The 69,808-nt window shown below is 35.7% G+C and overlaps 2 protein-coding genes across 4 annotated transcripts in view; both read left to right on the top strand.

The window, feature by feature from the left end:
* Positions 1-9,317: 9,317 nt before the first annotated feature.
* On the top strand, positions 9,318-47,400 carry LOC136029166 (uncharacterized). 3 transcript variants are annotated; one of them, XM_065707273.1, is made up of 9 exons: positions 9,318-9,452; positions 17,072-17,307; positions 26,231-26,560; positions 29,730-29,868; positions 30,632-30,809; positions 37,255-37,535; positions 40,572-40,703; positions 42,196-42,402; positions 46,705-47,400. In XM_065707273.1, exons 2-9 carry the CDS (start codon positions 17,102-17,104, stop codon positions 47,218-47,220), a joined length of 1,989 nt encoding a protein of 662 aa, XP_065563345.1. In that variant the 5' UTR covers positions 9,318-9,452; positions 17,072-17,101; the 3' UTR covers positions 47,221-47,400. The 3 variants fall into 3 exon arrangements, with proteins under 3 accessions (XP_065563345.1, XP_065563344.1, XP_065563346.1); XM_065707272.1 differs by having other exon boundaries at positions 9,349-9,476; XM_065707274.1 differs by having other exon boundaries at positions 9,351-9,426.
* A 16,897-nt stretch (positions 47,401-64,297) lies between these two features.
* LOC136029165 (signal recognition particle subunit SRP54-like) overlaps positions 64,298-69,808 on the top strand; it is a 21,773-nt gene continuing 16,262 nt past the window's right edge. The window contains exons 1-2 of the mRNA XM_065707271.1: positions 64,298-64,556; positions 69,617-69,808. The exon at positions 69,617-69,808 is cut by the window's right edge and continues 669 nt beyond it. Of these exons, the coding sequence (XP_065563343.1) occupies positions 64,358-64,556; positions 69,617-69,808 (391 nt within the window). The 5' untranslated portion in view covers positions 64,298-64,357. The remainder of the gene's footprint in view (positions 64,557-69,616) is intronic.

Here is a 69,808-nt window from a genome sequence, read left to right as displayed (position 1 = left end):
AACCTTTGGAAAAAATTATATTTGCATGTTTATAACTTTTTAAAGGAAATCTGTTTTGATATTTCTGACTTTTGAAAAATCCCGTTTATGTATCTAGAACTTGGAAGTTCCCGTTTGCGTGTTTCTAGATTATTGAAAAAATTCAGCTCATGTAGAAGAATTATGTTTTGTGTTATTTAATTTGGAACTTAAAATCCTGTTGACCTGTTTCTGAGTGTTGAAAACACCTTTAAAGTATCTATGCCTTTTGTAAATCATATTTACATGTCTCTGACCCTTCATACAAATTCTGTTTGCGTGTTTCTAACTTTTTGAAAAAATCTGGCTCACATGTTTCTTACTTTGCTAAAAAAAAAATTCCACCGCTGTCTAGCTTTTTAAAATCCTGTTCATTTTTTAAGGACTTCTGTTGACTTCTCTTTCAATTCTGTTGACGTGTCTCTATGTTTTGGAAAAGAATTGTTTTTACGTATTTGACTTTTTAAAGGAAATCTGTTACGCACTTTTTTGACTGAGGAAAAGCCCTTTCATCTGTCGATGACTCTGTAAAATCCTATTCGTGTGTTTCAGACTTTTGAAAATTCCGTTGACGTGCCTATAACCTTTGGAAAAAATTATCTTTGCATGTTTTTAGATTCTTGAAAGAAATCTATTTTGCATATTTCTGACTGTTGAAAGATCCCGTTTATGTATCTATAACATGAAAATTACCATTCACATGTTCTAGATTTTGGCAAAAATTAATTTCGGGTGTTTCTAACTTCTGGGAAGAAATCTGTTTTGTGTGTTTTTGACTTTGGAAAATCCCATCCATCTGTCTCGGACTATAGAAAATTTCCGTTCATGTGTGTTTGACCTTTGAAAATCGCATTAACGTGTCTCAGTCCTTTTAAATGTCCTATTGAGGTGTCTCTGACTTTGAAAAACCCAGTTCAGATGTCCCTGAATTATGACAAAATTCTTTTGCACATTCTTTTAATTTTGAAAGATCTCTTTTGAAAGAAATCCGGTATGTACGTTGATGACTTTGAGAAATTCCATTCATCTGTCTCTGACTCTAGAAATATCCCATTCATGCGTCTGAAACTCTTGGAAACTTCGTTAATATATATCTAATTTTTGAACAAAAATTATATTTTGCTTATTTCTAACTATATGAACACAAAATCTGGTCTGCACGTTCCTGACTTTGGAAAAAATTTTGTTCACATGTCTCTGACTTAAAAATTTTTTTTTCTGACTTTAAGAAAATGCCGTTCATCCGTTTTTGACCTTGGATGTTTAAAATTCATTCCGAAAAATAATTCATCATATTCTCTTTTGATCTGGTAGTTATTTTCTTCTCTTACTTTGTAACCACTATAATTTTAATTTTTTTCATTTTGGATTATACACCATGTCTATTGTGGTTTCATCTACAAACTCATTTTACGTTTCGCTATTGTCATTTATTGGATTTAACGACTTGATACATCTATTGCTACACCATCAGTAGCACTAATGACTGTGACAAGTTGTTTACTTTTTACTAAATCGTCTTTATATTTGTTAGTGATGTTACCCGCTTATGCCCATTTTATTTTACATGCAATTTCATTATCTATTACTACATTATTTTTACATAGGTAGTATTTCTGATATGCAGAGAAGATATAGCTTATGACGTTGCTAAAGCATTAATCCTTTATTTTTCTCCTTGCATCCTTTTGAATGCCAGTACCAGAAATACGGCAAAATGACGTATCAATTGATGTTGTTCTACCAGAAATATAAGGAAGAAGGTTGCCATCGTCATCAACATTTGGTTGTAGTTTTTTTTTCAACTATTAGTTTTTTTTTTATTTTTGGTGTATTCCAAAGACATCTAATCTCTCTCTTTCATGACAACTTACATATATTTTTCTAGTGATGTCACCATTAGTGCTTGTTTCATAGCTAAGATATTCGTCTTTTTCAGTATTTAATTTTGTAATAAGTCTATCATAGAAGCCTACACACTCTTTCTTGAAATATTTCATCTTTACTTTCCTATTAACCTTCGTAGTGCTGACTAAAAATAACTAGCGCTCTGAGAAAATAAATATTCTTTTACATAGATTACCCACCTGAAGCGATCACCTATTGGTTCTGTAGAGACGTGGAGTTGAGCAAACAATTAATGCTATCACACAGTAAGGCCATTTGCACTGCCAAGGTCTCCCTACTGCAGCCATCTATGCCCCTTATAAGTATAATAAATACAAGTGAATATATTGGACATTTATTACTAAGCACTAGAACAGGTTTACAGAAATTTAATGTCCTTTTGTTAAGTATCCATGAATACAAGTGTCCATGGGGTTACTACAAACTTATATCTCGATTGTCATTGCACATTCTTGACTGAATGGTTCGAGCCACTATGGAGCCCTGCCTTTGTCATAGCTTTGCATGTATTATGGTGTCACGGGTTTTCACACATAGGACCAATCGACATATTGATTATCAGGTACTATTCAATTCTATCTGTGGGTATTATGCGTACTGGCGACACGAGTTTTCAGAAGACAGGTACAATTGATTTATTGATTATCGTAGAGCAATCTTGAGTAGTTCCCTACAATCTACCTGTATACCTATCTGACTGGTTGTATTAATAGATAACGTTGAGAGGTTCTAAGACCACGAAAAAGAATTTAACGTGTACATGCGAAATTTCGGAAGCCCTATGATATTGCGTTTGGATTTGTAGACAGATGTTGCACGATATTCTACCCATCTGCCTTGTTGTAATAATGAGGAACAATTAAGAGGCTTTTAAGACCCATCGAAAGTATTTGCATCTATATATGTGAAAACTAAAAAGACGTAGAAAATAACACTAGGAATTGTAGACAGATGCTGAACTCACTTGTACCTTTCGCACCGTTTGTACTAATAAGGAAACTTTAAGAGGCTTCTTAGACCACGAAAAAGGATTTGTGTATATTTATGTTAAACTTTAGGAGCCATTGCAATGTATTACTAAGAAAAATGTGTTTATAAAGGCTTATTAGCTCTATTGGCTAGAGTGTCATCCATTTATGCATGGGATATCCGGTTCAAATCTTACAGTAGTCAAAGAATTTCCATATAAAATTTCTTAGGGAGACTGAGATTCCATGGCAACTGAGTATGAGCCTTCTAGATTGTAATGGAGGCCTTAGAGTATTATGTTTGGATTTTTAGGCATATATTGCATTATATTCTACCTATCTAGTTGGTTGTCCTAATAAAGAAACTTTAAGAGGCTTCTAGGGCCAAAAGAAATGACCTGCATGTATCTCTGCGAAACATTTGGAGGCCGTAAGATATGACGCTTGGATTTGTCAGCAGATTTTATACTATATCCTACCTATCTGGTCAGTTCTACTAATAACGGAATTTTGACTGGCTTCTAAGTTAACGAAAAGGATTCGCATGTATCTATGCGAAGCTTTGGAAGCCATGAGATATAGAGTTTGGATTTGGAGACAGATGTTCCACTGTCGCCATGTTTCGAAAACCATGTTTTAAAACCACATAGTGCCTACAAGGCTATGACGAAAGTATGATGCCATAGTAGCTGGAACCATTCACTCAAGATCGCGCAATGATAATTAATATATTAATTGGAAGTTTTTCCATAAACATTTGTACCCACGGAACTGTAAAAAAAGGACTTCAAATTTTTATAAGCCTGTTTTTTTTCCAAAGTAACCCATACGGAAATGTCCTCGGCGTTAAGCTACTAGAGAAAACAAAAGCCAAGAGCTCACATGACAATTTTGACGACGTTGGAGATTAAAATTTGACTCGGTTCTAGAGTTATCGATTTTGCTGTTCTTTGTTCAAGAGTAAGATCGAGTTCTTAGATGGGTTTTGTACCCTACATTTTGGGGTGGGGAGGGGGTTTAAATTAAGGGAAAGACAAAACATTTTTAAACAGCTAATGTGATAGTCGTCCGATCCGAATTGAAAATGGGGCATCTAAGATACAAGATCTTTTTATATATCAAGTTTCATTAAGAACCAATCACCCATTCGTAAGATAAATATACCTCAATTTTTTAGATTTTATCTTTCTCTAGCCCCCCAGATAGGTAAATAAGGCAAACGACTGTTCTCAAGTCAATTTGTGCATGTCCCTAACACACCTACCGATTTTCATCCTCCTAGCTCGTCAAAAAAAAACGAACTCGCCAAAGACTTGAAATCCCACCAACTCCCTCAATGAGATTGGATCCGGTCAAGTTATATCATTTACGTATCTGGAGCTTGTGAATATTCTTCCTATCAAGTTTCATCCCGATATCTCCATTCTAAGCGTTTTCTAAGATCTCGGTTTCCAAGATTTCCATTCCCTCCCCTCCACCCTCATCGTCCCTAGATCCGCTCCATTGAAAATAGAGCATATGAGACATGAGATTTTTTAATATATCAAGTTGCATTGAGATCCGATCACCCAATCGTAAGATAAACATAACTCAATTTTCACCATTTTTTCTCCTCCAGTCCCCTCCATATGTTAGAATCGGGAAAACGACTGTTATCCAGTCAATTTATGCAGGTTCCTGACACGCCTACTAATTTTCATTGTTCTAGCACGTCCAGAAGCACCGAACTAGCCAAAGTACTGGAAATCCCCCCCAACTCCCCAAAGAGAGAGGATCCGGTCCGATTACGTTAATTACTTCCCACCAAGTTTCTTCTCACTGTCTCCACTATAGGTGTTTTCCAAGATTTCCGGTTTCCCCCTCTAGCTCCTCGCAATGTCACCGGATCCGGTCGGAATTTATATTGAGAGCTCTGAGACACGAAGTCGTTCTAAATATCAAATTTTATTTAAGATCCGGTCACCTATTCGTAAGCTAAAAATACCTTGTTTTTCTAATTTGTCCGAATTACCCCCCCCATCGCAACTCCCCCAAAGAGAGCAGATATGGTCTGGTTATGTTAATCACGTATCAGGGATTTGTGCTTATTCTTCCCACCAAGTTTCATCCCGATGTCTCCACTCTAAGAGTTTTCCATGATTTCTAGTTTCTCCCCTCCAGTTCCCCCGAATGTCACTCGATCAAGCCGGAATCTAAAATAATATATTTGAGACACAAGGTCCTTCTAAATATCAAATTTCATCCGTTCCTAACGATCACCCGTTCCTAAGTTAAAATACTTCATTTTTTCTAATTTTTCAGACTTAAACCTCTCCCCCTATCCCGAAGAGAGCAGATTCGGTCCGGTTATGTCAATCAGCCCCCCTTGTAATAGCCATCTACTTCACTCTTTTTAATGCTGCATCTCATGTCCAGCTTCACAGTCAGAAATTCTAATATCACAGATGATATCACTTTATGAGAACTATACTGTCCCTCTTTCAAAAAGATCCAGTTAAGCATGGATACCCGAAACAGAAACCGTTTAATAGGTTTGTCTGAAGGAATTCCACCAGCCTGTCTCTTACTTTGTCTATTGAAAACAATTTTTGAACACCCTATCCTCTCCATTCTCACAAGCCACATCAGGTAAAATTTCAAATCAATCAAAAAACTTTTAGGGCCATTTTCTTACCTTATATGTGAAAGGTATGTGCCCCATAAAAAAAAGAAAACTGGTCCAGTCTGCAACCGAAGTCTTTGGTGGGAGAAGGATCATACCCTTAAAACTAAACTTGATTTTGGATAGTAGACTACCCCCCCCTAACTCCCCCAAAGAGAGCAGATCCAGTCAGGTTACGTCAATCACGTATCTACGACATTTGCTTATTCTACTCACTAAGTTTTATCACGATATCTTTACTCTAAGCATTTTCCAAGATTTCCGCCTCCCCCCCAACTCCCCCCCAATATCACCAGATCTGGTCAGGATTTAAATTAAGAGCTCTGGGGCATGAGTTCCTTCTAGATACAAAATTTCACTAGGATCCGGTCACGCGTCAAGTTAAAACTACCTCAATTTTCCTAATTTTTCCGAATTAACATCCCCCAACTCCCCCAAAGAGAGCGGATTCAGTCTGGTTATGTCAATCACGTATCTAGGATTTGTGCTTATTCTTCCCACCAAGTTTCATCCCGATGTCTCCACTCTAAGAGTTTTCCATGATTTCTAGTTTCTCCCCTCCAGTTCCCCCGAATGTCACTCGATCAAGCCGGAATCTAAAATAATATATTTGAGACACAAGGTCCTTCTACATATCAAATTTCATCCGTTCCTAACGATCACCCGTTCCTAAGTTAAAATACTTCATTTTTTCTAATTTTTCAGACTTAAACCTCTCCCCCTACCCCGAAGAGAGCAGATTCGGTCCGGTTATGTCAATCAGGTTCTAGGACCTGATCCAATTACCCGTTTGTAAGTTAAAATAACTCATTTTTTAAATTTCCGAATTAACCCCCCCCCCAAATCCCCTAAAGAGAGCAGATCCGGTCCGGTTATTTCATAGTATCTTAGAATTGCGCTTATTCTTCCCACCGGGTTTCATCCCGATCTCTCCACTCTAAGCATTTTCAAGATCTCCGGTTTTCCCCTTTCAACTCCCCCCAATGTCACTGGATCCGGTCAGAATTTAAAATAAGAGCTCTGAGACAAAAATGCCCTTCTGAAGATCAAATTTCTTTAAGATCTGATCACCGTTTCGTAAGTTAAAAGTACCTCATTTTTTCTAATTTTTCCGAATTAACTGTCATTCCATTCACCCCCAGATGATCGAATCGAAGAAGCGACTATTTCTAATTTAATCTGGGTCCTTGATACACCTGCCAACTTTCATCGTCTTAGCTTATCTGGAATTGCCCGAACTAGCAAAACTGGGACAGATAGACCGACGGACAGAAATTGCGATTTTTATATTGCACTTGGCCGAAGGACGAGTGCCATAAAAAAAAGCAATGGCTATAGGCACGCTTGGAGCAATCAGGAAACCCCCAACAGACTAGTAAAATACTTAGAGGTAATCCTTATGGTGTTAAACTATTAAAGAAGAAGAGATTAGTGGCCAGAGCCGTGACATATGGGGGAAGCCCCCTTCCCTAATTTTTTGGTAACTCGATAAAAAAAATAAGTCGGCAAAATCATGGCTGTTCGCACCATGATTTTCCTAACGCGGATAGAATTATTTTTTCGGTTCGGTAAAGACCCCGAAAATACTGACATGTTATCTACACAAATTTTGAACTTGGTTGGTAAACGCAAGAGTTTTAACGACTCCTGCCGTGGTTTTACAGATGGTGCCAAAACTTTTCATTAAGTTAAATAAACAGCGTAAAAATAGTGACATGATATGTACCGAAATTCGAATCTCGGTTAGTAAATGCAGCAGTGTTACCAACTCGTGAAGTGATTTCACGTATTGCATTCGAAACAGACATTATGGTAATTATTGACAAAAAACAGTCAGTAAAAATGACCATCCAGTAGGTAAAAGCTCTTGCTCTTCCCTCCAAATCTTGGCTAGTAAAGACAATGGTAATCAAACAGTTCGTGGTAACGAACTGTAGTAAGGAGCGTCCCGGCTCAATAGTAACCGAATCTCTAAACAAGGGAATTTTGATACCAATAGTTACATCACAAAAATTGTATTTTAATGCTAATTTTAAATATATAACTTTCATCAAGATTAGTTTTACGTATCAAAAGTTAAGAGCCTGAGAAAATTTGCCTCATTTTAGAAAATAGGGGGAAACACCCCCTAAAAGTCATACAATCTTAACGAAAATCACACCATCAGATTCTGTGTATCAGAGGACCTTATTGTAGAAGTTCCAAGCTCCTATCTATAAAAATGTGGAAGTTCGCATTTTTTTTGCCAGAAGACAAATCACGGATGCGTGTTTATTTGTTTTTATGTTTGTTTTTTTCCCAAGGGTTGATCGTATCCACCCAGTGGTCCTAGAATGTCGCAAGAGGGCTCATTCGAACAGAAATTAAAAGTTTTAGTGTCCTTTTTAAGTGACCAAAAAAATTGGAGGGCACTTAGGCCCCTCCCACGCTCATTTCTTCCCCAAAGCCACCTAATCGAAATTCTGGATAGCCATTTTGTTCACCATAGTCAAAAAACTTAATAACGATGTCTTCGGGGACGATTTACTCCCCCGCAGTCCCCGTGGGAGGGGTTGAAAGCTACACACTTTGACCTGTTTTTACATATAGTAGTGGTTACTAGGAAGTGTACGGACGTTTTCAGGGGGATTTCTTTGGTTTGGGGGGAGAGTTGGGGGAGTACATGGGAGGATCTTTCCCTGGAAAAACTTCTCATGGGGGAAGAGACTTTCACTGAAGGGGGCGTAGGATTTCCTAGCATTATTTAAAAAAAACAATGAAAAAATAAATATGAAAAGTTTTTTTTCTACTGAAAGTGAGGAGCAGCATTAAAACTTAAAACGAGCAGAAATTATTACACATATGAGGGGTTTACCTCCTCGTAATACCTCACTCTTTACGCTAAAGTATTTTTAGTAATTTCAACTATTTATTCTACGTTTTTTGTGATTCAAGGATCATTCTTATGGAATTGGGATAAAATTTAAGCTTTAGTGTAAAGAGTGAGGTATCGACGAGGGGTGAAGCCCCTCATATACGCAATAAAAACGTACGAATATAGAAGTTTGTTACGTAAGTTAATTCGTAAATTACGTATATTTTTCACTAAGGAAAATGTTCGTAAAAAATTAAAAGTTCTAGTTGCCTTTTTAAGTAATCAAAAAATTGGAGGGCAACTAGGCTTCCTCCCTCGCTCCTTTTTTCTCAAAATCTTCCGATTAAAACTATGAGAAAGCCATTTAACCAAAAAAAAATAATATGCAAAATTCGTTTTAATTATGTATTTGCGGAGAGCCAAGATCAAAACATGCATTAAATTAAGAAAAAACAAGTTTTTTTAAATGAAAGTAAGGAGCGACATTAAAACTTAAAACGAACAGAAATTATTCCGTATAATATGAAAGGGGTTGTCCCCTCCGCAACACCTTGCTCTTTACGCTAAAGTATTTTTATTGTTTTATAAAGTAGAGTTGTGACAGAGTCAAACTTTAGCGTAAAGAGCGTGGCACTGCGGAGGGGACAACCCCTTTCACATTATACGGAGTAATTTTTGTTCGTTCCAAGTTTTAATATCGCTCCTTACTTTCATTTAAAAAAACTTGTTTTTGTTTTATTTAATAGCTATCAAGACCGTAATAGTAACTGGCCCATTACAACTTACAGGGGTTCAGTAGCACGAGGGCTTAGTCGCACACAAGTTTATTTGCAAGGGGGGGTTCAGTTGTAATGGAATTATTGGAGTCATCCACACCATCTCTGTTGCCGGAAAACAGGACTAAAAGGTCATTTGGGAATTGTTTGTAAAGTCTTCAAGAAGAAAATTCGAGCTGAATAAACAATCAAAAGGACCAAAACGACAAGTCTCGATTAGGCCTACCAATATTAATTAAGGTCTTGTCCCCATTAGATAACATTTTGTAAGAGACTATTCAGTTATCTAAGTATGTAATTTATTTTATGTTAAGTTAAACAGCCTATTAAAAGAGTTTTTAAAATGGTTTGGTCATCCTAGACCTAGTTTTTGTGCTAAGCTTATAACAGGCATATTTATCAAACGTAGCAAAATCATAGGAATATGAAACGGTATAATTCTAGTCAATTGACTTGTGGCTATCTTGGAAAGGGGTTAGGTTAGGAAATAAACTTTCAGGGATGGGTCTACAGGCTAAAGTACATCCTGGTAGGTATATTTTGAGATACCCACCTCAGTAAAATTCTAGTTAATTGACTTCTTGCTATCTCGGAAAGGGTCTAGGTTAGGAAAATGAAACTTTCAGGGATGGGTCTACAGGCTAAAGAATGTCCCAGGAAGGTATTTTAAAGTACCCACCTCCACTCTTTCTCCCTCTAGAGGGCCCTGAAATTTGCCTACATGACAGGTCTATACCTATTGAAATTTTGACAAAACAACATTTTACCTTATTTTTCAGTTACCAGTTGCCTTTCATCTGGCTTTAGTTCTGAAAATGCAATTCCTGTTATTTGAGTAGAATTTTGAGCCATATCAACGTTTTTTTTCAAAATTTAGGAAATGTGTTGGCATATCTTTAAAACCTCATAAAATGGAATTGAGCAAAGTTATGAAGCTGGAAACAATTTTGTTTTACTTCAATTAAGCAGAAGATCTATTTTCAAGGTTTCACTTTTATAGCACACATATTTTTAAAGGTCATCAAAGGTCAGGGCCCTCTAGAGGGAGAAGGAGTAGAGATGGTTGCTTCAAAATACCTTCCCAGGACATGCGTTATTCTGTAGATTCATCTCTGAAAATTTCATTTTCCTAACTTAAACCCTTTCTGAGATAGCAAGAAGTCAATTAACTAGAATTTTACCCCCACCTCCACCCCTTCTCCCTCTAGAGAGCCCTGAAATTTGCCTACATCATAGGTCTATACTTACTGAAATTCTGACAAAACAACATTTTACCTTAATTTCAATTTACCATCTGCTTTTTCTCTACCTTTAGTTCTGAAAATGCAATTCCTGTTATTTGAGTGGAATTCTGAGCCAAATTAATGTTTTTTTTCCATAATTTAGGAAATGTATTTGCATATCTTCAAAACCTTATAAAATGGAATTGAGCAAAGTTATGAAGCTGGAAACAATTTTTTGTATTTCATTCAAGCACAAGATCTATTTTGCAAGGTTTCACTTTTATAACCCACATATTTTGGAAGGTCGTCAAAGGTCATGTCCCTCTAGAGGGAGGATGAGTAGAGGTAGGTCCTTCAAAATTCCTTCCCAGGACCTACTTTAGCCTGTAGACCCATCCCTGAAAGTTTCATTTTCCTAATCTAACCCATTTCTGAGATAGCAAGAAGTCAATCAACTAGAATTTTACCAAAAGCTAAAAATCTGATGTATCTAAATGCTAAAAATTTATTAGCTTATAAATAGCCTATAGTTATTATTAAAATCGTTTAAGAACATACACTTGAAATTATTAGCTTATTGACTTAGCCTACCTAGAAGGACCTCTTTTTGTAAATTCCAATTATCCTTTCATTGTTTCAGTAATAGATTCCTTGCTCTAAAAATGTAATTTTTTATTGCCTTATATAGCCTAGGCCTACTAGAAAATCACAAATATTAAATATATTTTTTTTCTTCTCTTCAATTACTTGTGGTGACAGAGACCACATTTTGAATTTGTGACAAATTGTTGGTGAAAATTTCACCAAGAAGGTGGATAGAATGTAGAGATCCAGCTACTACACTTACATTATGTTATGATGTAGTAAAATAGGGACAGCCCTGCCTATTTTCCTGAGATGCCAAAGAAAATAGTCTCTTAAAAAGAGGTCTTTTACCCTATATCATTATTTTAACTTAAAATAAGCTGGCAGAGATCAATCAAAAGCCACTATGTGTACCCAGGTTGTGACATCTGCAAACTTTTTACTAACAAGATTAATCAAGGTAATTGTTCCCATTCCAGAAACAGCAAATGACAATTTTTTATGGTTACTAGCCTATCAAGACCTTTGTATCCTGACCTCTCTAATATGGTCAAATATAGCCCCAGACTACATAGAAAATATGTTGTTCTTTGAAAATTAGTATCATTTTGTATAATGAACCATTTATTAAGGAGACATAAAAACAAAAATAATGCATGCTGACAGAACCTGCTAAAGTTTGTTTATAGCCTAGGGCTGTGGCTATAGTAGTTAGGAGAGAGGGTATAGCCTAGGGCTGTGGCTATAATAGTTAGGAGAGAGGTCTAGTAACCATTGTATTTGAAAACTGTTGAATAGGGAATTTAGTGGTATTACTCTTTTGTTATTTGTTGTTATATTTTAAGTTCAGAAGAGGCCATGCACAAAAGTGCTACATTTTATATATACTATTAATATCACACTATCCTAGTCTCAAATTAAAGTACAAAGGACATTAAAGCAAAAATATTTTTTTGCTGCCTGGCTCCATTTTAGGTCTAATAATAGCTGAAAACCATGATTTTTCATTTTTGTTGTAACAAAATGCTAAGGATCAGAATTTGTGCACAAAAAGTTTCTCAAGTGTTTCCAAACCAAACCATGAAAAACAATATATAGAAACTAATTTGGTATTTTTAATATCAGTTTTTGCACTTAAAAATTAAAAGATATTATAGAAATTTGCAAATATTCATTTAGACATGCATTGAGTTTTTAATTATGCAAATTTTCATGCTTATCTTACATGGGCTAGCCTGATTGCTTGTGATATATCAAGCAAAACAGGCTAGGGTGATATTTTAATGAAAGTCTGTTATGCTTGAATTTGTCATGTCTATATTTCTTTTCTTGGATCCTGAACCTGACAAGGATTTTAATGTTTGCACTTTATTTGGTACAAGTTTAGCAACAAAATTGATACATTTGGAATATTGTAAGGAACAAATATAAAAAAATAGGCAAATTTTTCTTTCCAAAAAGATTTTTTTGTTGATAAGCCAATTACTATTAATTTGAAGTGCTGGATAATTTTAATAATCAACAAATTAATGCATACCTTAGATTGTTAGCTATTTCATGATGTATACATTTCTTTCCAATTCCTATTTGATAACAAGATGTTAAGGCTAGCCTATATTTTTACATAATTTTGCTTATCCAATCAATGAATTTTATCCAGTTAACTGCCAATAAATGGTTGTGTTTTTGTTCTGCTAAAGCAATCAGGAAAGTTATTCTTTCTAGAACTCCATGATGATATTTTTCTGGTGATTTTCCACATACATTTTTTTTTTTTTAGACTTTTGCACCCACAAGCATAAAAAGTTGAATTAGAAATTGAAGATCATTTTTGTTAAAAATTACATCTCCTATTTTCTTAATGTTTTAAGATATTGATGGTTTTATGAATTTCTGTTTAACCAAATTAAAAAATTAGATTTCATTTTTTGTTTCCCTGATACTTCAACAATTTCAAATCATGTTTCATAATTAGAGTTTGATTTTTACCATTATTGGTATTTAAGTACTTTGAGGTTATAGCAATTGTTCTCTCTCATATTGTTCTTGTCTTAATTTGTGATTTTGATAGTTTTACTTATACTAGAATTCAATTTATTTATTAGCCTAAGCTGTCACTCATGGGCAGGAGAAGTTATAAAAGAACTTGATGGATAGGTAAAAACATATTTTTGCCCATATTAAACAGTGTTCTGAAATAGCTTATAAAAATTTAATAAAGTATTGATAAAACAAAATTCTGAAAGTATTACCTTCCAATCAGTGAATGAAATAGTTATCTAAAAATTGTGATCTAATATCAGTAGGGGTCACAAGGGTGTCCAGGAATAAAAAGGCTGTGGCCTGGGGCAGGTTTACCTTCAATTATTTTTGGGTCTTAAAAGCTGCACTAGGATTTTCTGTTTCTGACTAAATGAGCTTTCTCCAAGTTTTTACAACTGTATCCTTTATACAGAGTGGCCAAGATAAAACAAACAAACTATAGTCTACATGGGAGATACTGTTTTTTGTCTTGTCAATGCTGCCATGTTGACTCTAAAGATTTATCTATGAAGCCTCTGTTTTAAATTGGCTGTTTGAATAATTTAGGACCATTGTTGTTGGGGCTGCATTATATTGATCACAAGCAAATAATCCAAGAGATACACATCATTCTTTACTAATGCTCTTGTGTTGACAGATATTTTGTAAAAATTATTATAAGTATCAAAATTAAATTGAATACATTTTAAAAATGTTCAAAAACAAACATAGTGATTGATATCAAGACTTCCTGGGACTAAGGGCTTTATTTCCTGCATGTTTTAATATTGAATGGTTGATTTTTATAACTAAAAAGTGTGCCAAGAAATAATAAAAAATTTTTTTTTTCATGATAGCCTGAGACCATGGGCTCTATCATCCAAGTTTTTGATGTGAGCTAGTTAAGCTAATATTTCATTATACTTTAAAAAGTTGTTGTTGGGTTCCTAACAAAAATGACCCCCCCCCCCTTTGTCAGGATTCAGCCCTTAGTTCGTCTTGGCTAGTGGTACCTAAATTTTTCAAGTCCCATGCTCCTCAAAAAAAAATTCATGTTGGAGTACCTAAACAAATAGGAATATTGAAAACGATACAAAATCTAACTTGGATACATTTCCTAACATAATTTCAGAGGACATTTTCTGTTGTTATTCTTTAAAATAGTTTAGCATGAATATTTATGAAGAGGAAGCTCAATGCCTCTCAATGATATCTGTGAGCTGGGATATTTGGGCTGAGCTTTTTAGAATCTGGACCAAATGATGACAGGTAGAACCTTAAATCTATAGCTGTGTCAATTTAATTTTTGTGTTTGCTCTTAATAGATGCATGGGATGAAAATGTCCTCTCAGTAATTACTGAGTTTGAAAAAGGCAACAAACAATTCAGGGCTTTATCACCAATGTTTTTATAATTTTCCCTTGCTTATGCCCAGAACTCAAGAATTTCATGGTTAAACTTGGAATCCAGAGAAAAAACTGTTGAAATTTCAATTGATGTCTCTTTATACAAGATTGACAAGTTGGTTGCTTGCTTGAAAAGGTTTGAGCAAAGGGATTTGAAGTCAAGTTCACTTCACTATTTTGCTTTCAAAAAAATTTTCTGTGTAATTAGGCAAGTTACCTGCTTCAAAATAAACAAGACCATGAGATATTGACTGCAGAGCCTGTTTGCTTTCTCAGAATTGCAAACAATAGTTCCACAAATGAAAATATTGCCTTTGCTTACTATCTGAGTGAGTAAAATATGTGTTTCTGCATCCAGATAATTGAATGATTGTGTGTTAGGCTAGTATTGCCTAATTGTAGTGTGGAAGAATGTCCATACTCAGGACAGTGTAACTAAACTGGAAACAGTAGAATTTGTTCATATTGGAAAATATATTACTCAGAAAATGGGCAATCTATTGATTATTTAAAAATGCAACATATCTTTTTATTTGAAATGTAACAGAAATGTTACAAGCATGATTTCTGTGGTAACCCTGCCAAGATATTGATTCCACCATTACTGATATTTCTTGGACCCCCCCCCTCCCAGAGGCTTCTATTTAGGCTACCCCTGGGAGTGCATGTACCACAGATTAGAAACCACTGATCTAGGCTAAGTTTGTGCAAGCTATAGGTTTGTATCTGCAATATCTTAGGAACAGTTATGGATAGTAAGTTGAAACTTTCAGGGCTATTACTACTAATACTTTTGTTACAACAGCTAAGGCTAAGAGTATTCAGGCAAAATGTTGACTAGGATGTTGAACTAAATCATAAGACACAATGTGTATGTAAATTGCTTAAAAGCATATCAGCAATACATAATGATGGTTGATACTATTGCACTAGCTTGTACTGGTATTTTCATTGAAGAAATGATCTTAATTTATGATTTTATTGATTCTGTGATACATAAAACTAGTTGCTGACAGGGATAGGCAATAACTTGCCATTGATGAAAGAAGCTCAGCTGAATTTTTGATTAGAGGTAAACACTAAATTCAAGTTATAAAGTTCCCAAGCAGAGCCATTTGAATAGGGAATTTTCAACTTTATACGCTAGCTCTTTTCTTTATCTGAAAATCCTTCACCTAAACCAGATAGGCCTCCATAAATTTCACCATCTAAAATCTTCTTGCCCCATAACATAACTTAAATCAATAAAGACCCAAAAATTTCTTCAATATAAAAATCTAGGTCATCTTTAATGTAAAATGGTAGTCACTTTCTACACATATAACTAAATGAAATTTTTATCAAGATTATTATTTCATGTGTAGGCTGAACTGGCTGGAGTTGGAATTGAGCCACCTCCCTTCTCATTATGAGCAATACCAAAATTAACTTACAATAATTTGACACCAGTATTGTATGTTCAAGGATGTATAAACATGAGTTATGATAAGCAGATAAACTCTTAAAACTGATTTGCTCAAATATTAACTCTGAAATGAAAAGGAAAATAAGAAGTGAAAAATTGAAAAAAGAATTGCTACTAGGCCTAATTCGAAAAAAAAAAACATTGTATGCATACACATTTCCATGAAATACAAATGAAGGTTGCCTTCTTGTCAAAATAACCAAAGGAAATTTTCATTATTCATTTCCTTACATAACAGCTACACACCTTTATCTACCTGTGACAGTCAGGCTAGCCACTTTCATCAGACTCAACTGGAGCCAGTGGACTAAAAAGGGTGTTTGTATGCTTGCCATTCCGTGTTTCTTTTTTTCTTTACTTCTTACCATGCCCTATTCTATGTGGATGGCTACTGCTAAAAGAAGATCAACTGCAGGGCTGAATTTTTTTTGATTTACTGCAATGAACAACGTGATCACTCGTCTTTTTGCTCTTTCAGAGGCAAGAAAGCAGGCTCAGCTGCAGTTCTTCAACAGAAAAAGATACAGGTCTTAAAAAGGCATACCAACAACTTCTCAGTTTTAACAGCTGAAGTTTGTGCAATAGTAGATGCACTTACAAATATTCTGGAAGCTCTGCATACAGAATTTTTTTTTCTGAGTAAGTTTTGTCTGTAATGCAAAAATTTGCAAAGGAGCAGTTGGAATGAACCAAATGTTTTGCTAGGAGTCATTTTACTGGAGATGTAGAAAAAGGATTTGGAGGTCACATTTCAGCATATTCCTAGCCACATAGGGACAAAGGATAATGAAACAGTGGACAAAAAATCAAATTCATCTCTTGAATTACCAATTCCAGCCCCAAAAATTCAAGACCATAGGTGTCAAACAACCAATCTTTTTAATGATTTTAATTGAATAACCATTCTTTATCCCTTGTACGTCTATTTTTTTTTAATGTTCAGAAAAATCTCTTGGGATAAGAAAATTTACAATTCCAGTAATCTATATAGTTTTTCATAAATCATAAATACATGAACATACAAGTTTTGACACTTATTTGAGGTAAATCTTGTGCACTGTACTTTATTATTGGGTTCATTTTCTAAGGTACTTCGTTTTTTTTTATGTTTTATTTGTTCATTCATTGTCATTTCTGCCTGATTTTAAATTTTTATAGATTTTTTTTTTTAATTTCTATTTAAGGACAACACCTTTGCTGACCACAGCTTGAAGATGCATCCATCTTATCAAATGTTCCCACCTTTCACAAAGGTAGAACCCACATTGCTAGTCCATAGTGCTTTATCTGAAAATATAGCACCATCAGGAGAAAATTATGTTGAACCAGTAAGGATAGAAAGGGTAGTTTCTCCCCCTCCACCTCCTGTGATAAGTGGCCATAAATATCATTCAAGGACTAAGGATTACCGGTCATTGAGGTATGATTTTGACTTTTCCTTTTTGATTGAAAGTAGTTTGATTGAAAGTTTAACCATCTGAGTTTATGAATGGGTAAAGTAGCTCTCTGGCTGTGTTGCAAAGAATCACTGCTACTTTTGTATATATATATATATATATATATATATATATATATATATATATATATATATATATATATATATATATATATATATATATATATATATATATATATCCAGAAATTCAAGAGAATTTAGAATTGGGAGGTAGAAGTTACCTGGAAGGCTCCTCTCCTTATGTGCCTGGATCGTCTTTTGGGCTAAGAAGACAACGTGGGGTGCTTGTGAATGGGGGAGGGGTTAGGGTGCTTGTAATTGACCAAAAAGCGTTTTTCTGAACGCTTCTTTATGGCACTTGGCATTTACCAAGTGACGTATCGCGATCGAACATTCTGTCGGTCTTTGTTACTCTGTCGGTCTGTCTGTCTGTCCTGGTATTGCTAGTTTAGGCACTTCCAGATAAGCTAGGGTGGTGAAATTTGGCAGGCATAACAGGGACCAGACCAGATTAAATTAGAAATAGTCATTTATTGGAAAAAAGGAGGTATTTTTAACTTACGAACCGGGATCGGATCTTGATTAAATTTGATATTTAAAATTCCTCAGAGCTCTCATTTTCAATCCCGACCGGATTCGGTGACATTGGAGGGGGAAACCTAAAATCTTGAAAAAACGCTTAGAGTGGAGGGATCGGGAGGAAACTTGGTGGGATAAATAAGCACAAGTCCCAGATACGTGATTGACATAACAGGAACGGATCCACTCTCTTTGGGGGAGATAAGGGGAAGGGTTAATTCTGAAAAATTAGAAAAAATGAGGTATTTCTAACTTACGAAGGAGTGATCTGATCTTAATAAATTTTCATATTTAGAAGGACCTCATAACTCAGATCTCTTTTTTTAAATCCCGACCGGATCCAGTGTCATTGTGGGGAGTCGGGGGGAGGGACTGTAAATCTTGGAAAACACTTGGAGTGAAGAGATGAGGATGAATTTTGGTGGGAAGAATAAGATCAAGTCCAAAATACGTGACTGGTATAACCCTACCGGATCCGCTCTCTTTGGTGGAGTTGGGGGGGGGGAGAGTAATTTGGAAAAATTAGAAAAAACGAGGTATTTGTAAATTACAAGCAGGTGATCAATTCTTAATAAAATTTGATATTTAGAAGGATTTTGTGCTTCAGAACTCATATTTTAAATCCTGACCAGATCCGGTGACATTGGGGGAGTTAGAGGGGGAACCGGAAATCTTGGAAAACGTAAAAATTGAGGTATCTTTATCTTACGAATGGGTGATCTGATCTTAATGAGACTTGATGTATAGAAAGATCTTATGTCTCGGATACTCCATTTTCAACTCGAATTGGATCCAGGGATATAGGGGGTTGGAGTGGGGAAACAGAAATCTTGGAAACCGGAAATCCTGGAAAACGCTTTGAGTGGAGAACTTGATTCAAGTGGAAACTTGATGGGAAGAATAAACATAAGTTCTAGATACGTGATTGACATAGTTGGAAAGGATCCGCTCTCTTTGGGGGAGTTTGGGAAGATTTCCAGTGCTTTGAAGAGCTCGGTGCTTCTGTGCGTGCTAAGACGATGAAAATTGGTACGCGTGTCAGGGACCTGCACAGTTTGACTTGATAACAGTCGTTTCCCCTACTTGACCATCTGGGGGCTGAAGGGAGAGGAAAAATTGAAAGAAATGAGGTATTTTTAACTTACGAATGCGTGATCGGATCTTAATGAAATTTGATATTTAGATGGACCTCGTGTCTCAGAGCTCTTATTTTAAATGTCGACTGTATCCGGTGATGGGAGTTGGAGGGGGCAACAGGAAATCTTGGAAAACGCTTAGATTGAAGAGATCGAGATGAAACTTGGTGGGAAGAATAAGCACAAATCCTAGATACGTGATTGACATAACCAGACTGAATCCGCTCTCTTTGGGGGAGTTGGGGGATGTTAATTCGGAAAAATTAGGAAAATTGAGGTAGTTTTAACTTGACGCGTGACCGGATCCTAGTGAAATTTTGTATCTAGAGGGAACTCATGCCCCAGAGCTCTTAATTTAAATCCTGACCAGATCTGGTGATATTGGGGGGGAGTTGGGGGGGAGGCGGAAATCTTGGAAAATGCTTAGAGTAAAGATATCGTGATAAAACTTAGTGAGTAGAATAAGCAAATGTCGTAGATACGTGATTGACGTAACCTGACTGGATCTGCTCTCTTTGGGGGAGTTAGGGGGGGTAGTCTACTATCCAAAATCAAGTTTAGTTTTAAGGGTATGATCCTTCTCCCACCAAAGACTTCGGTTGCAGACTGGACCAGTTTTCTTTTTTTTATGGGGCACATACCTTTCACATCTAAGGTAAGAAAATGGCCCTAAAAGTTTTTTGATTGATTTGAAATTTTACCTGATGTGGCTTGTGAGAATGGAGAGGATAGGGTGTTCAAAAATTGTTTTCAATAGACAAAGTAAGAGACAGGCTGGTGGAATTCCTTCAGACAAACCTATTAAACGGTTTCTGTTTCGGGTATTCATGCTTAACTGGATCTTTTTGAAAGAGGGACTGTATAGTTCTCATAAAGTGATATCATCTGTGATATTAGAATTTCTGACTGTGAAGCTGGACATGAGATGCAGCATTAAAAAGAGTGAAGTAGATGGCTATTACAAGGGGGGTGACAACGCACTGAGTTGTTTCACTCCAGATGAAATGGAGAAGTGTCTCGTTTGGCGTGGAATATTGTAAAAAAGGTTTCCACTATGTCTTGCAGTCGTCATTGTCAAGGGCCTTTTTAAAGATATTACAAGTAAATATCTTGTATAGTTTACAAGGCTTATATAGTTGTCTTCTGTATGCATAGGTAAAGTGAAAATTTGGCTTTCACAATAACGACTTGCAAAAAAACCTACATTGCTCGTCTTAAAGATCCTTACGAATTCGGTGCTAATCCTCTTCAGAATAAGGTTGCAAAGTACATTACCTGGCACTTAGGGCAGACCAATTCCTTGTTAGCTAACTTTAATAGCAATGTTGCCCTTTTCAGATGCTCTAATCACTGGGTCTTTTCAAATTGTCTAGTTTTGTTTCCCTAGATTAGAGCAAAAGCTTCTAACTCAGTTTGATATAAGTTTTTTGGCCAAGGCCTTTATCATCTCCTCTATTATGTAGTATTGTCATGGCGATTTTTTCACTATTTGATGTTTGTGCCGTACTATTTGTCTGAACTGGCGGTTTGTTGATGACACTAGGGAAGAAAGTAGCGTTTTCGGAATAGCAGGAAAGCTGTATGGCTGTGGTCTGTTGAGAATTTTTTTGAAGTGGTATGCTCAAATTTAATTTCCACCATCACCAGCTAACACACCTTAAGATGCAACTATCAAGGAGGCACATTCGTGCCTCTATAAAGAGGCGAACCACGACAATGTTAAGCGACCTTCGGTTGCAGTGGTCGCAGAGGGATGGGGAGGGATGCATTTCGTAGCCCGAGCTTCAACTAAGAAACCTGCCAAATTTCATCCCCCTCCGACTTTTCCTTCATGGGGAAAATCTGGCCGAAAGTTTCGACCCACCAACCCAAGCCCCCCCCCCTTTAACGTTGTCCGATCGGGCTGAAATTCACAAGTTAAGGTCCCCTAGGGCCCAGGAGCTTATTCGCGAAATTTCAGCTCGATCCGATAACTCCTTCCCTGTTTTCCAGAAACCACGCATTAACCACTTAATTAACCCATTTCTCCGTAAGAGCTTTTAAAGTCTCTTTTGTACAGGTTTTTTGTTTTGTTAATTAAAAGAGGGCCTTTCCGAAGCCAAGAGCGGGGGGTCAGGGGGGCGGCAGGGCAGCCCCCCACAAAAAAAAACCTGTACAAAAGAGCCTTTAAAAGCGGGGGGTTTGGGGGGCGGCAGCCCCCCAACTGCTTCCCCTAATTCCTGTACTTTTTAAGGTTCGACTTTGGGACGCAGCCTCTTTAACTCTTTAAGAAAACGAAGTTTTTTTCATATTATATCATTTAAGAACCAGTATAGAGTCTTGGAGATGCCCACAATCTTGACTTTTTTCGATCCGGGATTGGTCATTATTCTTTGCTTTGTTCTTTGTTTTATTAGTTTTATCAGCATCTCTATGCCCCATGTTTTTAAAAATCAGATTTTATCTCAAAATGAAGACTTTGTTGCATGCATTTTGTGTTTTCTATGAAGGTCCATGGCTGATTTGATAACTATTGGCTTTTGGGACTCTTTTTTCGACCAATGATTTTTGAACTTCACTAACCCATTTTACTGTTAGTTCCACAGTCAATATCATTCATCGTTCATAGTTAATTTAATATCATGGTCAATTCACTTAATGTCATTCCTAACTCCATCTTACTAAATAAATTTTCATCCATTTTTACAATATTAGATTCTCAGTAGTTTTATCTATAGTCTCTATTTCACATCTCCTTAATTCATATTTATAAAGCCTTCTCTGCTTCATTCACTTCCCTGTTACCCTCATAGGATGGCTTATTCAGGCTTATTCATTGGCAGCACAATAGCGCTGCCTAGGTAAAAAGTGATTTTTTCTTCACCAAAGCACTTCGTATAGAAGTTGTTGTACAAACTTCGGAAGGAGCTATTACGACTGGAATTCCAAAGTTCTAGTGTCCTTTTTAATTGTCAAAAGTGATTTATGGGCAACCAGTCTTCTCCTTTGCCGGTTAATTCCCCAAATTCATCCAATCAAAATTTTGGGATATCCTTTTTGTTCAGCATAGTGGAAAGGTCCAGTAACTACGTCATTGGGGTGTCCCCCCCCACAGCCCTCGGGCAGGGGCTGTAAGTTATGTAATTCGCTCATTGTTTGCATTTAGTATTAGTTATCAGGGTATTAGTTACTGATTTGACCTTTGGTGTTCAAAAAGACCAAAGGCATTCAGGAGAAGCTGCCAGATAATATTGAGCGAAGTGGTGAACTAAATCAAAACGTATTATGTGCATTCAGGTTATCAAAAGGGCGTAATTCAGGAATGATGGAGGTTATTAATTTGGAGTTTTAAGGGAATAAGGAGCAGGATTATCAGTTGACCTAAAAGGAAATATTTGCGGCTACTACTATTGCTGCTGCTCCTACTGCTACTACCACTACTACTGCTGCTACAACAACTACTGCTTCTGTAGTGACTACTACTAAGGCTTAGGATATATTACTACTACTTCTGACAACTCACCACAGGACCAAACTGCATGAGGCCAACATAGCATCGGCTGTGATCATAGGCAGCGCAATAGCGCCGCCTATGTAAAGAGCAATGTGGCCACAATGTATTATTTATTTATTAGTTTTTTTTTGGTTTAGACCATGGCCCTTTGTATCGAAGGATTTGTCGTTGAAACTTCAAAAGGGGCTCATTCGATTGGAAATTGAAAGGGCTAGTGCCTTTTTTAATTGTCGAAAGTGACTGGAGGGCAACTAATCCCCTTCCCACGCTCAACGGTTCCCAAAACACAGCCAATTAAATTTTCAAGATAGCCATTTTGTTCAATGTAGTTGAAAAGTCTGGAATTTGTGTCTTTACGGATGACACCTTCCCCCCCCCCACAGCCCCCAGGGCAAGGGTTAAACGTTATATCCTGGGAGAATTTAAGCTTTATATAGAAAGGGTAATCGTATTAACTTCGGAGGGTGGATACTTCCACTCCCACACCTCGTATGTTTCTGAAACGCATCTGATAGAAATTTTGAGGTGGTCATTTGTTGTCGTTGAAACTTCAAAAATGGCTCATTCAGTAGAAAATTGAAGGGGCTTGTGCTCCTTTTAATAGTCGAAAGTAATCAAAGGGTAACTAGCCCCTCTCCCATGCCCACCATTTCTTCAAACACATCCAATCAAAATTTTGAGATAGGCATTTTTTCAGCGTAGTTGAAAGGTCTGGAAATTGTGTTTTTGAGAATGACAACCCCCCACAGCTCTCAGGGCAAGGGTTGTAAGTTATGCCCTGTGGACATATAAAAGTTTTTATAGAAAGTGTAGTCGAATAAACTTCGGGCGGGGCTCATTGGATTGGTAATCAGACGTATTAGAACCCTTTTTAAGATTCAAAGGGATTGGAGGGTGGATATCTCCCCACTTCTGCACACACACCTCGTATTCTCCTGAAATGCATCTAATATACGTTTTAAGATGGACATTTGTTGTCGTAGAAACTTCAAAAAGGGTTCATTTGATTGGAAATTGAAAGGACCTTATTTAATAGTCAAAAGTTATTAGAGCACAACACCCCCCCCCCCCCACGCCCATCAATTCCCAAGACGCATGTAATAAAAATTTTTAGGTAGCCATTTTTTTCAGTGTAGTTGAAAAGTATGGAGATTATGTCTTTGGGGATGTCAACCTCCCCACAGACCTCAATACAAAGGCTGTAAGTTAGGCCATTCGTTGATAGTTTACACCTAGTATATGCTATTGAGAAAGGTATGCATGCTTGAACTTTACTTTCCAAGAAAACGAAGGGTATTCAGGTGAGACTTTCAGAGAATGTTGAGGGGAGTGTTGGATTAACTCAAAATTCGTAATATGTATACGGATTGTCAAAAGCATGCAACAGGAATAACTGAGTATAGATGCTATTGTAACTTTCAGAGAATACTTAAATTGGAAGATCATCTCACAAAAGGCAATATGTGCACGTATTGCACATACTACTGCACTGCTACATTTACTGCTACTCAGGGTCGTCGCGTATGGGGGGGGAGACATTCCCTCAATGTTTTAGTCACTCATTAAGAAGGACATATCAGCAATGGCTGATTGTGTTAAGTTGAAACTTACAAGACTTGATGAGAGCGATGCTCTACTGACCAAAAGGCAATAGGTTAATACTGCTGCTGCTAGTAGTACTACCGCTATTCAATACTATTACTAGTAATATCAATACTAGTACTGTGACTACTATTACAGCTGTGACTAAGGTATGAAGGTGAAATGTTCAAGAAATTTTGAGGGGGGAAGATGAACCGAATCAGAACACTACGAATACATTCAGGTTGTCAAAAGAGTATAACAGTAATATCGTAGGAACAGTTCGGTGTTTGAAGTTGAAACTAACAGGATTCAGGGATGTTGAACTAACCACAAGAAAATATTTGCATCCTAATGCTACTGCTTCTACTCATGCTACTGCTACTGTCACTATTATTACTACTTCTGTCAATACTACTGCTACTAAAGCATAGGCTACTATAATTAAATTTACTGCTACTATTATTATCTTTAAAACTAAGAATATTAAGGCGAAAATTTTGGAATATATGGAAACTGTATGGAACTAATTCGAAGGATGCTATGCCCGCACAGTTTGTCAAGCGGACGCATCAGAAATGCTTCAGGAAAGGTTGACTGTATGTATTAAGCTGAAACTTTCAGCGTGTGTTGATATGCATACTGCAGCTAATGCTTCAACAACTATTGCTACTATGGAGGCTAAGGGTATTAAGGTGAAGCTCTTAAGGAATATTTAGGCGGCTGTTGAACTAAACCAAAACAAACTATGAGCATGTGGACTTTCAAAAAGGTAGCAAAGCAATATCTGAAGAGTATGAGCATGCAGATTTTCAAAGGGGCAAATAAGCTATATTATAGGCCGCACCACTATGTAACAGCTAGAAATATCATCGAAACTTTTAAAGGAGCTAATTCGATTCAGAATTAAAAGTTCTGGTGCCCTCGTTAAGCGTAAAAAGAGTTTGGAAGGCAAGCAGCCCTTCTCTCAAACCCATTCATTTTCTAAACGCATACAGTCAAAATTTTGAGACATCCGTGTTGCTGAGCATAGTAGAACAGTCCAGCAACTATATCTTTAGAGATATTAAGCGTTTCAGCCCCCCACAATTATGCAATTGGCCCACTATGCTTTGAAACTAAATGCTGCTTTGAAATAAATCAAAAGGCGTCGTATTTATGGTTGCCAATAAGACACCTCAGCAATATGTCGAGAACGACTGGGGGTATTACGTTGAAACTTTTGGTGATACTACTATTACTACTTCTTATCTCACAATTTAAATAAATAAAAAGAGTGTAAGTGTATCCAAGTTGTCAAAGAGTATAGATAGAATCTTTTGAGAATGTTAAGTTTTATTTTGTGCCAATTTTTATTTATTTTTTTTTTTTTTACAAAAACTAAGTTGGCAATTTTATTTTTGTGCCAACCACATACACACCATTACTCTTTCCCTGCAAGTACTTCATATATTTGGCAATTATTCCTTCCTTTGAGTGTTTTCATGATATTCTTATTAGTTTTATATCTTCTTAGGTCAAAATAAAATAAAATTCTGTTTATGCGAAAAATGCAGAAGTAAGCGCTTAGTTCGGTTAAGATATTAGCCGCTTGTATAGCAGAATATATATATATATATATATATATATATATATATATATATATATATATATATATATATATATATATATATATATATATATATATATATATATATATATATACATGTTCACATTCAATAGTTGCGTTTTGTATTTGATGCTATTTTCTTTTTCTTTGAAAAGTAAGTCACATATGTGAATGAACTACAGAACGGACACATATGCTGGAGTCATGTAAACACCTCTTTTTAGCCATAATATTACCAAAAAGTAACTATTTTATACAATAAGATTTGATTTTCAGTGATATTCGGATCCCCCCCCCATCTTCTCTTGGATCCGCTATCGAAATCTAATTTTTTGTTGCTTTTTCAAGGTAGGGCTACGGGGCTTGTTTTGTAACGTTGTATTTTCTTCTCCATTTTTGTATGCTAGTTAGTTCATTGACTTGCGCTATTGCGTTTTCTCTAAGATCTTTATGTGCTAATAATGGATGTTACTGTTTTTCTCTTTATAGATATGGGCGAAGCCGATCTCGGACAAGGTCGAGATCAAGGTCCAGACATGTTTCTCGATCTAGATCTAGGTCTCCTAGGTCCAGATTTGTTGCTCGATCGAATTCAAGGTCCCCTAGTTACAAGCGTAGGTCGAGATCACCACGATATGATAAGAAATCCGTATCTCCTGCCTCTAGGCCAAGGTCAAGAAATATTGGTCATACGTTTAAATCCAAGTCAAGGTCAAGGTCAAGAAATATACACCGATTGTCAAGGTCGCGATCGAGATCTTCCTCTAAGACCCCGAAGAAAAAGTCGAAGGATAAGAAGAAGAAAAAGAAGAGATCCAGGTAATCCGTAGTTGCCTAGTTAGGAAAATATGGGAAAAAGTAAAGCGTTCCTCTTTCTTCTCACCCAAAATTACAATAACCAAAGGGCTTCCACAGGGTGCAGTCCTGAGCTGCCTCCTCTTTTCCCTATTTCTCTGGGGCATGAACCTCCCTCACACCAATTTACAATACAGTATAATTTAGCTACACCAAAAGAATCGTATTTTAATGCTGATTTTAAATATATAAGTTTCATCAAGTTTAGTCTTACCCATCAAAAGTTACGTGCCTGAGAAAATTTCCTTATTTTAGAAAATAGGGGGAAATACCCCTTAATTGTCATAGTATCTTAACGAAAATCACACCATCAGATTCAGCGTATCAGAGAACCATATTGGAGAAGGTTCAAGCTCCGATCTAGCAAGATACTGACGAGGGGGTGAACCCCTCATATATGTACTAAAAACATGAGAATACAAAAGTTTGTTACGTAAGCTAATTTATAAGTTGCGTATATCTTTTGCTAATAAAAACATTCGTAAAAAATTAAAAGTTCTAGTTGCCTTTTTAAGTAACCAAAAAATTGAAGGGCAACTAGGCTTCCTCCCCCGCTCCTTTTTTTCTCATAATCATTCGATCAAAACTATGAGAAAGCCATTTAGCCAAAAAAATAAATATGCAAATTTCGTTCTAATTATTCCTCTGCGGAGAGCCAAAATTAAAACATGCATTGATTCAAAAACGTTCAGAAATTAAATAAAAAACAAGTTTTTTTAACTGAAAGTAAGGAGCGACATTAAAACTTAAAGCGAATAGAAATTACTTCGTATATGAAAGGGGCTGCTTCCTCATCAACGCCCCGCTCTTTACGCTAAAGTTTTTTACTGTTTTAAAAAGAAGAGTTTAGAGAAAGAGTCAAACTTTAGTGTAAAGAGCAGGGCGTTGATGAGGAAGCAACCCCTTTCATATACGAAGTAATTTCTGTTCGTTTTAAGTTTTAATGTCGCTCCTTACTTTCAGTTAAAAAAAACTTGTTTTTTTTTTTCATTTAATCACATATAAGACCCCATATTGATTATGGCCTCATAGTTTATGGTGCTTGTGCAATGACCCATATGCAAAAAATTGAAACAACACAAAATGATATAATCCGTCTCATATTTGGTCTTAGGAAATCTACAAATTCTAAGTTTCTGCTTACAGAGAGTGGACTATCAACAATAAATGAAAGAAGAAGATTTCTCTCATTAATTATATTACAAAAATTGAAGCCAATAGCTCTCATACCCTGCATAACTGGCTAAGAAATCCATCTATGTATAGAGGCATTGCAAATGATTATGACATTACCCAAAAGAAATTCCCAGTGCCAGTAAAATCTATTGCACCCACATTCCCCAAAACCCTCCCCCCCCATGGAGTTGGTCAATCCCTATAATAAATACTGATTTCTCAAAGTGGAATAAAGAACTGGTCCCCATTGCTTTTATACGGAAAAAATTTGCCGAGCTTAATACAATTACATATAAAAACCATTTTCAAATTTTTGTTGATGGGTCCAAAATGAACGAGAAAGTGGCATGTGGAGCGTTTATTCCAACCCATAATATTGCTTTGGGCGACAGATTGCATGATAACGCCTCTATAATGTCTGATGAGTTAAACGCCATAATCATGCATTAGAGTTCCTCACGGATAATAAATTTATGATTGTTAATTTAAAAAATATTATAGTTTATTCTGACTCGTTATCAAGCCTAGAGCTGCTTTCTTCAGCTCCTCAGTATAAGGTGGACATTGACACATTTCATTGTCTTAGGGTTATTGATAATCTCGCTTCAAGAGGAATAAGAACTTATCTCCAGTATGCTCCAAGCCACTCAGGTATAATTGGTAACCATAAGGCGGATGAAATTGCAAAAAAATGCTTTAAATATTGACCAGTCAAGTGGAAGACCAATTCCCATTAGAGATATTTACCGCTGGAGACTACCAGAGGTACTGTTAAATAAGAATAAGCCAACCCTATCATCTTTCCCCAATAAGCACCTTTCTAAGATTTATCATAGAATCCGGTCTGGCTCAAATAGGCCAAATTTTCAGGCGTTTTCATATCAGTTCCCTAATTCAACTGGCGGAGTTCTCTCTCCCCCCTTTGCAGGTCTTGTAATCTTAAAAATGAAACAGTTGCCCATTGCCTATCTGAATGTAATATGCTGACGTCTGCACAGTATACCCTGCAATGTAAAATGATAGAATGCTTCAAACACCACAAAATCTCACTATCAGCCAAGAGTCTAACTGACCATACCTATCCTCTTATAATTCAACTCCTTGTATCAAAAGATTTGATACAACGATGTTGAAAAAGAGGAAGAAGAAGCGTTATCTCACTAAATTAGCCGAATTTATCTTCGCAAAGAAAAAGCATATTTGAGGTTCGGTGACCAGTTGCACAACGGGTCTCGTAGTACAAAAAAAAGAAATAACAATGCGGATTGAATAATTTTGCATGTTATATTTTTTTTTTTGGGGGGGGGGGGATTTGTCTCAAATGCGGGATGAACTGAAAAGTTTGACTTCTTGATTTCATGTAAACATTGTCATTTATTTAGAGTATTCTTTGTTTTTCATTAGATGGTTATTGATAGTTTTCCTGGTTTGTCCTACAGTGACTGATGAAAATATGCTGGTATCTTTTCACTTATTACCAGGGTTTATGTGTTAATATATTAAACTCTTATCAAAGGCTTTGTCAGCCAAACTCTTTTTTAATTCATATTTGTAACCTTGAATCTTAGGTGGCTAGCTTTGAATATCGTACTTAATGCTTTAAAATATCAACAAGTTATATTTTAGACCATCTCATGTGGTCAGACTGCACAATAATTAGTACAATTTGTGCTTAACTGTCGAAATTTTTACGGGAATCACTTACGCCTTGGTTCTATGCGCATTCTAAGAAACAATACTGCCTTTTGAAAAGTTTTTACAGTCGGAGTAGCAGTTTTCTATTTTGTTGGATTCATATAAAGCAAATGCGTCCTAGACTCTGACACCGAATTATTATCTCAGTAGCCCTGGTTGTAATTACCTTACCGACTCCTCAGTCCTGTTCGTAATTAAAACGCATTTTAGCGAGCTTTAGGTCTTAATGTTCATTATTTATTTGCTTTTTTCTATTTTACAGAATTTCTTCTTCAAGTGAGAAGTCGCGATCTCCTTCTCCTCCTTTTGATTATGCCAAGTGGATGGACATCATTAAAAACATTGATTCCAGTGAGGCTGCAAGCTCTGTTGCAAAGGCTCTTCCTCCTTTCGTTATTAAGGTGAAATTATTTTATTTTTTGAGCAAGTTGTGTGGTACCATCAACGAGTTCTGCGATATCCATGTTTGTTACAAGTCTTTGTTATTATGTTTATGTTTTCTCACTAGTTAAGATTTATTTCAGAAAATTTTGATAATGCCCTTGTTCGGATTGTTTCTACTCGGATGGTGTTTACTGCTACTCCTAACAGTTGATCACAGGAAAAAGATGAGATGCCAAAATTAACCTCTCCTCCATCCTACTCTATTCATAGCTTTACTCTTTGCTCAATCTCTTGGAATTTCCTCTTTCTGTAAGTCTGTTTGTATGACTTTTCATATACTATTTTGACTTATGACTTTTCCAATTTTTATATCTTTACTCTATCCACCTTCCTTACTAATAACTTTAATTAGTGAGGTAAAGTGGTCCTGTTGGTCTATTTTCTCGTTCATAATGTAATTTCTTCATCCCCCTTTATTTCTAATTTAAGCAGTTTAGTCTTTTGAACTCTAATTTACAAATCATCACTTGCATCCTGGATATTCAAAACTTTTAAAATTCCTCACACCAACTCACTGTAGGACTTTCTGTTTCCCGATCTTAAGTTGAAGTTCAACAAATAACTAAATATCTTAAATGTATCCCTACCATTGTCATGTTGTAAAGTATATAAATAAGCCTTTCCGTATACTTAAAGATTCAGTGCCCTTTCGCATATTTAATGAGATCTATTTATTTTGTTTTAATGTACACATTGTTTGTCTTACCGATACTTTTTCAGAAACTTACTGGCGCCGGTCTTTGGCCAGTTCCTGTTAGCTTTGATATGTCTCATACAGGATCGGAAAAGGCTATTTTACAAACCAAAGATTCCTTGGAACAAGACAGTCCTCTGTCATCCTCCGCTATAGCCTCTGGATCAACCTCGAAAGAAGTGAAAAGGGAAATTAAGCTTGAAGGTAATTTGAAAATTGTTAACTTGAAATTTAGACCTAGTAATATGTTTCAACCCAATTTTGAAGATATGTGGTTGTCCTTTCTGAGTTAGAAACTAAATTTAAAATGGACAACACACTCTGAAAGACAGAAACACACCTAAAACAATCGAACTTGTTTATGTGCATTGAAAAAAAACAGCATTATTTTTTATTTTGCGAAAGTTACGATTGAGCAATTGGTGCGATTATTGTGCGATTGGTGCTTCAGAGTGAAAGATTGGAATTTGTAAATGTAATAGTGTAAGGATGAACCTCATCTTCAAGGCGGAGCTCCTTTGGGCTACGAACAATAGTGTCATTCATAATATGTGCACTGACATAACAGGCGTTGTTACGTTCTTATTCCTGATAAAGTATTGGTGGTGTTCAGCGAGCAACGTATTGCATTGTAGCACAAAGGCGCGTTTCATCTATTTTCGCCAGGATCCCCTGTGCGACATCGGATCTTTTGTTATGGCGTTGCTTTAGATCAAAGGTGCAGAGGAGCTAAATATCATAAATATATATTGTTCGGAAAGTCACAAAGATCTATTTTGGCCTATTCTGCCTGGAGATTATCAGTATGGTTAAACTCGGAGAGAACAATTTTTCTACAAGGGAATAATTATTAGACAATGTAGTTTTAATTGTATTTTGTTTGTCACCTTCCTACTTAGCTGGCTTCTCGAATTTGTGCAAATACCACCTTATCTAAATGTGGATTGTATGGTTCATTGTAAATGCTTGGATAATGTGGGGTTCTGACAAAAGAAAAGAAGATAAATCAAGGGTTTTGTCATGAGTCAAGAAATTTTTTTTTTGGCTGGGGATTTGAGGTGGAATTTTCTTGCTTCTAGAAATTTGATGCAGATGAATGTGCTGGCTGAGCTCTGTTAGACTAGCTCTGATTCAGGGATTGGCAACTACTTTTAAATTTGCTTGTGAAAAGGGTCTTACCTGGTTGCACTGCTGGCTTATTTATTCAGGCTGTTTTAAGGTGGAGGCTGTCTCGAGTAGGAAAAATTCCACTGATAGGATGTACGGTGAGTGCTGCATCGTCAGCTTTGGTATTTCCTAAATTTTCCATGTAGCTAGGAATTCATGAGACCTTTCTTTCTAAATTTTGGAAGTCACCAGTTTTGGAGGTAGTATGTAGGTAGAAGTCAATGTTATTGTGAAAATTGGTTTTACTAAGAAAGTGATAATGCAGATTTTTCGTCCGAAATTTTGACGTAGCTGATTGGTACCAGTGTATTACGTCGCGGGGCTTTAAATCCAACTCTATTGACATAATGTGAAACTCAGAGACTTGTTTTTGGACAGTCATAATATTCAGATCTGGGAAGTGGGGTCCATAGCCCACCACGTTGCTGGATTTTGTTTCATCTACCATTATCGGGTTATAATCCTCACATATTTAATTTAGAAGCCATGGAAATTTTGATTGTAAGGAGCCTTAAGAGACCCCTTCAAATGCTGTTTTTAGCGCAGGTTTATCGATGTTATGGGGAGTTTAGATTAGGCCCACTTCACTTCATTAACTGTACCCCAAATCTGTGAAAGGCTACGTTATCATGTTTGAAGGATGTTATATGTGTGACTTCTTCAATTTGTTTATATATATAGTGCATGAGGAGGAGCTTCTGAGGCTTCGTAATAAGTAGGGTTTTATTTCAGTTAAAATAAATTCGATTTTTGTTTAGCGCTGGTCACCAAGGGCAGTATTGTGCATAGTATCAAATTGCTTCAGCAGTATTTTTGAGCAGGGTCTATGGCCATAATGGATTTGTTGGCCAGTTTATGTTGTGCAGAGGTCCAGTGTAATCCTTGGCATCCACAGAGGATACCTATCAGTCATTATGTTCGTCTTAATTTCAAAAATAATTTGGTGAAACTTCCTTTAAATGAGTTTCAAAGTGCAGTTTTCTGTCTAGAATTATTCTTAGGTGCTGCACCCAAGAAACTTCTGGAATATGAATTGAGTTTATATATATATATTGCGCAAGATGTTGAATTTTGTTTTCTTTGGGATTGCACAAGCGTTGATATGACAGGAGTTAGTGGTAGAGATAATTTTATGGAAAATTCTTGTACGTAGGTTTGGAATTAGCAAAGTTTTGAATTTGTTTTGTGTATAGTATTTCTAACAGCCTGTATTGCTAGGTGAACAGCGAATTTAAGTCGGAAAGGGGAATATAAATTCATTTTTATGGTTATTGTTAATAACTATGTGATGAGGAATGTAGTGTGCGACCAGAAGGAGCTGAATAGCTTGAGCATTAACTGGAATTAAAAAAAAAATTGTAAAATTGCTTTGGAATTAAAAAAAAAAATTCTCTGTAAGTCCTGAGGCTGCCCTGGTCAAATGAAATTTGCAGCAGGTATAGCCAAGCTTGCTGAAGGACGGGATTTTATAGAAGATTGATGTTTTGTTGAACTCTGTTTTAGCCTAAAAACTATCGGACACAGATAAAATATCCCAAGATAGTTAAAACTGCTCTCTGCGCGCAATTTGGAACACTGACGTTGAAAGTCATTTTTAACGGACAACATGGATTTATGACTAATAAAAAATACAAAGTCCTTGGTCAAAATAGTTAAAACCAGACTACAGTTTCTAATACTTGAAAGAAGTTTCAGATTAAGTCAGGGTTTATGCCTAAGTCAGGGTTTGTTGAGATTTTTTTTTTTTTTCTTTAAGGATAGATTACAGTAAAGAATAGGTGAACCCATGATGAAACAACTGACTTCCATTTTGAATCTGTCAACAGTAGTTTTTAACAAACATAATTTAGGTCCCTAATTAGCTCATGCAAGATGATTTTTTGTACAAATAATTCTTGCAGCTCCTGTTTTTTACAAAAAAAATCTAGCAATAGATCTGTGCGTATATATTGAAAAGAAGAGTAGGATTAGGGAGGGCCTCTTAATTCTCGTTCTCAAAATTTGTAGATGTCAAGTTTCGGAAAAGAATCGGAGAATAAATAGACATGACAAGAGGCATTTTCTAAAACCGATTTTACTTTATTCTTTTTTCTTTTTTTTTCATAACTTACTAAGGGGACCTGCTTTAATTTTGAATGGTCAGTCGGTTGGTACGCTTTTACTTCAAACGAACATAGTAATGTTGAATTTGCCTATCGAGATCCATTAGGTTTTGTATCAGTTTTGGCAGTCATTTGTTTGCCACAAGATAAGTTTTTTTTTTATCTTCTTTTACATTTGATAATGTAATCTATGCCGAGATGCCGTTATTACCAGATTCCAAGCTACAGGGGGAACCTAATCTGCCATAATTTTCCTGAGTTAGAGTAAAACCGGCGTTAGTCTTGACTTGGCGTAAAACGAGCTCTGTCCAAGTCGCTCTTATTCTTCCCCAGTTCTAACTTTTCTAATAGAAAGGTAGGCAGGCAGCAGCTTGTTGACATTGGAAACATGGAATGATTTTAGTGCGTCTTTGTTATCACCAAATGGTCTCCGTGGTCAATTCAACGCACCGCCCGTTCGTCGGTGACTTTTTAGCAGGTAGGTTCCACCTTGTTTAATCCGGAATGGTGCAGGGATTTTCAATCTGTTAGTGCATTTGAAAAGGCAATCATTATTATTCGATATTTGTTATAATTGATTTTTAGTTATTTTCTTCCAAACCCCGAGATAGCAACAAAATTTGGCCAATCCTTAATTTTATTAATGCATAAATAAATTAAATGCCCCGCCTCCCCTTGCTCACATTTTAGGATGAAGTAATTGGATACGTTCCCCTTCTTACCAGAACCATAAAAGGAACTTTATGTGCATGACTGGAGGCACAACATGTGAGATTAAGTTTATAAGTCTTGTGTTTTCTTGCGTGAATTTCTTGTCCTAATTTAACCTAATTCCTCGTTATTGGGATGTCTACGAAACGGGTTGTTCGATCAAACCCAAACTTGAAGAGAAGTAACAGCTAGTATCCTAATTGTCCCTTTCGAGAGTCTCGTACTGATCCAACCTATTGGGGGTTGAGGAGGGGATTCGGTGATGTCTTTGTGCCTTTTCGGGATCTGAGTCACTTCTACTTCAGCATTGATTAAGAAACGGGAGTCAAAGTAAAAGGAAATTCTAATTCAGGAAATTTACAAGAACGAGTTGCCGAGTTTCAATATAAATTGGTGGGAATATTTAGCGAATCTTCGATTCTTGTCTTTCGGTGGCTGAACCAGCCCGGATTTTGTCAGTGGGAGCCAGTTGCTAAATTGATATAATAGCAGATCTACCAGAATTGATCATCTGATAACTATGAAACATGAAAGATAACACAAGGGTATTTTTCAGAGGCTTAGCACTGACCCAACTTAAATGAAGAAAAGGATCCCTAGATTCTAGTCATTAGGCCATCTACTTAAAGACGTTGATTGATTCAAACCAAACTTGTGACTTGGCAAACTAAATAGAGACTTTGTGGATACATATACATAAATCCGTGAAAGGCGGCCTTTATTATATTCGTTGTATCGTTGCTGCAGGCAAATTAAGTATATTTCTAAAGCTTTCTTAATCCCTGGCAAATATTAAATCTGAAAACAGTTACTGAAACACTGCGTGGCACTGGCACTCGAGGTATAGCTACTTTTCTTGTTTGACAAAGTTTATTAGTAATAATAATAAACGAGCCTATTTTTGTGCTACTTAGTGTACATCCCTACTTTATTTTATGCATACTTTAGCTTGATTTGAGTAGCGATATGCTCTTTGGAACAGTGAAACAACGGAAATTCTGTGCTATAATACTTGCTGGTGAGTATATGTTACCTATTATATTCTAATTTCTTTTAGACTAATGAAGATATCACAAGCCTACCAGTTGCCACGAACAAAAACTTTGAATTTAGTCTTCTTTTGTGAAACTTTAATAGCAGAGTAGTTGTTGCTTTATTAAGACAGGTTTTGTAAGTAAATATTTGAAAGCTACTATTAAATCATAGTTTCATAAAACTACAGAATTTCGTGGAGTTATTTTTTATGACTTTTACCTTTCTTTGGTTGTTGCATATCCACGCACAAAAAAAACACTTTTGGATAAAAAAGTTAAAAGTCAGATTAGTTTTTATATTATCTTTGATGTTACTTTTTTCCATTTTTGTCGCATTGAAAATAACTTGATTATAAAGACTAATGTTTGAAATCGTTTTTCTGTCGGTAAGGAATGGCTCAGGCCTGAACAATGGAATTGGAATCCGGCTGAACAAGCCGGAACAAAGCCTGAACCTTACTGTTTGGAGGGCGTTTCATATGGCTTTCGGCTAAAGATAAAAGAAACATTAGACTCTCATGTCGTGATGTTTCTAGAAAAAGAAGCTTACTTGAAGATTTCTCGCGGTTGATGGGGCTGGTTAATGAATAGAAAGGAAAGGCTTTCCGATACTCTTGCACTTCTGGTGCTGACGAAGCTAATATTACCAACTTGGCATTACAATTTACTGTCAGTAACTGGAGCATAAGTTACTGTTTTCAAGTAGAATGTTTTGACACGGTGATTGTTCCACTTCAAGTCTTGCTGTTCGTCTGTGGCAACCCATCCTTGTCTAAGATGATGCAGTGAATAATGACGAAGCAATGGCTTGCCCGTGTTTCGGATGGTCTACGAAAGACTTCGTTCCTTTTTGCAATCGAAGTAACTCCAAACGAGCACTGCTAGGTGGAGAGGCTCGCTCATGAAAAGAACTGTTCAACTCTTCTTGAAAGGTTGCAACCATGATCAGGCAGTTTAGACGTTATTTGCAACACTTATATGGACCTCCTACAGACAAGTCCTTTTGCTTGGGCTAAACATAGGTGTCATAAATATCGTATCCTTTCCACGTTCCGACTTTACACATTCTAAAGTTATTTTATCAGCTCTTACATAATGTGTTTTTTTTTTTTCAACCTTGAGTTATAAGAACACTATATATAGTTTTACCACGTTACACAGTTTCAAAAAAGACTTCACCAATTAGCCTTTTTTATTTTTAATTCAGGTTGAGATCTAGCGTTTGCCCTTTTTAATTTGAAGGCAGGTTTTATGTCTTTTTGGAGTAGATACAAACCCTCGAACAGTTTTGGACCAAGAGAACTTGGTTCTTGGATCAAGGACCAAGTTCTCCTTTGGTGTAAGTTTAACGGGAGGAAATTGGGTTTGACTTTTCTGAGTAGAGTTTTTTGTTTTTTTTTAATCCTGGGAGGCAAGATTTCTGGCGACTATTTTTCCGAAGACGAGTTGTCCCGATGTAGGTGTTCATTGGAGGCAAGTTTTCTGTGAAAATGAATTTTTTAAGGACAAGTTTTCATGGTGCTGGTTTTCCAGAGGATTCGTTTTTCTATCGGGGTAAGCAATATTGTTTGTCTGATAATTTACAACTAGTCTTGTTAAAGATACTAAAATGCTTATTGTATTTTAATTTTATAGCGCCTTCTTTGACACAAGATCAACGGATAATGTTGCTTCATAAGCGAGACAAATTTACAAAGGCGGGATACACACTAACGGGAGAAATATTGCAATTGCAATCTAGCCGATCTGAATTGTTTGGTAGAATGCTTACTGTTTCTGACAACGAAGACATCTCTCATTATCAGAATCTTATAACAGAGAATTTGAAGCTTAAAAACGAGCTGATGTCAAGGGTGAAAGAAGTAAATAAAGCTGTGGTGAAGTGTAACGACACTCTAGGAATACCTAGTGAAAAGGTTGGTCCCTTTTTTGTCAATTTTTAACGTGTATTTTCTACAGATGTCTTATTGGGTTACATACCAAAGTACTTTGCTAAAAATTCTTCTTTAAAGGGTATTTGGGTGTATGTGTTTTTTTTTGTTCTTTTTTTTTCCTCTTTTTCCCCTATCACCCGCCAGTTGAGCGTTAGTCCCAATCCATGCGCGTTGGTAATATACGTAGTTGGGAGGGGGTGCAGATGTTCAAAACCGTACCTATCTCTAAGGTGTAAAACTCAATAGGGTCTTGGGGACGGTAGCTATCCTGTTGTCCAGCCTCTGTACCAAATTTGTTCATAGTTAGTGAATTTTCCAGTTTGCAAATGCTATCCAAATCGCATATAATTGAACAAGAAGCAAAAATAGATGTAAAACATTGGTGTTAAATAATAATCACAGACAACATTGACCAAAAGGTGTCTAGAATTTTAACGATGAAGGATATTTCCTTTTAAAACATTTTCTTTCTCTTGGGCGAAACAATACAATTTCGAAACTGATTGAAGAGATTTTAGAATAAAGGATCCCTCGTTTGTACCGTTATTTTGAAACGAACAGTTTAATAAAAGAAGCTAAACAGAAAACGTTCTAATACAGGAAGCGTTCTGGCAGAGTTGACTGCATGGGATCTCATCGAGTATTTTTAAAAAGAAGACTGCTTAAGTTGCTGATCTTATACTTGTACACTGCATTCCGCCTTTTACAAGTCAGAATATTCAGCCAATATGGGCAAGCACTGAAAAAGATTCAGCAACATTAACTAGGTAGTCGTCTAATGAGTTCAAATGTTGGCGGCTTACTTCTGCCTGTATATTACACGTTTTTGCTTCGTTAAGTGCAAACCAATTTGAAATTACACATCCCTTAGGTTCATCTACCCGCTTCCTCTCCTCCCTTAACACCTTTTATATGATTTTACTTTCAAGAGATGGTTTTGTATAAAGAATCCAAAAGGGCAACATTTGAACGTAAATTAGGCTGTCAGAGCAATAAATTTCAGTATCTGGCGTTATAAAATACGTAAGAAAGAATGAAAATGTTCAAAGCTGAACTTCAGGGGTATTTGCAGAATTTTGTCTTTCGGAACTTCTTACAGAGTTTTTATTATTTACTATGTCTATGATATTTACTCATTTCAGTCAACAAGCTCAGTAAGCAGTGCTATTTATTATATCCATGACTCTGGTTGCAGGAATGAAGACCACATTGGAAGCATAGTATTACTGCTGATCAAGTGTATCGAAGCTCAATTTGTTATATTGCTTTTTTTGTAGATATCTTCTTTAGGTATTATGAGTGTTTCCGATGATAACTTGAAATTTGACTTTATTTGGATCTTTGTTTGGTTTTAAGTTTGGTTTGTTGGTCGCGAACGAAGTGTACCATGCCCGGTAGTCCAATGCGACTTCCTAAAGTTCATATCCCCCCCCCAAAAAAAAAAGAAAAGAGAAAAATATGAATGATGTACATGTGAACTTCTTATAAAAACTTTCGTTACGAAATTTTTCATTAATATTGCCTTTTTTTGGGGGGGGGGTCAAGAAAATCGGGTGCTATTAACTTGAAAAGGTCTTGAGGAAATGTTTCTCTGCAATCTTAGATATTGAATTCGAAACGTTTGAGCATCCAGTTGTTGTTTCTTTTTTTGTTTTTTAACTAATAGTTTTTTTGGTCAAATCACCTTTTTTAGGAGATCTGCCTAGTTACATTCTGAACGTATAAATGGAAACATAACACATCTGACTAAGGGATGGGGTTTTATAGATTGTGTCGTATGATGGCCAATGTAGGTTTTGTTTATGTCCAGAGGTTTCCTTGCATTATAAGCGTCACGGGATATATCTTAAACCTATTCCCCCTCTGGATGTCGACTGCAAGAATGGGTCTTCTTATGAGCACTGACCCAATGCATGAAATGCCTATTAGGTATTATCCGGATTGTTTTTGTAAAGTTCATTCGAATTTCTTGGTTTTTTATATGAGTATACATTATGGATTCGCTGCCTTCAGTAGTAAAATCAGTTTATGCATGTTTTGTTTTATTTGAAAGTATCACTATTGTTTTCATATCAGTGTAACAACGTGTATTTTTATATCTGCTAGTTTATTTTGAAATAAATTATTCCTGAATTATATTTTCCAAGAAGATAAGAAATATAGTGTTTATTCATTCGTCCCTAGTATAATTTCTTTTATTTTGTCCTCTTAACTGCTCATTCGCTCTTGGATATTCGCTAGCACTAAGGTTTAATCTGCTCCAAAACATGGCCTGGGCAGATATCACTAATCAGGTATTTAGTATTTGCTACGTATAATTTTAAATTTGTGAATCAGCGAATTCAATCCAGATTTTTTTTTTTTTTTTTTTTTTTTTTTTTTTTTTTTTTTTTTTTTTTTTTTTTTTTTTTTTTTTTTTTTTTTTTTTAAGAGAATGCACATTATGCTTAGAAACAAGAAATTATAAACTCAGGTTTCGCGGATGTTGACTTCGATGCAGTCCTCTATATTAACCAGGTAACTCTTTGAAAGGGATTTGGCTTCTTTGGATCCTTGAACTTAACCTGAGGTAATTCTTGGTGTTACCAAAATTTCTTGTAAATTGACATCCAAGCAGTTTGAGTGTCGTTTGTACGAAAAACTTGCAAACGAAAAAAAAATGCTATTGTTATTGTCCTTTCCATTTGTTTTTTGTCTAGTTTTAACAATCTATAAGTAAGACTTTTCTACTCTGAAAATGTGAGTTCGATTACTGAAAAATTTTTGGGCAAACGGAAATTTCAACTAGATATTATAAGTTTATGTTTGTTGATACAGCAATTATATCAAACTCAAAGGTAAAAACTTGCACGTGCGGTAAACTACTCTCGTTCACAAGGTCACTGACGTATATCAATATAATTTATATTTCCATGTATTTTGATGGACATACATATTGCCCTGTATATTCTCCAGAGATAGTAGAATCTATTGCAATAGTTGTTAGTTTGTCTGTTTAAGTTGTGTTTTATTTTCTAGGAATTTTTAAGTCTGAATGTGAAATATTTTGACCCGAAAAATCACTTTTGCTGTGACTGCAAAAGCTTGTTTGAGTCTGCAACTGAGTATCTCTATCATTTGAAGATGTCATCCCACAAAAAGCTGTATAAGGTATGCTCAGTTTCTATGTTTTTTCTTCAAGCAGATTTCTCCAAAGGATGGATTTTCTTGTTCTCCAAAAAATCGGAGTAACTTGGACTGTAATTACTTCACCAGTCTTCTTTGGAGAAAACTTTTATTTGTTGTACATTAACTTTAATGTGTTGTTTCGGGAGTATTTTCAATTTAGCCCCTTTTGATCTGCTGCTGTAAGTGCATTCTTACTGTAAGTGAGTCAGGTGATACTTCCGGGAATTACAAGGGCTGGTAATGGCGCAGTGAAGCAATATTAATTTATTGAAGTTTAGGTTTTATTCAAAAGTTGAAACCTAGATTGAATCTGAATTTGTTGAAAATAGACCGATTGTTTGTGTTTAAAATCTTTGGGATTTTAAACTAATTAGTACGTAGTTACTATGTTGAACATAGTTTCATCTTTATCCCAATGTAAAGCAAAGTTCAAAAAAGTTATTTATAAGATAAATACAACTAATATTTTTTTCTAGGTTTCTTCTTTTATCGGTTTCTTGTGTTATTTAGTTATTATTCCAACGCTCTTTACTTTTTTTCTTGCCTTCCTTATTGATTTTGGTGTTTTGGGAAGGTTATGTATTTGACAAAAAACATGTTACTATTATTTTGGCTCAATAGAGCTGAGCTATCCTTTAATGCAAGATTGGACGCTGAATCCGAAAATACGACGCAGGATTTCTATCGTTGGTCGTCTTTATGGTTTTTTTTTTAGAACTTGGGTTTTTATAAAAAAAAAAAAAAAAATCGGTTCAAGTTTGCTTTACGCAAATTATGATGTAGGAACCAAAAAGAACCGAAAGTTTTTTTTTTTTTTCCTTTCCGTAAATTATGATGCAGGAACCAAAACGAACCGAATAGTTTTTTGTTTTTTTTCTTAAATGTTTGTCTGTTTTTGAGTTTGAAACAAAATGTGTTACTTGCTTATTTGATAGTATTATGTTTGTGATAGGCGTTATTTGCTAGTCTGTTTTTCTTTAATTATTTCATAATTTCACTAATAACATTTCATGTTTTCATATTTACAAGCATGTCCTCTACAAAATTTTGTTAGATTGGTAACAAAATGATTCCTGCATCTTCGCAGGTAAACAGCTTCTATCTTGCTCCTTTTTGTTCTTTTTTCGTTCTTTTTTTTTGAATTTCTACATATTTTGACTCCTATTATACAGCATTGTTTGAAATCTTTAAAATTAAAGGGTAAAGTAGTTTGAAAGGATGGAATCCACAAGCTAGTATAGTTGAGCCTGGTTTGGTTCTTTATGTGCTAGTAGTGCGTACTATCATTTCCCTAAGCCATTCATAACACTAATATACTTAATTAGATTCTTCTCACTCACAGCATGTTGGTAAAAAGTAAAAAAAAATCTTATTTCTCGTTTTTTTTATTATTCTATTTCGGTTATTTGGTTTACAGAATAATTTCTTTTTGGTTTCTGAACGGTTTAAACATTGTGTTTTTTTTTTTTCCTAGCGTACAAAGGATAGACCCTGGTGTGAAGGAAATGCTAATATCGATGGAAAGGAATTACAAGACTTCGACAAAACCGTTCCTTTTGAAGGGATGCCCTTTATTCTGCCAGTTGACGCGTTTTATTGTAAACTTTGTGATATTTGGAGTGGAGACAAGGAAAGTACTCTCCAACATCTATCATCAAAGGCCCATAACAACAAGTATCTGGTAATTTCTTTCTTTTTCTAGTTTGAATTATAAATTTTATTAATATCACAGCAGTCTTTCTGGTGATTTGTGCTGTTATTTTTTTCTTCTTGTATGGGTAGAGGGGGACTGCATGTATGCGGGGAGAGAGAGAGAGAGAGATAAAAATTGACTTTTTCAACGAGCGTCAAATTTGGGCCACGTAATAGAAATCTAAATACAAGTCTTGCTAAACATAGTGTAGGTTATACCACGGCAAATAAGTATCATTTTCGACTTTTAAGGAATTATGGTATCTTTTGTAGATCTTTATGCTTTCCTTTCGGTTTCTGCCGTAGTTGACAAAATAGAGGTAGTTCCTGGGGTTTGAGTCATAATTATGCTAATTTCTATTTGTCGCTTACTCTTTATAGACAGGTTTTTTATGCAAAGGCGAGCATTTTTACACATTGTTGAAATCACAGTTATGTAAGTGGTTTCAATATGTGTAATTGAAGAGAACTGAAGAGGGAATATAAGAGAACTTTAAAATAATTAGATGCTGAGTAAAAATTCTGTAAGTGGTTTTGGTATACATCTAAGCCTGTATTTACAGTTTCTGATCTTACTTGATTAATAACTGAGAGAGAGAGAGAGAGAGAGAGAGAGAGAGAGAGAGAGAGAGAGAGAGAGAGAGAGAGAGAGAGAGAGAGAGAGAGAGAGAGAGAGAGAGAGAGAGAGAGAGAGAGAGAGAAAAAAATTACTTTTTCAACGAGCGTCAAATTTGGGCCACGTAATAGAAATCTAAATACAAGTCTTGCTAAACATAGTGTAGGTTATACCACGGCAAATAAGTATCATTTTCGACTTTTAAGGAATTATGGTATCTTTTGTAGATCTTTATGCTTTCCTTTCGGTTTCTGCCGTAGTTGACAAAATAGAGGTAGTTCCTGGGGTTTGAGTCATAATTATGCTAATTTCTATTTGTCGCTTACTCTTTATAGACAGGTTTTTTATGCAAAGGCGAGCATTTTTACACATTGTTGAAATCACAGTTATGTAAGTGGTTTCAATATGTGTAATTGAAGAGCATTAAGTCATCCAGTAGCTTCTCAATTTCATTCTCTTTTAATAATTCGCCTTTAGATGTTGGATAGTTACTGGTTGATTTTCATTTAATTTTGTTATCGTCAGTTTTGTACGTGTTGAAACTGCAAAGAAAACTGAAGCATCATTTATATTGACTGAATTAGCTGAAAAAACTGACGTGACTAAAATCATTCAGATCGTCGCTGCCGAATTCCTTAAAATTCTAGTGAGAATATTAATGCAAGGGTATAAACAATACAATATGTCAAATTAAAATGAGTGCTGAGTTATTTGGATGGATATATTTCGATATTAAAGTCGCCTGTAATAATAACAGCCCGTCGGAAAATCGACAAATTATCATATTCAACATCAAAAACTATAGAAAATCTTAGATAAAACTAGATGAAGGACGAATTCTGACAAGTAAAGAGCACTCACTTGTTTCCACTGAAGTTGTTATACACTGAAGTCTTTTTTATAAAAATATTTTGAATGTCTGACCCTGTATACACCGCTAGACCACCACTTTGACAATTATTCCAGTTTTCTAAAACACTAACAATCATAAATACACCGAAGACCTGTATTGCTATCCTTAAGCCAAGTTTTGATAAGTAAGAAATCTTGAAAAAGATGTATGTTGCTGTCGTCCTTATCCTATCAGTAAAAAATTGATAGCTTTAGATTCCAAGTGAAACAATCCAAGGTCGTCCTCCATACTGTAATTATATAAGGTTACCAAAGGACAAAGTCAAAAATATAGTTAAAATCTTGATAAGCCTACAAATGTTGTTCAGTGTCATCCAATTCACCCATGAGAATTTCATTATGTCTAGAAATGAAATCAGCCTAAGTCTGTTCCAAATCGTATAAATTCTATATCCTGGGAGGAATAACAATATCTCTAAAAAGTATCAAATATAAATGTATTAACCTTCATCATGCTAAACCGTGTACTAAATACTGAAAAAAAATATTAAACATAAATAAAAAAAGGCAAAAAGAACGGGAGGGAGATTGTGCAAATATGCTTCGATTGAAAATTGCGAACATATTTATCATTTATACAAGCTACTGCAGTGACTTCTATGCTAATGGTTGATTACAATGTAGAAAGAATCTTTTAATGACAAACGAAAAAAAAAAATTGAGTAGATTTGCTTATAGCATATTTTTAAATTACAAGCTAAATTTCCGTTGCAAATGCAGTTGTTTCACAATAAGTAAAGTTTTGGTTAAAATCAAACTGTCCGGCTGATTTAGGTCATTTAAAGATAATTTTATTCAAGAAAACCTAGTGGATTCTAAATTTATTTTAACGGATTGGCCAGTCTCCTTTTTGTGTTCACCCAAACATAATTTTTTTAATGAAAACAATGATTTTGAGTTTAGTTTGTTTTTAGACCTCATAGTCTACGTTTAGAGTTGTGTTTACAGTTCGTGTTTTGTCGGACTGGACACAGGGAGATTAAAAGTTAGTCATTTCCTACAACTGAGTGAGATTGTTTTTTTTCCTCACCGTGGTGGGGTAGGAAATTAATTTTAGTGAATACTCTCATTGCAATATCGATAGGAGAGTGTGTCTTCCCTTCAAAAAGATAGTTAGAGAGATATTAGTGGTGGTACAGATTGTGGCACCTCGGGCCCAATAGTTTGGCCCTTATTCCCTCCATAGGTAGTATACATTGCAAACCCACACTGGTTGTAATATTAGCGCGGGAAGAAATTGTAGAACCCTTGAAACTGCTCGACTTTGATACCTATTATTTAACGTAAGCCAGTAGTGGCATCGATTTGACTCTGCCACACACGCCGGCACCGCCAGATTATCCTAGTGACGTTAGAGACCTTTCAAATACATAGATTCAAAAATGATTAAATGTAATGACTAATTATCAGTAAGATACCAGATTGATTTTTACCAAATACACAACACTAAGTAAATGTTTCACATAAGTGTTCAATTCTCGCTTAAGTTGGTATTTACGAGCTTTTAAGCTTACTGAGATAAATTGTAAAACTCATTTTGCAATATAGAAGAACTCCGGTATCAAGAGACGGAAAGTATATATTTCCAAAGTTATATTTGGTTTCTACCAAACTTAGTATGTCAGAATTTTAGCGTGCAACCTGAGGTTAATATTGGAATAGAAGAGAACTTATATTTCAAAAATTCCAAAAAATACCAAAAAAATACCAAAAAAAAAGTGATTTTGGTATACATCGAAGCCTGTATTCACAGTTTCTGATCTTACTTGATTAATAACTGAGGGTAACACAGTCTAAAACTTAAGATATTAAGCACATATTTTAGAAACGGTGTTTGATTTCTATCAAAATTTGGATTTTTGTTGATAAAATTTGCAAATAAGTTCAGGTTTGTATATATAAGATTAACTGTCTTAATTTAGAGCCACGGTCCTTGGGGCTCATAATCACTAGTGGGCCTGGCGATATTTTGGTGGGTCATGGGCAAGGCGTGCAGCCTTCGGTAGACTATTCTTTAGAGCCTTAATTTTGAAAAAAAAAAATCAGCGTATATTTTTGCGTTCAAGACAGACGAACAATGAACCTTGTTTATATGCTTGAATCGTCTGCCAACCTTCCGTAACTAGAAATTATTTGATCGTGTTAGTTGTTACTTGGGTTGACAGATACGTCGACATTTACAGCTTACTAGAAGAGAATTAGATTTTTGTCTTCTACCCAGTTGCAAATGGCAATGGCTCATGCAATTTTTTGTTTGCTCATATTTCTGGCAATCGTAATACCATAGCTTATTTGTCCAAGCCACGTCCAAAGACATTTTTGAAAAACAAGTGAAAGGATTTGCCAACTGTTAGAAATATTAACAGTCATTGATTCTAAATCAATGTTTGCAACGTAGAAACTAATCATCTTGCTGTAGGGCATGGTCAGTTTTTCAATATTTTGGTTCAAGTTCTCTAACGACAGTTTCAATCCTTAGAGAAATATTTCGCTATTATCGCTGGCTAAAGACTTTTTTTAGTTCATAGAAACCTAGTTGCTTATAAAATTGTTAGCTTAAACTTTTTTTAAGACGCGTTTTTTTTTTAAAAAACAGCTTAAAGATAGTCAAAATGTTTTACCTTTAAGAGTTTGAACCACTCCTCTGCTGATTGAAATTCTTTCTTTATGTTTTAGGAAACTAAGTTGGAATATAGACAATTGTCTTCTTGAAGGGCTAACTTTAATTTTTCTTTTTCGTTTTTTGTCTATATTTTTTTTAAGGAATTTTCGATGAAGAACCCTGACTGGGAGATGGAGTATATTCATAGATGCCAAAAGGTAGCCAAAGCAATATCAAAAAGTAAGTTTGAACTGCGCATGAAAAATAAGACCCTTGATGACGAGACAAGTTCAGCTGCATGTGATATGGAAATATCTGACAGTGATGATTCTGGAAGTGAGGTGAGAACTGTTAGAATTAGTGAAATAAGGAGTGATAGTTCAAGCCGAGGAAGAAGTGAAAGTTCTCTTCGGGAAGTGAAATTACATGCTTACAAAGAAAAAGATCCGAATTCTGTTAAGAAAATCAACAATTCTGCCACAAATAGAAGTGCTTCATCTAAGAAAAGTGATAATAACGCCAGCTCTTCGCTGAAAGCAACCGAAACACATCTGGGAGAGAGTAATCCTCAAAAAGCAGTAACTGATAATAACAAATCATTGAAGCCATTCTTTATCGGGAAAATGCCTGCATTAAAAGCCAAGGAAAAAAAAGTAAATGAACCAGTCGCGAAATAGCGAAACTGTTTTGAATATCAGCCTAATTTAATTTTTTGAAAATCAGCCTCATTTGAGTTGCAATCAAATATGGTTGCTTATTTGCTCTATTCATTTTACCTATGATTTGTCTCTTTATCAGTTTTCTGTATCTTTTTTTACTATTGTAAAGGGATTTTGTTAATAAACTCATTTTTCCGATTTAATAATGTGATTTAGGGCCCGACCGATATATCGTTTGGTCGATATGGAGATCAGTGTCATTATTGAATGTCGGAAAAAATATCGGCTATCGGCCGATAATTTTTTTTAAATATGCAGCTTATCCAGAAGAGGGCGCCAAAGATCCGCAGGTAACCTTTGTTTTTCCAGTTCTTAGGGGTGGAGCCACCTGCTAAGTCTGACCATTGTTAAGAGAGCAGCAAAGATTAGTCAAAGTATATTTGTTGTCAATACTTGCCAATACAAACCTCGTGCAGCAATGTTCCAAGTGTATTTAAACCATGATATCCAGTCGGGGTTTGACTGACTGCCTGTTTGATAACATGACTGCAACTTCAACAAGTGAAGAAGAAGAGTCAGCAAATAAAATTGATCAGCTACTGGAAAGGTAAATGAGTGAGGCTATCTTTGACAGGAAAAAAAGATATCCATTAGAGTGGTGACGAAATAACAGCATTCGTTTCTAGAGACTAGCAAAACTTACTCTGAAGTATCTCTGCTGTCCGCCCTCTTTTGTCGCAAGCTCAGAAACAACTAAAAAAGAAAAAAAAGTATAAACCTAAGTTATGTAAAAAAACTAAACAAAACTAAAAAGAAAAAAAACTAAAAAAGAAAAAAACTAAAAAAAAAGAAGAAACTAGAAAAAGAAAAAACTAAAACAGAACTATACATGACGTCATATACAATATAACGTCAAAAAAACTAAAAAGGGAAATAACTGAAAAAAAAGATAAAAATCTATAAATGACGTCATGTTCGCAACGCGACACCAGGCTTGCGGCTGATAGAGATAATAAAAAAGAAGGCGTGTCGCTGTATTACAAAAGTAATGCGTGTACAATTATCTTGCAATGTCACCAAAAAGAGAACACCAGGAGGAAACACCAGAACAACGCAAAACTAGGCTTTGCGGCTCAAAGAGAAAGGGCCAGATTAGGAATGTCCAATTTATGTCATCAATTCGATCCAAAAATCACATAGCGTTGGCCCTTACGTTGTCCGGAATAGCCGTAACGTTGCTGTTTGGTGAAAGAAATGCTCATTCCGCTTTGAAATTGCCTCTGAATATGCAGTCTACAGAAACTCCCACGTGCAACATTTCCAAATCATCTGGACGGGTAAAGTATTGCAACAATTCAGACTTTTGGGACGAATTGTTTGGGACGAGTGCACAATGGCACACAAAAAATCGCTCGAGGCTCTTGACCGATCATTGCAAGATTTGCGAGGAGATTCCAAACCCTTTGGCAGGACATTAATATTGCTTGCGGGAGATTTCAGGCAAACATTACCTGTTATTCCTAGATCGACACCTGCAGACGAAATGAATGCTTGCCTTAAAAATTCGAATTTATGGGTACACGTAAAGACATTAAAATTAACTATAAATATGCGTGTCCGATTGCAAAACGATGACTCTGGTCAAACATTTTCAGATCAATTGCCGGCAATTGGAAATGGAAAACTCCCAGTTGATTGAATTTCAGGACGGATACAACTGCCTCCTGAACTATGTAATCTAGTGACGTCAAAAAATGATTTGGTTGAAAAGGTATTTCCGAATATTCTAACCAATTATAAAAGTCATAAACGGCTAGGTGAACGAGCGATTCTGGCAGCCAAGAACAAAGACGTCCATGAAATCAACAATATTATTCTGACCAAGATTCGAGACCCGGCAGTCATTACAAGTCAGTCGACAAAGTTCTGGAATCAAATGAAGCGGTTAACTATCCATCAGAATTTTTAAATTCCCTGGATCTCTATGCGTACCAATAATACTGTTGCGAAATATTAACCCACCAAAGCTTTGCAACGGCACGCGACTTGCCGTAAAAAAAACAAAAAACAATGGAAAACGTAATAGAGCAACAATCTTGACAGGGCCTTCCGAGGGTAGGCTGTTCTTATTCCTCGCATTCCACCAAATTAACCCACCAAAGCTTTGCAACGGCACGCGACTTGCCGTAAAAAAAAACAAAAAAAAAACAATGGAAAACGTAATAGAGGCAACAATCTTGACAGGGCCTTCCGAGGGTAGGCTGTTCTTATTCCTCGCATTCCCATGATTCCAATGGATATGCCTTTTCAATTTAAAAGATTGCAATTCCCAATTTGATTAGCATTTGCAATCGCCATCAACAAAGCTCAAGGGCAATAATTAGAAAAATGCGGCATAGATCTTAATACGGATTGTGTTTCCCATGGATAATTATATGTTGCATGTTCTAGAGTTGGTAAACCGGACGATCTATTTATATGGACAGACGATGGGACTGCGAAGAATGTTGTATCTCCACAAGTTTTACGCAGTTAAAAATTAACACCTTGCATATGTGTTGCTTTGGGGGGAGGGGGGTTAGGCTTGCGGCTCAGAGAGAAATTACCAAAAGAAAGCGTGTCGATGTATTACAAGAGCAACGCGAAACCTGGCTTGCGGCTGAAAGAGAAAGTAAAAAAAGAATGCGTGTCGAGGAATTACCAGAGTATATTGGAGGAATTACCAGTTGTATATCCGCAAGTTTTATGCAGTTAAAAATTGGCACCTTGCACATGTGTTGCTAGGGCACGTTCCGGAAAAAACTAAAAAAAATAAAGAAGAAAAATAAATAAGAAAGGAGAAAAACTAAAAAGAAAATTCAAAAAACAAGGGATTACAAGAATTCAAAAACCTTGAAAAAGAAAACCAAAACTTGCAAAATTTCCCAAAAATATCAAAGTTCATTTCAAAATTTCGAAGATAAATGGAAAAAAATTGGCAAAAAACAATTAGAAAAAAACTGGGACTAAAATAGTCATTTTTAGAACTAGATTGCCTATATGTTATGCTCCGGCCAAGAGACTAAAGTGGAAAAGACCAAATCAGAGAAGTCAAAAAAACAAAGTCAGGAAGATAGGCCTTAAATAAGATCTTGGACATGTAGCTGACAATAGACGGAACTTGCAGTCTTGAATGGTGTTGGTTCATAATAATTAGGGGAGGAGCAGAGAACAGTATCTGTCAAATCCAAAGAAGAGATCCCCACCCCCTTTAAATTTGTTGTCTGACTCGTCAAAATGTAACGCAATGCATTTAAACAAATTTTTGATGCGTTTTTCAACTTTTTTTGTTAAAAAAAAACAAAAGAGGACTAAACGTAGCTTGAACATGGCTAGCCTTTACAACATTTAAGGACTTGAGAAATAAATTAGTAGTAACGGCACAAGGCTTTTAACCGGAGCCTTATCGCTGCTCTTGACCGGTCCCCTATCTCTGCTGTTAAATGGTGGCCTATCCTTTTAAAAGCATTGCTCTTATTGCTTTTAAAATGACTGGCTGTCATTTCAGCGACAGCCATTAGGTGTTTTTACGTCACAGGGAATGTTTTCTAAGAGATACAGGTGTTAATTACTTAATTGGAGTTGGGGATGACGCAATATTTTATGATTTGCTTCAGTAATGAAAAAGAGTTCTGTGTTTCAACATCGAGGATATTATTCTTTAGTAAGGGATGCCTTTGCTCTATTGGATATTGAAGACTCTAAAAATGGTAAAATGAAACCTAGAATGCCTAATGATGCAGTAGAAATTAGTAGGTTTGCCGGCTAACCATATAATGGGACGAGATGTTTGGGCGATGTTATATCATTAATCAAAATCTAGTCGGGAGAACAGTCATGCTTCGCTGCAAAAGTGAATATCAATGCATATACAAAGATTACATGACGGATTAAACACATTAGTGAAATATATTAAAGACAACAATCTGAATCAATCTCTTGAAAAATGAGTAAGTTTGTTACTATAAATAAAGAATCATTGCTACTATATAACAGAATAGAAGATTTGAGAAGCAAAAAGTCATAAGAAATCTATTGACTTTGGAAAAATGTTTGATACTAGATGATAACTTTCTAGAGTCATCTCTGTAAAGCAAAATATTCACTCAGAGAATTCTTAACCCTATAATGAGAAATGATTCAATGAAACTTTTACGCCGTGGGCCAGATACATTTACTCAATTTATAACTCGAATAAGTTTAGTGACGTCACTTGATTATTCCTCCTAGAAGACATTCATTTTTCCAAGTCAATTTCTTATTGGAAGTGAGACAGTCAACATTTAAAAAATGTTTTGCGCATGTCCATACATTGAGTAGCTCTTTATCCTGTGAGAATTTTACTATTATTGATAACTATAATGAAAAGCGTAGATTATGCAATCCATGTACGTTGCGTAGAGGATATGCTGTGAAAATTAAAGACTAAATCCTGTCTTGAAGAGATTTGTGACTCTCATAATAAAGGTTTCGTATGTCCCAATTGTCACTATGATAAATGTGAGGAGTTGGAAGAATACTTACCCTGGCATGATTGCAAGAAACCCTAAACGTGATTTCAGTTTATTTTTAAGAGACTGATATCTTCGTGGTTTTAGATTGCTTTGCGAGGAAGAACCTGGTCTACGCTTCAATTCATCGAGTAATAAGACAGTCGGATTTTCATGACATCGCTGTGAAGATAACAGCTATTATGATTGTAAACCTACTGACTTATAGTTGGCTGTTACAGAAAATGATCCTTTATTATAATTTTGCATGCGACATTGCTTGAAATAAGCAAGTTGAAACACGCGAATTTTATAATATAAATCAGAATAATATCATTGAATTTACGAAAAGATATAATAAAATGGAGTTACATTTTATTGTAGGAAATCTGACCCTGACATTGCAAGCCAAGATAAATACAAGCTGAATTCTTACAAGCTGCCGCCACTTCACATTAACCTTGGTTAACTATACTTGGAAGAAGAAATCTAAAGGACACATAGTTTTAAACACACGAGTTTTAACAATAAACAATTTCACGAACATGTTTAAAGCATTTCACTGTTAAGCCACTGTGATTTATATTACAGAGGAAGGAAAGAGTATTTTCAACTAGAAAGCCATTCAACCGAGAATTGTCACCATCAATGCTAAGAAATTCACTGTGAGTGTATCCACGACATCGAAAAAATAAAATATAAAAGCACATTAAAACCACAGCATTTGGTTGATAAGTATTGTAATCGCTTCTGATTTTGAACTACAGATTTTCTACTTTGCTCATAAAGTTTATAATGTGAGGCGCGTAGCAGACATACAGTAGGCCAAGAGGATCAAAAAATTCAATATTCTTCGCTGTTTTAAAAATTGTTTGACAGCCAATGTCTTGCAAAGCCATATAATGTCTTGCATATAATGTCATTGCATAGCCAATATCTTGCATAGCAGATGCATAGCCATGGTCTTTACAGTAGATGGGCTACAATTAACAATGGTAAGAACATTGTTAACACTTTGAATATGGTCGAGGAAATCCGAGGGTATACAATAGGTTGTGTATTTTGGTAATGTAGGGATCCAAGTTGAATACATTGATTATTTGATTTGTGTTCATGGTGGTGCATGGAAACCACAGCTTTTGGTTGAAAAATCTTGTACTCATTTTCGACTTTGAATGGTACGAGGTCTAATTGAACACTGCTAGGTGTGATTCCCCAATAGGTTTCAAATTGACCTAGCGAGGGTCATGCAATACTCTTCTCCAATCGTTCGGCAAAGGTCTACTCTAAACATACTATGCCCTTCGGACAATAGTCACATCTTGAGTACCAAAAATCCAATACAGTGATACCATGAGTTTTTGCAAACACTTCTTCAGTTACACCGTTTTGGAATAATTGTGCATGTCGATATAGGGATTGCATTGTCAATTCACTTAAGGCCATGTAGGATTTATCAAAAGACAAATTGTTGAGTGGAATTCCATTTACTTTACGTATAAGAGATGAAAGATCAAACATTTCAAATTTATGTGGAAAATTTGTCCATGATCCAACGGCACTAGCACTTTCTACAAAGGTCAAAGCAAGTTTTGAAAGAATTTTACCATCGATAAATGATGAATCAGTGTAGGTACGTGTACCCGTAGCATCATGCGTTGATTCGCGATTGTATGAGGAACGAGTAATTGGATATTATTTCCACTAGCTCTTAATGTCTCAATTTCCAAAGCAACAGAACTCATAGCTTGTTATTTTCATACATGAAGTATCGCCGAGGTGAGACGTACTGTCACATTGGGCACAGTGCCAAGTGCTTTTCGGAAAATAAAAGTTGACGGAGCAAGTTGTAGCTTTATATCAGTCTTTACAGTGGGGCATATCATTGAGGTCTATTGAATATCTCGTGATTAATTTCCCCACCAAGTTTAAATCTTTAGTTCTTTCATCTCTAAATATGTTGGTAGCGTCAGTGTCTGTTTTGTATTTATATCCCTTAACCACACCTCTGAATTTCTTATAGGATATTAGAGTCATCAACATGGATTGTATATAGCTTGCATAATTTGTAAGATTGTCGCTTGGACTCACCAATGTATCATTTGTCTAAACAAATTCACAAGCACTTATTTGCTTAAACAAATCGTGTAGTACATAATTTTTAGTTGACTAAAGGATGAGATTCTTTATGTCTTAGACATGCCAATGTAGGAAAAGAAATCCTTTTCCGTCTACCAATTTTTGCTTTGGGCTTTTTTTCTTCTTTGAAAAGAGAGAAGTTTTACGCTTACGGCTCGAGTTAAGACTGATGGGTGATGAGGTGTTTTTCGCCCTTTTTGAACCTTTCCCACTTTGTCGTGATTTCAACCGCTCGCCGTGGAATCGCGCACCGGACGTAAAGTTTTTTGAAGCACTTTCATTTAAATTCTTCCCAGAGCACGAATCATGTAGCGTAGAGGACGAACTACCCATGGCAGCCGATGCAATATATTTTTCAGCAAGGGTAGAACAGAGTGAAACAATTCAACAAATCAATTGCTGAGATGAGATAGTAACCGGACATTGATGAACGACCCCTGTAATAATCCATTCCATGACCCTTGGCGTGGTCACAGAGTAGCAACATAGCAATTAATACAATAGCAATCAAAAGTATTTTTTTCTATTAGCTATTTCAATGAATAGGTCGAAAAGGACATGTTATCACAGCCAAACCTTTTGCTAATGCTAGAGGTTCGCATAATTTGCTTCTTTACGTTAACTGACAGATTACCAAATACGAAGTGTTAACTGGAATATATTGAAGGTGCTTTATATGTAGTGTTGAATTTGTTGATGAGTGGGTTTTCGTTCAAGAACACACAGGACGAAGACATTTTATTACCAGTTCTCGATTTATCGACAAATAATGCGGAAAGAAATATACAGTTGTCGAATGTGAACCCGGGGGAATAGTCTGCGAAAATAACGGTTTCCATACCACTGATGCTTCTGGAACTTTAAAAGTTCAAACAGTTTAAAAACTTCAGTTCACCACAAGTAATTCCCCTTTTCAAAAATATTACTTGTTCAATTGATTCAAACTGCATCACACACATCAAATTTCTCTTCACAAACTTTTCATCGAATTATTGGTTAAGAAAAATATCAAAGGTATTGTTGCTGTGATGAACTTCAAGAGGATCAACGAGGACATTGATCATTTTTCCAGGTAATTTGTCTAAATCCTGAACATAAGCAGCAGTATTTTCAATGCACAATATCTTGAAATTAAAAGTCGAATTGTTTTCATCAAACGTTCTGCCAATGCTGCCCTTATTAGACTATGACTATGATAGAGTATTGCATTATATTTCAATAAAACCTATTTATATATGGATTAACAAATTCAAACCCTGGTCCGTTTGGATTGTTCTATATGAATCTCGTTCAAAGATAGGTTGGAGGGTTCTAGCAACTTCATCGCTTCTCTTTGAACGCAATGGAACGGCATATGCATAGCGACTAAAAACACTGATTTCAAGTAAAATATACTTGAATAACTCATTGTGACGCCGTTGATTATAATCCAGGGTCAGAAGATCTTTTTTCTATGTATGCAAGGGGGAAAAGGATGTAGATTTTCTATTAATGATTTCTGCAAGTTCTATGATTTCGGTGAAGAGTGTAGCAGGGCTCATTCTATAAATGCTCTGTTGCTAGCTTCTTTTCAACTTCAGTCACTCGGTTAAGTGTCGTTTGGTAACTTAAACTCCCAGCTTCACCAATGTTTTCATAAACTCGTTTCGAAACCTGAGCCATTTTGAACTTGAACATGGTGTGAAACGTCCACAACCCTTTTCCATAGTAATTGTGGTGGAAAGAAACGTTTCTTTAATACCTTTGAATGACCCACTTGGTGTTTTGTCTGTAAAAGATATATCTTTCGGTTATTTCTGCATATTCCCTTCATTGTTTTAAAATATGTTTATTAGACTTTTTGTAAAATATGATGACTTAAAAAAAATTTATACAAATGAACATCAAATGATTCATTTTTTTCGATCTACAATCAAATATAATACCAAATCAATGAAATTGTACTCGTGCTTTGGATTATAACTTCATTCTTTTTGTCATCAATTAGTATATGTTAATTTTCACCAAGATATGTCAATAGTCTTTTAGTTTACTCACTATAGGATTCAGGCATTAGGTCTACAACACTCGATGAAAATTTGGATAAATTTTCTTCTCGTTCTTCTACTTTCAAAGTTTCAGAACTTTTAGAAGTTGGATGTTGATCAGTAAAATTTCCTTTGAGCGATCATTCAAATTAGGGTTTATGCTTATCGACACGTCGAAGGGTATTCTGAAGCAATGGAAGCAATTCGTAGGCAATGGTTCAATTGTTAAGATAATTTATCAAGATTATCTTCAAAATGCTGTTTTGTGGTAGAGCGAGTTCAACTGCCGTCAATAATAAAAACGTTTAAATAATAAATATATATAGTTATAATAAAAAAAGGTGGTGAGTTTTTTAGTGGAATAAACACTTCCCTGGATAGTTTCAGATTTCAACTATAAGTCATGAAGGGAGATTAATGTAAAGCTTGATCATTCTTAAGCAACAATAAGCATATAAAGAAGAAATTATTGCCTAGAGGGTTGTAACTTTGGTAAATAATTATGAGACAAAGCAGCTTGAAATAATAAAGAAAGACGCAAGAAAAGCTTGGGAGAGCCGTGGTTCAAATGTTCAAACATGATCCCATCAAGACCCGCAGACTTACCCGATTTCAGAAGTCGTACCTGGCTTCCAAGTATTACATGGTGAAATTGTAATATAATGCCTGTGGGATTTAAATCACGAAAACGCTTTAATAGTTTTGATTGAAAGATGTTGTCTTGAGGAAGAGGGTAAATTGCAAAAACCTTTGAAAAATGTTTGATCCAGTCATCAATTAAAATAACATCTGGAGAAGAGGTTGGAAAGGATGTCATTTTAGACGCGTAAACTAGTGTCATAAATGCGAAAGGGTATTACTGAGATTAGATGGTAGCTCAGTATTTTGATACTTTTTCCATGAATGGACAAGCTTACAGAGTTTATTGTTTGTATACTTTTTAAGATGAAAAAGGACCAAGACTTTGGCTTATTAGCCTAAATCTACAAATTACATTAAAACAGTGACGTTTTTTTGCTTCTTTAAGGCCTGAATACGTAAGTCAGCCTATTTACCTGGTAACCCTCCTTATTCTTTCAAGAGGAACGGAAGCAGTGGAACGATCTTTAGAGCGTGAACTATTTGGGACAGATAAAGCTCAAGGTCTTTTAGACCAAATGAAGGATAAGTAGCAAGAAGATGTGAAGGAACTTTAATTTTATCTAGCAAAGAATCTAGAGTAGGCTGATAATAATGTAGATTTGTATAATTCCAATTCAGTTTTCCGAACCAATTGGACATGGGGTTAGTAGGTAAGGATGAAGGGTCAATAGGGACTAGTAGCTCTTGACGATAATGGTAACTTAAAACAAGCTAATCGAAAACGACAACAGACTGAGACCAGAACTCAAATATATAATTCAATGCAAAATTTATATTAGAAACACTTCTAGAAAAGTGTATGTAAGTGAAAGAGCGTGTTTTTTCCATAATAAGCAAGTCTCTATGCAAAGAAGATTTCAAAATTTGTAGGGGTAAATTTGTAGGGGCAAAAATTGTAGGGGTAGGGAAATTTCAGTTAAAGTAGTGAAAAAGTCACCCAAAGCTAAATCTGTTTATTACTGGCCCTGATTTTTGCTAATTACACAAACTACTGCAGATCTCTTATCTGAGAAAATACTGCAGTAGTTTGTTGGTAAATAAACACAAATAATAACGAACTTTCCCAAAACAACAGCCAGAAAAAATTCCGATACCTCAACTAACGTACTCTGAAGACAATTCCTAACCCAAACTGTGATCAAGTTCAAATTTACTTTATTTTGCTTTAATATTCTTGTTAATTACTAAAATAACAGCGGAGATCAAAAATAATTTTAAAAAACCAACAAAATTAATTTATGCACACATAGTCTATTAACAATGATTTTCCAAGTCACCATTATAATAATTTACAAAGTATGAACCAAATGACTTCAGATACCACTCGGATGAGAAACATGACACACTTGTGTTTGATGGAGGTCAACTTCAGATTGAAATCAGTATCTTCACTCATTTCATTAAAGAACGCCTGAAAGTTTAGCCCAAAGTAGACCCTTTAATATGGTCTGAAATTTTTGAGAGACCACACATTAATCTTAAAGGAATTATTTTTGTTCACGAATTCCTCTTTCACAAAATACTGCATAATTTCCTTTTGAGTTTTACATATGTTCTGGAAAATCAAGCGAACTTTTTTTAATCTGGAATTCTATGTTTAGCTTGTTCAGTATCGATTATATATATATCCCAAAAATAGGTAAAGCAGGCAAAGTTTATAAGTTCCAAGTCTCTCATGGACAATCGTTGAAGTGAAAATATTACAACTGAGCATGCTCTGGAAATAAATTTTCATGGCATCCAACTGTTCCAGAAGCCTTTTTATCACTGGCTCCATTGTCAAGCAATGATTCCAGGATCTAAGACATTGCACAAAGAGCAAAAGGTGAATACAGAGTGAATAAACGGCCAATACATCCAAAATAGCGAACCACGGCATATTGATCATTAGCTCATTTTATAACTAAAAAAGGGTAGGCTCTCTGTCATAGTAGGATAGGCCACTGTAGAACCACCTGACGGAGATAGCAATACCTCAGATGAATTTCACTTACAGAAACAAATAGACAGGGTCTGATGTAGAAATGTGTTTTTTTATTAGGAGCTTTCAACTCACAGGCTGGTGCAAATAGGGATAAACGGTATCCTAGTTTAGGTAAATTTGGTGCGGGAAAACAAAATAGTAATGATTACAGACTGCTGCAGTTTCGTGAACATAGTAATCTAGTAGTAACCACCACAACAATTTATTAAAGGTATCTACCCACCAGGACTCTATGACGACGATGTACAGCAGGATCAGAAATTGAGACAGACTCTCCAGGAACAGTTGAATACTAAGCTGATTTGTTTAAAACTTAACAGTTTAGGGATTGTAAAGGATGGATGGAATTATTTTGGGAAAATAGTTTGTGAAGTCGCTGACAGTGTCTTAGGGAAGAAAGTTAGAAACAGAGCCAAGAATATTAGTGAAAATCATTTATTATGGCACTTGGTATTAACCAAGTGACATATAGCAATCGCAAATTCTGTCGGTCTGTCGATCTGTCTGTCCCAGTTTTGCTACTTTAGGCACTTCCAGGTAAGCTAGGAATATGAAATGTGGCAGGCATATCAGGGACCGGACCAAATTAAATTAGACATAGTCGTTTTTGCGATTTGACTATCTGGGGGGGGAGTGGGGGTCGGTTAATTCGAATAAATAGAAAAATGAAAATTTTTTAACTTACGAACGGGTGATGGGATCTTAATAAAATTTTATGTTTGGAAGGACCTCAAAACTCAGATCTCTTATTTTAAATCCCGACCGGATCCAGTGTCATTAGTGGGGGGGGGCGCAAATCTTGGAAAACACTTAAAGCGGAGAGATCAGGATGAAACTTGGTGGAAAGAATAAGCACAAGTCCAAGATAGGTGACTGACATAACCGGACCGGGTCTGCCGGTCCGGCAGATTACAGGGAGTAATTTGGAAAAATTAGAAAAAATGAGATATTTGTAACGGTAATTTAACGGTTGATCAGATCTTAATGAAATTTGATATCTATAAGGATCTTGTGCTTTAGAACTATCATTTTAAATCTCGACCAGATCCTTTGACATTGAAGGGAGTTGGAGGGAGAAACCGAAATTCTTGGAAAACGTGAAAATTAAGGTATCTTACGAATGAGTGATCGGATCTTAACGAAACTTGATATACAGAAGAATGCTATGTCTCAGATGCTCCATTTTCAATTTGAATCGGATCTGGGGACTTAGAGGGTTTGAGGGGGGAACAGAAATCTTGGCAACCGGAAAGAGTGATAGAGTGAAAGTACAAAAGAGTGATCGTATCTGAATGAAATTTCATATTTAGAAGGACCTCGAAACTCAGATCTCTAATTTTAAATCCCGACCGGATTCAGTGTCACTAGGGGGGGGGGGGAAATCTTGGAAAACCCTTAGATTGGAGATATCGGGATGGAACTTGATGGGAAGAATAAGCACAAGCTATAGATACGAGATTGACATAATTGGTACGGATCCGTTCTCTTTGAGGGAGTGGGGGGCTGCTGATTTAGAAAAATCAGAAAAAGTGAGGTATTTTTAACTTAAGAACGGGTGACCGGATCATAATGAAATTTGATATTTAGAAGGAACTCATGTCTCAGAGCTCTCATTGAAAATTCCGACCAGATCTTTTGACATTGGGGGGAGTTGGAGGGGGAAACCGGAAATCTTGGAAAACGCTGTAACCGGACTGGATCTGCTCTCGTTGGTAGAGTTAGGTGGTTGGTTTCAGTGCCTTGGCGAGTTTGGTACTTCTGGACGTGCTAGGACGATGAAAATTGATAGGCGTGTCAGGGAGCTGCACAAATTGACTTGATAAATTTGTTTTCTTCGATTTGACCATCTGGAGAGCTGAAGGGGGATGAAAAATTAGAAAAATTGAGGTATTTTCAACTTACGAGTGGGTGATCGGATCTTAATGAATTTTGACATTTAGAAGAACTTTGTGACACAGAGCTCTTATTTTAAATCCCGACCGGCATTAAGCCTCTGATTTTCCTTTTAAAGCAATCTATTGATTCTTAAAATTTTGCTAGAGCTGGTACCATATGAGCTCTTGGCTCTTTCGACCGCGTCACAAGTGCCATATGAGCTCTCAGCTCTTGTATTTAATAGAGATGAGTGGCTTGTACAAGAATTATTTGAGTGAGAGATCGTGCAAAAATAAGAGGGATGTAAAAAAGTAGAGAAAGCATTAAAATATGAACTAAGAAGGTATTAAGTAGAGGGCATGGATAAAATTGCCGAAGATCTGGAAGTTGTAGCTATGCTGTATAGTAGTAAAATATTTTGCTTGCATTATAAAAAATTGAAAGAGAACAGTCGGTTTGGGCTTGTCCTAATTAAAGATAGGAACAGGGCCACACTTAGTGATTAAGAAAGAGTCAAAGAGGGATAGTTAAAACATTTTGAAAATGTCCTAAGTCGGGATTGAATTACAGGAAAAGATATAGAAAAGAATTAAAAAATTCGTGGCACTTCTGATGTGAAGGAATATTTATTTTTTGAGAAAGAATCAGTGACAGCACTAAAAGAATTGAAAAATATTAAGGCCTCAGGTGCTGATAATGTGGTAAATGAGCTTCTTAAAAATTGTATTTATTAGGTTCGAAATAAGTTAATGAGAGTTATGAATGTGTTTTATGAAAAAGGGAAAATAGCTAGTGAAACTGAGAAAATTCTAATTTAACTCCTTTATAAAAAAAAAAGGCCATAAGAGTGAGTGTGGTAATGTGAGGCATAAGCCTGGTAGGTAGCAAATTAATTATTTAAGACTAGATATGCTGAAAATAAGGTTTCGAGATAAGCCCAGTGGGGTTTTAGGAAAGTCGGAGGATGTGTCGACCAAAATTTCACCTTAGACTATAATTGAGAAGTGCTATAATAGAGAGTCATCAAATACATTTAGTTCTTAGTTTTGAAGATTATGAGCAAGTATTTGATTCATCTTGTAAAAAACTTTTAGCGAGGGTTTTACCTTTGTATGGTATACCAGACAAACACATTAATAATAATAATAATTTATTTTTGCGCTCTTTACACACAAAAGATGTACACAGAGGAGTATGGAAAGAAAACTGAAAAATATAAAAATTACAATTCTTATGAAAATCAGTAAATCATAGCTGTTTTTTTGCACATAACTAAAAAAAAAACCCTCACAAAACATGACCTATAAATAATAACATAACTCGTAAACATAACGCATAAAATAGCACCCATAAACATAGCGCATAAATATCTATTTTATTAGAGAAATAACGACAAGACTGTTTTTCCATTAAATGAGACAATTAAGGTGAAATTTTATTCTATTTTCTCCAGACCGTCTAAGAAATCGGTCTTATTGATGATCCATTTTAACAGTAATATCAGATATTCCGAATTTTGTATAATATTACTATTTTTGAACCATAGTAGAATTCCAAGAAAATATTTACAAAACCGGAAAAAATAAACGAGGATACGCTTTTTTGTCTTCTTCTTCTTCTTATTCAGCAGACAGGCTTTGCAGTCGAAACTATTTAGCCCTTTTCCTTTTGGCTCACTCTGTGGGATCGACAGAGCTATGGAGCTGGCTTGTCTTATATGATTTGTATCTGCTCAGATTTCTTGAAGCATATCTTTTGATACCAGCAGTTGAATTATAAGAGAATATATATTGAGCTCTGTGCTCTGTGAGAAAGTATGGTCAGCAAGACTCTTGGCTGCTAGTGGAATTTTGTGGTGTTTGAAGCATTCTGACATTTTACATCGCAGAGTATACTGTACAGACGTCAGCATATTACATTCAAATAGGCAATGATCTATTGTTTCATTCTTAAGATTACATGACCTGCAAAAGGGGGACGAGGGAACTTCGCCACTTGAATTAGGGATCTGATATGAAAATGCCTGAAAATTTAGCCCATTTGAACCTGACCGAATTCTATGATAAATCTTGGAAAGGTGCTTACTTGGGAAAGATGATAGGGTAGGATTCTTATTATTTAGCAGTAACTCTGTAAGTCTCCAGCGGTAAATATCTCTAATGGGGATTGGTCTCCCACTTGGCTGGTCAATATTTAAAGCATTTTTTGCTATTTCATCTTCCTTATGGTTACCTATTATACCCGAGTGGCTTGGAATATACTGGATATGAGTTAAAATACCTTTTGAAGCAAAAATATCAATAATCCAAAGACAAAGAAATGTGTCAATATCCATCTTATATTGAAAAGCTGAAGAAATAAGCTCAAGGCTTGATGAAGAGTCAGAATATATTATAATATTTTTAATATTAACAATCATATGTTCATTAACCATGAGGAAATCTAATGCCATGATTATGGCATTTAGCTCGGCAGACATCACAGATGAATTGTCCTGTAATTTCTCTCCTAAAGCGATATTATGGGTTGGGAAAAATGCTCCGCTTGCCACACTTTTACTCAAAAACTTCAAAAATGGAACAATGAAAAATAAATGAGGTAAAAACATTGAATTATAAATTATAGCAAGTGTTTGTTTATTAAAACGACCTTTCACCGTGACTAGCAAGCCATATGTTTTCCTAAGTTTTTTCAACACAGATGATAACACCAAATTCCGCGTAGCTTTAATTGACGGACCAAAAGGCAACCCAAGGTAATTAAAGGAATCTTTATTCATAATATTAAGTGATCTCATCCTAATTGAATGATTCTGGATATCACTTTTACTATTCGCCACTAGGAATTCTATTTTAGACGGTTCAATCTCTAATCCTATCTCTCGTAGATGTGAGTGTAAATTGCATTCTGCGTTGATATTAAATTATCCGAGAACAACAAAGTATCATCAGCATACGATAAGTGGCTAATGTCAATACCCTTAATCACAAAACTTGACATTAATATTAATGTCAAATAACCTTAAAGATTAAAGTAAATAGTACTATATACGTCAATAAAATTACTGTGTTTAAGGTAAGGAGTTAGATTAGTTGTTGATCTCGTATTACATCTGAAGTCGAGCAATTCCCATTTATATTGATCATTTTGATGGACTTTGTCCTAAGATGTACAATAAAGGTAATGGGAGAGTAGCTAAGTCCCGAGGTCTTTTTTCACAGTAGAAAAAAGTTCTGAAAATCTGAAAGATAAGTCTAAGAATTAAAATCAGAATATTGGAAGCTAAAGATATGACAATGATCAAATATGGTTTTGAAGACTGGGCGCTCAAAACAACGTAAAAAGACTTGCTAGATGTTTTCCAGAGAATTTGTTTATGGATTGTTTCGGGTACCCGACTGACTGATCGTATCTCAAACAGAAGACTGTACAAAAATATGGTTAAATCCGGCTTTCTAGGGTTATAATGAGAGGAAGGCTAAGATGGCTAGGACAAGGAAGGAAAGATGACAGATTGCCGAAGATTGTCCTTTTTTGGCCAACTGTCTAAACGAAATCACGAACAGGCCGCCTCCGGTTGGGGTGAGATAATGTCTTAGGGAAGGATTCAAGGGAAGTGAAAAATTCGGGGGAGGATGTAAAGAGGGTGGCTTTGATTAGATTGTGAAGGAGGAGCGTGCGCATCTATTTTGGACTTACGTCGCTTGATACTGCAGTTAGTTGCTACTAGTATTAGTATTGTATTTATATTTATTTTGTTTTGATTGTTAAACAAACATGGCTTAAGAACAGAGTAAAAGCTTTTCGGTTGCTGCGATCTGATCTCTAACAATTCGGTGCTGTTCCTATGAAACTCAAATGTCTTGTAAAATTCCAACGTCACAATATTTTAATATACTTATTTGAAGAAGAAATAGAATATTTTTATTTTGAGTTTTGAGTTGGCAAACAATTAAAAAATGGTATTAGCAGACCTAGGAAGAAAAATCAGCTCAGCATTGAAATCTCTCAATTCTGCAACAACAATCAGTAAAGAAGTATTAGATGGCTTATTGAAAGAAATAGCAACTGCCCTGATTGAAGCTGATGTTAATATTAGACAAGTTCTGCAACTCAGGGAAAATGTCAAAAGTGCAATATCTTTTGATGATCAAGTTGGTGAGCTCATAAAATATTTATTATTCTTTAGGCTTTTTTTTAATTTATTGGGCCTGAAGTCGTGAACAGGCCTGTGAAATTTCCTTAGTTCAATGCACTAGGCTACAGCAACATTCTATCATAGACACAGGCTAAAAATCTTGATAAACCCCATCTCTAATTATTAGCAGTGCATGACAAAGAAAATTGATTAATTTGCATTGAACAAAGGCATAAGCAGTCCTTGGACTATGCTATAGGATTAGATTGTTTTGTTAATTTTCTAAGTCATGTGCACAGAGGCCTAGTAATCACCTAAGCTTCCTTCTTTTGTTATGTAAAGATTTGGTAAAATTCTAGTTATTGACTTCTTGCTATTTCAGGAAGGGTTTAGGTTAGAAAGATGAAAATTTCAGGGATGAATCTACAGACTAAAGTATGTCCCAAGAAGTTATTTTGAAGCAACTACATCCATTGCATGTTTTGGCCCTGGATTCATTACTCAAAGTTTTATTATGCTAAGCTAACCCCTTTCCAAGGTAGCAAGAAGTAGCTAAATTAGAATTTTACTATAAGGTAAAACAGTCCATTGTTGCCAAAAGTTTAAAAAACAGAAAAAAAGCATGATAAATGCCTTGATTAACAGACTATCAGATAGCTAAGAAACAGACTTACCCTTAGAATTATAATTCCATCCTAAATTGAAATATGATGCTTATTTCCCTTGCAAATTTCAATTTAAACCTAAATTACATTTTCCTTTCTAACCTCACCCAAACATGTATCCCACAATATATATATATTTCCTACAAACCTATTGATTCTCAATTTTGTCCCTGTTGATTGAATTTATAGGTAAGCCTGTTTTAACATGACTAAGACTAACACAGGTATATAAAGAAACTTATATCTTTCTTCTTAACATGCTCCCAAGAAATTGTAGTTTCAAGGATTGAATCCTATTGTCCCTCCTCCATGGAATGTTTGCCCACCAAATGTCAACCTCAAGCTTATACAGGACAAAAAGGAGAATATATATATAGGCTGGATTTTTAAGAGAGAAAAGCTAAAGAGTTAAAAGATCACCTGCATATTTGTACTGATATATCCCTAGTAGGGAGTAAACCTGCCACAGCAGCAATGATCCCATACACCTCTTTGTTCATTCAAATTCTTTTTCATAGGAATCCTCAGTATTGTGGCTGAATTGGCTGTCATAGTTGAACCCACTCAAGACAGTCAAAAATATACCTTCCCATTTGAGTAAAGTAGTAATCTTCTTCAACTTTCAGATCACTCTTAAACTAATGAAAACTTTAGCCTAGAATGCAAATGACACTGATTTGCATGAAATAAGAGAGTAACTTGTTTCTTTATCCAAGATTTACATAGTAGTTGCTTTCCAGCATGTTCCTAGCCACATAGGCATCCACTACAACAAACAAGAGTTATGAGCTCATATGGTACTTCTGAGAAGGTTGGAAGAGCCAAGAGCTCATATGGTATGAGGTCAAGCAAAATTCTTAGAATCAGTAGATGGCTTTAAAAGGAACATCAGAGGCTTAATGCCAGTAGGGATTTAAAATAAGAGCTCTGAGTCACTAGGCCCTTCTAAATATCAAAATTCATTAAGGTCCAATCACCCACTCACAAGCTAAAAATACCTCAATTTTTCTAATTTTTCCTCTCCCTTCAGCCCCCCAGATGTTGAAATTGGGGAAAACAACTTTACCAAGTCAATTTGTACAGCTCCTTGACATGCTTACCAATTTTCATCATTGTAGCACATCCAGAAGCACCAAACTTGCCAAAGCACTGAACCCCACCATATAACTCCCCCAAAGAGAGCAGATCCAGTCTGGTTATGTCAGTCACTTATCTAGAACATTTATAAGCATTTTCCAAGATTTCTGGTTTCCCTCTCCAGCTCCCCCAATGTCAACAGATCTGGTCAGGCTTAGAAATAAAAGCTCTGAGACATGAGTTCCTTCTAAATATCAAATTTCATTAAGATCTGGTCACCTGTTCTTAAGTTAAAAATATCTCAATTTTTCTAACTTTTCCAAATTAACAACCCCCAGCTCAGAACAGATCCATACCAATTATGTCAGTCTTGTATCTATAACTTGTGCTTATTCTTCCCATCAAGTTTCATCCTGATATCTTCACTCTAAGTGTTTTCCAAGATTTCCAGTTTCCAAGATTTCTATTTTCCCCCTCCAACCCTCTATGTCCCCAGATCCAATTCAAATTAAAAATGGAGCATCTGAGACATATGATTCTTCTATATATCAAGTTTCATTGAGATCTGATCACCCATTTGTAAGATGCTCCATTTTCATTTTTTCCAAGAATTCCAGCTTCAGCCTCCAACTCCCTTCAATGTCATCAGATCTGGTTGGGATTTAAAATGAGAGTTTTAAAGCATAAGATCCTTCTAGACATCAAATTTCATTAAGATCTGATCAGCTTTTTGTAAGTTGCAAATACCTCATTTTTTCTAATTTTTCCTAATTACTCCCCCCCCCGAACTCCACCAAAGAGAACGGATCCGGTCCGGTTTTGTCAGTCACCTATCTTGGACTTGTGTTTATTCTTTCCACCAAGTTTTATCCTGATCTCTCTGCTTTAAGCATTTTCCAAGATTTTCAGTTCCACCCCTAATGATTCTGGACCCAGTTGGGATAAAAAAATAAGAGATGTAAGTTTTGAGGTCCTTCTAAATGTGAAATTTCATTAAGATATGATCACTCTTGCAAATTAAAAATACCTCATTTTTTCTAATTCTTAGAATTAACCCCCCCCCCCAACTCCCCCAAAGAGAGAAGATCCATTCTGGTTTTGTCAATCCTGTGTCTAGGACTTGTGCTTATTTTCCTCACCAAGTTTCATCCTGATACCTCCACTCTAAGCATTTTCCAAGAGTTTAGGTTCTGCCCCCCCCCCCCCAACATCCCCTTCACTGGATAAGGTTGTAATTTATTATAAAAGCTATGAGACATGATATCCTTCCAAACATCAAATTTCATTAAGATCTGATAAATCCTTCATAAGTTAAAAATACCCATTTTTCTAATTTTTCAGAATTAACCCTCCCCACTCCCCCAAAGAGAGCGGATCTGTCCCAGTTATGTCAATCACATATCTAGGACTTGTGCTTATTTTTCCCACCAAGTTCCATCAGGATCCCTTCACTCTAAGCGTTTTCCAATATTTTAGGTCCCCCTCAATTCCCCCCAACATCACCAGATCCAGTCAGAATTTAAAATAAGAGCTCTGAGACACAATATCCTTCCAAACTTCAAATTTCATTAAGATCCTGTAACTCATTTGTAAGTAAAAAATACCTCATATTTCTAATTTTTCAGAATTAACCCTCCCCCCACTCCCCCAAAGAGAGCAGATCCGTCCTGGTTATGTCAATCATGCATCTAGGACTTTGCTTATTTTTCCCACCAAGTTTCATCCCAATCCCTCCACTCTAAACATTTTCCAAAATTTTAGGTTCCCCCCAATGTCACCCAATCCAGTCAGCATTTAAAATAAGAGCTCTGAGACACAATATCCTTCCAAACTTCAAATTTCATTAAGATCCAATCACTCCATCAGAAGTTAAAAATACCTCATTTTTCTATGTAGATAACTTCAAAGTTTTTAGTTTTACTGCTGATGATGAACACTGTATATGTGTTTGAAATATCCAGTTAAATAATTTTATATCTATTTACTGTCAATAAAAAGGTTTCATCCCTATTTTGAACTGTTTTACTTCCCTCATTTTTCTAATTTGTTCAAAATTACCCCCCCCCCCCCCAACTCCCCCACAGAGAGCGGATCTGTCCCAGTTATGTCAATCATGTATCTAGGACTTGTGTTTATTTATCCCACCAAGTTTCATCCCAATCCCTCCACTCTAAGCATTTTCCAAGTTTTAGGTTCCCCCCTCAACCCCCCCCCCCCCCCAATGTCACCGGATCCAGTCAGGATTTGAAATAAAAGCTCTGAGACACAACATCCTTCCAAACTTCAAATTTCATTAAGATCCAATCACTCATTCATAAGTTAAAAATACCTAATCTTTTGGAATTAACTGTCCCCCACTCCCCCCAGATGTTCAAATTGGGAAAACGACTATTTCAAATTCAATTTGGTCCAATACCTGATATGCCTGCCAAGTTTCATTGTCCTAGCTTGCCTGGAATTGCCCGAAGTAGCAAAACCAGGACAGACAGACCAACAGAATTTGCAATTGCTATATGTCACCTGGTTAATATCAAGTGCCATAAAAAGTGGACCGTCTTGCTGCAGAGACAGCAGAGTCTATCAACCTACAATTTGCTTAAAGTATTCAATTGCACTTAGGGGTGCTATTAGAAACTGCCATGAAAACCTCCTCTGTCTTGATTCCAATTTTTAAAGAACCTGAAAAAATCAGACCTAATTCAAAATAAAAAATTAGCAGTAATACTGATACAAGAAGAATACAGATAAAAGCAGCACAGTGACCCAAATTATAGACCCTGCAACTTGACTGAAGAGATCTTGCAGCACCATCTCTTTGAATGCACACCAAATACCCCTGAAATTTATAAGCTGCATACCCTGTCTCAAAATTTTAAACTTCCACCAGATATTAACCTGATTGCAGATGTTCCTTTGCCATCTTCCATTGAACAGGCTATTTAGTTATGCTTTGAGGGATTTATTATGTCTATTTTAAACTTGGGCAGAACAGAGCTTGAGTGAGCAGGAACAGACATATTGGTACCAGCCAGCCTGTAGGCCTTAAACTGCAGGGAAGAGGCAGCTAAAGTATATATATATATATATATATATATATATATATATATATATATATATATATATATATATATATATATATATATATATATATATATATATATATATATATGAATTTAAGATCCAGTGGTCATATACACAGTAAAGAAAAAGAGAAAAAAATATATATATACATACAGCACATGTACTTTTTTCTAGTTTTATGTATGTAATAGTCTTATGCTTTTTTAGTTCCTGTTTGAGTACCTTTGAATCTCAATGACCCTTTTTTATATTCTTAGCTGGTCTCAACAAGCAACGGATGATTCAAATGGCAGTTTTTAGAGAGTTACTAAAGCTTGTTGACCCTGGCGTACCTGAATATAAACCAGCAAAAGGAAAAGCAAATGTGATTATGTTTGTGGGTCTTCAAGGGTCGGGAAAAACGACAACTTGTACAAAACTCGCCTATTATTACATGAAACGAAACTGGA

The sequence above is a fragment of the Artemia franciscana genome, chromosome 7 (genome assembly GCF_032884065.1).
Source record: "Artemia franciscana chromosome 7, ASM3288406v1, whole genome shotgun sequence".
Lineage (NCBI taxonomy): Eukaryota > Metazoa > Arthropoda > Branchiopoda > Anostraca > Artemiidae > Artemia > Artemia franciscana.
Note: the sequence above shows the minus strand (reverse complement) of the source record. Positions and strands in the feature narration are given on the sequence as shown.

What these genes read in the sequence shown, in the direction of transcription:
- LOC136029166 (XM_065707273.1), top strand. Translation starts at nt 17,102, where the DNA reads ATGCATCCATCTTATCAAATGTTCCCACCTTTCACAAAGGTAGAACCC. An exon ending in TAGGAATACCTAGTGAAAAG is followed by an intron (nt 37,536 to 40,571) that starts GTTGGTCCCTTT and finishes TTTATTTTCTAG; the next exon opens with GAATTTTTAAGTCTGAATGT. An exon ending in CCCATAACAACAAGTATCTG is followed by an intron (nt 42,403 to 46,704) that starts GTAATTTCTTTC and finishes ATTTTTTTTAAG; the next exon opens with GAATTTTCGATGAAGAACCC.